General features: G+C 44.8%; 1 protein-coding gene across 1 annotated transcript; it reads right to left on the reverse strand.

Moving 5' to 3' along the window:
* Positions 1-20,359: 20,359 nt before the first annotated feature.
* PKDCC (protein kinase domain containing, cytoplasmic) lies at positions 20,360-57,739 on the reverse strand. The gene is made up of 7 exons (XM_037405761.1): positions 56,833-57,739; positions 42,495-42,617; positions 39,205-39,476; positions 35,434-35,513; positions 34,458-34,565; positions 24,320-24,493; positions 20,360-21,619 (listed from the first exon to the last, which is right to left on the reverse strand). Exons 1-7 carry the CDS (start codon positions 57,496-57,498, stop codon positions 21,534-21,536), a joined length of 1,509 nt encoding a protein of 502 aa, XP_037261658.1. The 5' UTR covers positions 57,499-57,739; the 3' UTR covers positions 20,360-21,533.
* Positions 57,740-60,948: the final 3,209 nt, after the last annotated feature.

Here is a 60,948-nt window from a genome sequence, read left to right on the forward strand (position 1 = left end):
GGGTACTTGGTTTTTAGCTCCTTCTAGCTTTTCACTCTCTTTGTCTCTCCTTCACCGACACACAAAGTTTTGTAAAACCATCATCAGGAAGCCCATACACCAACACTTGTCTTGAATGAGTGGAGACACATGTGCTTGTACTTGCTAAGCTTGCTGCTATAGTTTCAGCAATCTAATTACAGAAAGGAGATTGATAGTTCTAACAACTGTCATAGACGAAGGGCTGTATTTCTGCTCAATCCATAATAGTGCTTTTTGTTGTTGTTTCAGCCCTACATATTGTGTATACTGATCCATCTCTTCATGCAGAAAACCAAATGTCTATATTTCATCTTTTCTGAAGTCACCCTATAGCATTTTAAAGTTGAGGAAGAAATTCTGACACTGGTATTCATTCATCACTGACACTGGAAAATTATGTGATATTATGAGAATTTATCAAGAAAGAAAAATGTTTATATTTGACTTCTCATTTCTTGACCCTCTGAGGTTATTTGCTTCATATTTTCCACTTTTATCCACATTCTGGAAAGCTAGCAAGTAATTCTATTTAACGGAAGCTTAGATTCTCATGAATTTCCTTTATTCCAGCAGCTAGGGCATGGAAAAAACCAAGTATCACAAGACTTTGTGACAAAATTGAAAAACTTGGCAGCACTTTTGCCTCCTGACTAGCTCTTTGCTCCATGAGTAATCTGGTATAAACCAATGGAGTAAGACACCAACAGATAGTATTCACTGTGAGTGAAGCTGGCAGAAATATGTTCTGTTTGAAACAGAACATGCTGAAGAAAGTGTCCAATCTGATAGTCTTGGTTACAGGTTACACACTGTATAAAATGTATGTACATATATACACACAAATATGTATCTATTTACACACACACACCTACACTGTTAAAAACACTGCACCAGGTTCTGAAACAAATAGAACTACTTGGGTTATGGTTCTTGTATGACCACATGTTGTTAAACAAAACAGCTAGTGATTATTTCTCTGTTGAATCAAGTAAACTTCATCTGTATGAAAAGAAAGGAATTTGTTCATGGCTTGCCTCTTAAATGCCAAGCTGCCTCAGAGAGAGCACAATTGTGTGATCACAAGATGATACACAACATGAACTGACACACATACACCAGGTTGGCTAGAGGAAGCATTGCTCACATCTCACAATTACAAGACCCAGGGTTTTGGAGCGTTTAGATTTCTTGGTTGTATAGATTCCTTGAGGTATAATAAATAAATGTGGCAGTTCCTCCTTTAGACAGGACACTTGAAAAACCTCTTTCTTTCTCTTCTACTTGATCACTGGTTCTGACACTACTTATAAGAACTTAATTGCCTTTTAAACTTCAGCTGCCTCTGTCATTTGCTTGAAATCAGCTAGTGTTGTAAAAAAGATTATTGCAGGAACACACAGTGTGACTGCAAAATAAGGAAAAAAAGGCATGTATTCAGCTAAAAGGAGTAATTCTGGCTTATTTCTGCATTCTGTCACAAAACCCCATGGGAAGTACTAGCTGGCATTTGTAAATGGCAGCTGCTGCCTACGGGCTAACACAATCAATCTTCATGCTACTGCAGCTATCCACATAAGAATAATCAGTGACTGTGAGTCAACAGGCTGAAGCATGTACCATTTATTCCTGCCCACTTGGAATTATCAAAGTAACAGCTCACCAAGGCAGAAAAGAAGGCAGTAGCTTCTTATTTTCATGTCAGATCTACTATGAATATAGTAGTTTAATACAGGGCATTTACAAAGTCTTACCTTACACATTCATCTCACTGTATGGGTTTGATATATTCAGAGACAAATAAAACCAATCCAATAGACAGTATTGCATGAATGTCTTAGTCATTCTGGATTTTGATGTTGACTGCACTGTGGAAAAATGGTGATTTATAAACTGATATTTTGTTCCAAACATGTGACCTTATTAAACCAGTAATAACTGGAGTATGAATTCTCCAAAGCATTTATACTACTGACTATAGGAAAAAGTTCTGCTAAATGATATTATGGAATTGTCATCACTGATGACATATTTAGGGACGGGATTTTTACCTTTATATAGAGTTAGAGAAGATACCTTTTTATTGGGGATAAAAAAATAAAATAAAATAAAATAAGATAAAATAAAAACCACTGGATGGTAGTTCCTTACAGATCACAAGACTATCTCATTTTGTCAGGAAAAATTGAGGAATTGTCCTAAAATTGAAAAGTTCCTATGTAGATTTGAAAACTGAATCAACCCAAACCTTTTTATACTCAGGTACCACAGAGAACCTATATTCAATTTTGAATGTTACGTCCACATTCTAGCAGTTGCATGTGCTAATGAACAACAAACCGACTACTACTAACACTAGATAAAGTAGCAAAGTTACTTTAATTTAAATGTCCTGGATGTATTGCACCTGAGTTCAATCAAATGCCTCATGTTTATATAGTGGGGCAAAGAAGAAAGAAAGGGGTGGCTACTTTTCTCATTGATATTTGTTATGCTATGTTTGAAATCACATTTGAGTTTTACTTAAGCCAGTTGTTTTCAGCTTGTGGACTGTGGATAAAAGAATTAATGGACTAATTTATAAAAAGTCTGCAAAAGATAACCTGTAGATAGAGGAATTTATGGATGAATTTGTAAAAAGTTTGTAAAAGCTAACTGCAAAAAACAGTACTAGTGGCTGTCATGAAAATGGGTTCCCGTTTCTTATGCTGAAAAGAACTGACTATGCATCTGGTAAGTATATTCTTATTGTTAAGCATGTAATAAACCCACAGATTAGAACGTGGCCATACCAAAGCTTGAATTTAAGAAAATATATTTTGCCTGATACTTTGTTAACCTTGTCTTTTGGATGTCAAATGCCCATAGTTAAAGTAATCATTCGTAGGGTTCTTCACATAACTCTGACTGGTTTTGTCGTTCTTGTCCAGACACTTCGTATGCACAGCATGTCACTTTATGTTGAGGCATCCAAAACTGAACTGTGGTGCAACCAAAATGTATCATACATAGTTTTCTATTAAATCATTACTACAGAGACAGATTACTTCTGTAAAGTTTTTCTCTAATCTTTCTCTTCCTTAGTTTATTTTGGAAAGGCATATTTATTAAGCTGTAATACTCATAATGATTCATATCTGTTTCCTCAGGGAACCATGTCAGATCAAAGTCTATTACAATAATGAGAAGTTTATTATATTTTCTAACACATACTACTTTTCATTAGAGCTGCCAGAATGGTGAAAGATGGATGGAAGAACGAATGCTTTGTGTGAATACAAGTATTTCTAGGAGTGTCTAATGGTCTTTTTTAGTTATTACCAATACGGATTTATTTGTTAACAAATAACATTAAATCTCTTTTTCCAAACTAATTCAAATAATAAACAGCAGACCAACATGTTTTCTAATTCCTCTTTTAATTTAAAATTGGTTATTTACTATGAATTCCAAGCATCCTATAGATTAGCAACATGACTTGCTATTTATTTTATTTCAAAAATTCTATGATGGCTCCTGTCAGAAGCCTTCTGAAATACCACATAAATTAGGTTAGAAAGATACATTTCATCTCTTACTTTATGCACTTTTTCAAGGAATACTTGAAAGATAGAGCAGCACAATTTGCCCTTACAGAAGCTGTGTCAGTTGGTCCTTATCATATTATGCTTATCTTAATGTGTAATCTAGTCTTGAAGTAGATTCCATTTGAGGTCTTATCTTGCCCAACTAGAGCAGATTAAAGAGGAAAGTCTTTGTTCATTGAAGTGCTGTGACTTACTTGCTCTCAAATCCCTGGAATTCAGAGACAGAGCCCTGCAAGATTGCTGTCTAGCAAAAGGTTTTATGCACTTGCTTAACCCTAAGCACAATCTCACTGCAGCCAGCGGCCCTGTCTCTTGCTTAAAATTATGTGTCATCAATACCCTCCAAATTGTATTGAGCAAGTAAAAAACCTGAACCTCGGGTGAAGAAAAACAGAAGAACACAATTATCTTGGACAATTGCACTTTTTTGTCCCTTTCAATATAGTTTTCATAAATTGTATACAATGCTTGGATCATTCAGAAGCTTTTGCTTCTAAATACCTTATTTCATTAGTGCTAACTTCCTCAAACAGTTTCTGCCATACCTAAGGAACTGCCAAATGTTTCCAGAAGTAGCACACGATGAGAACATTTCTTGGTGAGAAAAATGAAAAGAAAACATGTGCCTGACTTTTCCAAAGCCTGTTAGGTATTCTGTCTAAATTTCTCTTTTCCTCACATGTAAAGCTTTGAAAAGAACTCTATGCCTAACACCAAACTGACAGAACTAGCCTTTTCAACATTTTTCCAGTGACTAGTGGAAAATATGCCTCCTCTACTCCACCTTCTGCTATATCTCTTACTGTGAGGTTGTTTAGTTTTGCTGTGTTAGCATCCAATGCAAGTCATTTTTGCTGCGTGTAACTGGGTCTTTTAACTGTTGTAAACCCTTTGAAGTTTCCTCTTTCTGCAGAGGTCAACACGGTCTTTCTTTTGCCCTTTCAAAAAGACCTTTCATTCATTCCTGTGTTTGGTCAAGTTGTTGTGGGTTCTGCTCTGGCCTGGCACCACGAGTCCCCCCCTACACAAGCAATTGCTGCTTTCGTTGCTACTGCTGTTTGTACTCCTTATTGCTTCTTTCATTTATCTTTGCTGACACACCAAAGGAAAGAGGGGGCTGAAAGGGGAGAATTTGGCTGTAAGCTAAATTGATTGCATGTTATATTTCATGGAAGTCTGGCAGGAAGAGTTGAGTGATCTCAAGAGTTTCAGGAATATTTTTGTTCCTATTGTGCAAATCAATCAAAGCGCAGCTCAGCCTGGGCTCCCCACCCCACCCCCCACCCCCAAGCAGCCCAGAGCAGAGCTTGCTGCATTGTCAACAAAGGTCTGAATAGAACAAAAGTCTCCCAAGTGAACGCTGCATTCATTTGATAGGGTCACATATTACCCAACATTTAATAAAACTCATGTGAATTTGAAAAGGATTCCAAGATAGATCAATGACTAGAAAAATAGTAAATTTAGCTGGGAGAAGGGATGTGCTAAAATGAAGGTAATGCTGTTACATGTGGCAGTTACTTTCTGTTTAGTCACTAAATATCATGGCTGTCTTGGGACTATTGGAATGAATTCTTGCCAAATAAACATATCTACCACTTTCCTGTGATGCTTCTACCCACCCTGGATCTGTCATGAAGGAATTTGTTTAATGGGTTGCTTTTTCCCAACCCTTCATCCACACCAGCTGACCAGGCTGATTTGGATGCTCCTCAGCTTTACAGCCTTCTCTGCGGCTCAAGCATAAACCCAGCAGAGCTACCAGCTTCAGAAATGGTGAGGCTCAAGCAACACCTAAGCAGTTACCCACCAAAGTGCCTGGGCAGAGATGTCTCCAGCAGATCACGCTCCCTCCCTTTGCACCAGAACACTGCCTTAACCTTTTCTGAAAAACAGAACCACCACTGCCCTGCCCCTCTCATCCTGCCTCTTCCTTTTAAACCCAGGGATTCCCAGGCTCTCCTGAAAGTTACAGCTGCTCTGCTAGGCTAGTCTTCAACCAGGCCCTAATAGAAAGGTGATTTTAGTAATCCAGATTGCCGTAACGTAATGAACTGTTAAGATCTGGCACAACGTGTGAGATTTAAATTTCATGCCTGAAATCAGAGAGTGAGAAATAATGACTCTGCATTCTTTCTTAGCAAATGCATGACCTTAGGCTATCTAAAGAACATAAGGCCATATATGTGTCACTGTTCAAAAATTCAAAAGGAATCCCAAGGAGTACTTTGTGCTTGTTCCTCCCACCTTATCTGGTTCACCACTAGCTTTGGCAATCCCTGTCACAAGTGAGAGCTGAGGGAATGCTGAGTCTGGAGTCATCACTCAGCTAACAAGTTAGTGCTTCTGCAAGATACACAGCAACTTGCTGACTGCCAGCACCTTATTTTGGACACAAGTCAGACTAGAAAAAGAGAACAGATGCAAGAGCTCTCAAAAACCCGTGATTCTGGGCCTGTGGCACTGTTCTGCAAAAAACTTCATGTGTAATTGTAATCCCATTTGCCAGAACCTCTTGCATTAGGGGGTCATATTAATCACCCTTCTCTGCAGCACACCACAAAATATACCATTTATTTCGAGTGTTTGCTTTTTAGTGATTCATTTTCTGAGTACAAATCCATGTCCAGTTAACAAATTTATGAAAGGAGGAATATACAGGCACAATTTTATAAATATGGAATATGGGGAACATAAAGATCAGAAGGTGGTCCCTGAAAAGGGACATAGAGGGATGTACCAAAGTACATTCAAAAATATAAGAATTCTTTTCATACTGTTTTCTTCTTTGTCTTTAAAGAGATATAATTTCTTTCTAGTAAAATAATCAGGATTAAGTTTTCCAGCTGGCTCCCAAGTTCTTTCCACCAATGTCACGTTTCCGCAACCAGAAGAGTGATATAGCACAAAATATGCATAGGTTTGCCCTTTACCCATTGTTATATACAGCTACTCTGTAGAGTAATTTCATCTGGATGGTTCAGAAATGCAAATTTTGACTTTATTGGAAAGGCTGAGATTTTCAGATGCATTCAGGGATTGACTTCTGCTAAATAAAGGTGACAGATACTGTCTGGCTGCAGTAATTACCTACAAAATCTCAGCTCAACAAGCCCATGTGATAGCTATCAGCTCAAAGATCTAGCAGAATAACTGTATTTTTGCTGGTACTTTGCAAAGGCAGTCAGAAAACCACCATTAAGAAACTTTTAAAAACAGAACCAAACTTTACCGTTTTGGAAAGTGAGTACCCTGAAGCCCAGACAATGTATTTCATAAACACAGAACAAAACCAAGATCTTTAGGCAGCATGCACTTTTCCAGTTTAATGCCCACCCACCACCATAGGGCAGCCCCCTCGTTGAAGCCACCTGGTCCATCCCAGCTGCAAGCATTAACACCATAAAAGAAAACACTATTACCTGGCACACTTCAATATACCAGGAAGGATGCTAGCTGTTGAATCTGTAGATGCTAAGCTAAATGTTATTACTAACAAAAGTAAATAATCTGCCCAAAGTGCATAGCTGTTTTCGAGCTTTTGGATCTCTAGCTCGAAGAATAGGTGCATGGGATATACTTTTATTATTAACCCCAGAGTTAATTGTTTGGTTCTCCATCTGCACCATCAGTTATCAAACCAACTTTGTTAACTAGTACTGAATGAGCTGTTATGGACCAGATGTCCAGGACCAGACGTATGCTGATAAGAAAAAATGTGTGCCTAAAACTCATCCACTGCTGAAAAACTTCAGAGCATAAGGTAAATACTTCTTTTCCTGTGTCTTAAAAGCAATTAATGAAATAAATAACAAATTAGAATGAAGAAAAAAAACTATATTGCCATCAATTCATTTTAAATATTTAAACCTGCTTTTGATTGTCTTACTGGCTTTCAGTTTGGTATTTACTGCTCCTGATTATCTTAAATGCTTTCCATTTAGCGTGTAACAAACTGTCTTGAGTCTGATTAAAGGAAACTAAAATTAAATGCTTCCTATTCCCACCAAATACTATTCTGATTTGCATTGGGTTGTTCCTTTGTTTGTTTGGTAAAGAAAGCTGGTGGATAGTTTAAAATCTGTTCTCCCCATGTGCTGGCACACCCCACCAGAGGCAGCAGCAGGGCAAGGGAGTGCAGGAGGAGGCAAGCATGGGATGCACACTGTGTCCTGAAGTACAAAATCCAGTAGGAAAAATTGCCCTCGGCCCCACTCAGGGCTGCGGCAAGCCCATAAGACTTTGCTGAAATTTGTCTCTGCTGCCAATACATGCAAGTCAATCACAACTCAGTCCACCTAATTAGATAAGCTTTCAATTTTTCACTGGAGTTCACTGGTAAGCAAGTTTGGGTTGTGGTGCTTAGAGGAGATTGGCCAAAAGGTCTCAGATAGATTTGGGTCTGTTTCTGCACTGTGTGAATGAATACATCCGTAAGGAATCATTTCATGTTTACATTGTAATGTATTTCCTCAAGTTTTCCAGTAATCCGGTCTCTGCAAATATTTGAGCTGCTAAAGTCTGATCACACAAACATTATGGAAAGCAAACAACAAACAGCTGTGAGCCAAATAAATTAACTTAAAAGCAAGGGTGGACATTAGCAGAACATAATCGGTGCCACTATTTGTAGCTCCTGAGAAAGAGAGGTCTCAGTTCCTTTTGCTGAATGTGTGCTATTTGGTGTAATTAATTAAGAAGTTGATGGATCGAGGATTTGAGCCCCAAGTCTGGGATATACTGTGAGGGGTGAGTAGTGAGGAATATTTCTGACTGCTTAAGCTTGGGCTTAGCCTGCAGGGCAACTGTAGTCTCACAGAGCTTTTGCATGTATGTGCTGTGCTGAATCTAGAACTGTGCAATTCTAAAATTTCATTATATGATCACTTAAATGTGGGTAATTTAAACTAGGCCTCCTGTGTTTGGTGGTTCCTATGCTTTTCCCTTTCTTTTTTTTTAACTTTATCGATTTATTTATTTTCTATTTGAATTCTGGAATTTAATCAGCTGGAAAACCAGGCACGCAGAAAACAGTGTTGTGGGGCTTCCAGCCAGGTCCAGCACTGCCCCAGTGGGGCACCTTGACTTTGCCTGGTATCAGGAGGCACTCGGCACCTAGCACAACTGGCCAATGTAAATAAATGCTGGCAAGGGACTGATACACTGGGATTAAAGGTGATAGATAATTAGACCATATGACTTTTGTTGATAATAATTGCAGGTAACTGGCTGCATTCTGCTAATCCAAATGACTGTCACTGTGCGCTGAGGGCATATATTGTCTGCAAAGGTTTCATGTTTCATTTCAAACAAGGAGTTATCCATTAATGAAACAGAAAGCCATTACATTAACATGCTCTGTGCCAAGACTGCCTAGCAAAACACGTGCAGAGCTTTTTTGCCAGCGCTTCCCCACTGAGCAGCACTACCCCTGTGCCTCCCCTCTGCAGCACAGCCAGGCACGGGAGGGCTCCCAGGGAATGATAGAAACGCCTGAGTAATTCACTGCAGGGAAATGCGACAAATAAATACTTGAACTGTGTTGTCCAGTGAAAAGGAAACAAGACCATCTTGCGGTGGGAGAAGGGGGCATGAAAAGATGTTAATCGCATGAGCAGTAATCTCTTTGGCTGTTCAGTGTGCCACACTTGGGCTTTGTTTGCCTTGACTTATCTGGCTTACTTATCCCAATCTGTGTGATCATGGAGGTGGTGGAGGGCCTCTTTAACTGTGCACGAGACCAGCTACTGGAGAAGGGCAATGAAACATTTAAGGAGGAAAGGTGGTATAAAAAAAAAGCAAACTTCAAGGCCACCTATCTAGACAAAAGGCCTCAGACAGGCAATGAAAGTGGAAAATCATTGAGACAGCAATGAATTATGAAGGCTATTAAAACCCACAACTGAATTTACAGAATCAACTTCCCCTGATGTATTATAAAAGTGCTTTTCCCCAGGAACTGGAGATACCCCAGTTTGTATTGCAGATTAATTACAGCTTTATTTAGCAGAACTGGGGTGGGGAGTACAGCTCAGGCAAAATAGCATGGATATTAATAGTGTTAAGTTTCTGAATCTCAAATACTGCCAGGAAATAACTAACATTACATTTAACAATTTCAGGTACTTCTGGTTTTGAACTCCAATTTTATTATTTATGGAATCTTGATTGCAGAAAAAACATGCCCAACACTTGTATTTAGATTCTGTTTACAAAGGAGCTCTGTGTTCTCCCTGGAACTTGCATAAGAACAGAAAAGTAGATTATGTGGTTTCTTAATAGTTCTTCACAAAGGGTCTTCTGTTTCTGACAAATGGTTTATGCAAATGTATTCTCTGTACTGCTTCAAGCAGTACTCATGGAAAAATGACATTTTGCAATAGGGAACAATGAATATTCAATGCGTCATTTCTTAGGTGAGCTAATGGACAGCTCATATTCCACAGCCACTGCCATTCTCCAATTTTGACAGAGGGCAGGGAAGTATCAACTGGCAGTGGGAACTGAAAAGCACTGGCTTTCAGTCCTTCCAACAGTATTCCATGAAAGGCACTTTGGGACCTTAAATTGCAGACTAGAAGAAAATTTTCAGTTTCTGCAATCTCAACTGAAGGGCAGATTTTTACAAAGGGCAGAACTGATTAAAAAAAAATAATCTAGCTGCATCCTTGAAGTCATAGCTACTGCTGGACTGTGGAAGGGCAAGAGGGTGAAGGCTTCACAAAAGCCTCCCACAGATATTAATCCCTGGTGTGAATGGCACAAAAAAGAGGCAATTTGGAATGTACAGGCTGTATCTTACAGGCCTTATTCATACAAGCAGGCACACTGAAGTCAATGGCTTTGTTTGTATTGGGCTAGGACTCGCCTGAGAGCAAAGGCTGCATGAGGAGCCCTCATTTTGCACTCCAGTTCAGAAAGGATGGGTTGGCAGTGGGAGTTTGACCTTTCCATGACAAACCCGACTTAAGCTATCCGTTCACATACAACTGCTATATATAAATGATAGTGTTAATTTGATAGAGAGCAAGAAACCAAAAGGAGTAAGAAAGGCAAGTTAAAGTAGCTATAATATAAATATTTTAAGCCTTCTTTGCCTCTCATGCACCTCACATGACAGCAGTAAGGTTTTTGTTGAGTCTCATGAGTGAACATAACAGTTTAGGGAAAACAGGCAGGCTTCACTCTCCCCTCCTCTCTCTTCTGCACTCCTGCAGTTTTTCGCAAACATTTTTCTGGTTTGGAGATAGGACAAGTTTTCTCAAGAGTTGTTCTTAAGAGTAAGGGAACCTCAGCTTGTCCAACTCCTTAGCCATTTGTATTTTGTTCTTAGTAGTCTTCTACAGTTACCAGAAAGCTGGGTATATCTTATATATCTTTGAAACTTAGATAGTTAGAGATAAAAAATCGTTCGTTCATAAAATCTTCATGCAGATTGAAAAGAGGATCGGATCTCTTATGTTCATTTACAGCAAAGGTATTCAGTGTATGAAGCAGAGTAATTAATACCTTTGATCACTGAGCTTTTCAAGCTTATCACATTAAATGCAATTGGAGATTGGAAAACAATATCATGCATATAAATGTCTTCTTGTAAGTACATTTGATTAACAGGTGACCTCAAAAGAGAGATTTTGAACATGCTTTAAAACTTGCATTCCAAACAGTGAATTTAACTGCAACATTGTGGAAAAATATACACAATAGAGTTTTGATTTCCACACAGTCATCTGAAGTTAGCAGCCCAACTTCAGTGTTCAGTTATCTCACCACAATTCCTGAATTAGTTCAACCTATAGTCTATTCATTCGACAAGGTAATTGTGGACTCAGCAACTCAAGCTCGACAACTGAGATTGGAGATAGCACTGAATCTGCCTCAGTTGTTTTTACCAACCATGTCCAGAAAAATCAGAAACTTATTGCTTACTCCAGATCTACATAATAGTAATAGATGTCAAAAAGATTGCAGTATTGCATCATTTTTTCTTAGTTCCATCAGCAGAATTGCTTCAAGAAGCTAACTGTTCAAGAGGTGAATAATAAAAAATATCAATCTACATGTAGCAATGTTGTCCTCTGCTAGAGTTTTAAATTAATCTTCAAGGACGGTGAAAAACACTACCTTCTTTGTGGAGGCTGAGGTTTTGCTAAATATATGTTTTTAATGGCCTTATGTGGACTGTATGCACTAATACCAAGATTTTAAGCTGAGCATTGTTTCCAGCTTCCCTTGGACTGCATTTCTGGCTAACGAACAAACAAATATTGAAAGTAACTCATAGAGGAAAAAAAATTACTGAAAACACCAAAGACGTGTTCCATTTGTAGATTTAATTAAGATATCATGTCAATAGAAAAGCACTCAGTCACAGAATAACGATTTCCTGCTGCTGTATATGCACTGAGCCAAAGCTGAGGAGTTTATTTTCAAAGTAGCAGATACTAGTCCTGCCACAGCTGCCAAGACAAGTGATATGACATGCTGGTAGATAATGACTGGAGTCAGTTTAATAATTTAACCTCATGGAAGTCCTGAACTGCTGCTTGACAGAGAGGAGGAGAGTGTCAGAAGAAAAGTCAGGTCTTTTTCCCTTGAGGTCAGTAGCTGGCCACCGTCGGCCATCACAGCCGGGGTCACTGGCTTTTTGTTCAGACCCATCAGGGTCTTTCTGGAGCAGGTGAAGGTTGCCTGGGTGACAGTCTCTCAGTGTCACCACAGCTTTGGGTACCTAACTTCACGTGATCCTTTGAAAGCCAACAGGCCCTTTTGAAATCTAATTGCTGCTCAGTGTAGTGGAAGGTATTGGAGTTTGTGTCGTCTGCCCAGTTTGCTTACCTGGCACCATTCAGGGGAAGTCCAGCTTACCTCTAAACATAACTCATGTGGCAAAGCTGGGGTGTTCTCACAGTGTAAAACTGTGCCCGAGAAGTTGCACCGCTCGCTATGGGTCACAGCTGGGAAAGAGAAGGAAGTCAGAGAGGATGGAGCTGGTGGAGTACTCTGACAGCTCCCCAGGAGGACTGTGGTCTTCTGAGACCTGTAGAGAGCCTCGATATGTAAGGAAAACCTTTTGCAGCATGTATCTAGGGCCAGAGTGAGAGAGAGATTTGGGATGCTGAATCCAATCCCTATCACTCTTTTGCTCACTGGTGCACTCGGCTCAGGCTGTGCACAGTAGAGGCTTTAGACCAGCTATCGTATTGTACCAGCAAGTAAAAGGCCAGTGAGGTTATTTTTAGCAAAGAAAAATGAATCGTTATTTTGATTTGCAATTTCCAGGGACTATTCCCTTCTGACAAATAAATAAATAAGCATGTATGCATCTTAAACAGTAAATTAAAGTCCTCAGTTTGCCCAAATTATTGCATGTCAAGTTGCAGCTGAAGAGACAGTATTCTCATCTCTCCATCAGGCTACTTCATTTGTTATAAATAAAACCTTGATGCAGACAAAGCCAGAAAACAGCTATTTCCCAATAACTTTCCCCAGGCAGGCACAGATAGGTGCTGTTATGTTACAAATCACACTTCTGAGCCTAACATGAAGAGAAAAGGACTTAAAATGTGACCGAGCTCGATATTGAGACACTAACAGAAATTGGAGTGTAAACTCAGGCTCCTATTATTGTAACCTCAAAGTTTCTCTCAAATTCCTTCTTGGAAGTCATGCTTGCCCTGCTTAGAAAGATACTAAAATACTTCTTACATAACTGCTCAGGAAAAGCTGTACATGGGGAATAAACTACTGAGCTGGCATTAATTTCATTTTACTCTAGTGTTCTGCAATATGACATATTTTACATCAGCTCCACTGTGTAAGCTTCTCCTATCTATCAACTTAAAGAGAAAAGTTTGACATTAAATTTATTTCTTGGATAATACACTGGATGCTTCTGAAATCTGCGCTGAGGCATGAAGTGATAGTGTCTGTTGAAGCCATCCATTCTTATTGACAAGTCTGGTTAAATTATCAGGTTGTATGTAATTTTATTTGAGTGTAGGAAAATGAAGGTTATAGCCAAGAGCTTGGTGGGGTTTTCTTTCCTGAGATGATGATTTATTCATTTTGGCTTCAATAGCTACGGTGTCAGGCGTATTTTATATTTTTCCAACTTTGACACTTCAAACATTTGATTTCCCTTTGCAACTTCCAACCTAAAACATGTTTCCCATTATAGATATTCAAGTGACTGCCTTGCACACACTGACTCATGAGGCTGGTTTTTATTTTCACAAAATATATAACCCTATTTGAATAAAATACAGATGGTGTCCAATACATTAAACACAGCAAATTTGCCATTCCCTCCTTCATCCCCTCTGTGTTCCGTTCCCCAAATCTTCTGTGGCTGTATGAAATCTTATCAGCCTCAACAGCTCCAGGAGGACATGGCAACAGAAATTTGATGCCATTCGTACATGGTTTGCTACAATAAATAATGTGCAGGTTCTTTAATTATTAGATTTTTTTTCCCTGTAGGATTCTGCCTTTGGAGCTCTGCTTTAAAGTGAGCTGCATGCCCCTCGGAGGGTACCAAACAGCCAGCTTCACGTGGTCCTGTGGTAGAGTTTGAATTAAGGGCAATCAGCATGGAATATGGCACCAAATAACTTCCCTTTCCAGGTGACAGCTGGAGCAGATTCAGCAGCCTCTTACATGGCCAAACAATTCAGAAGGGGAAAAAGAGCAATATACTAATAGTACAGTAAATTAACTGAGTACATTAGTAAAAACTGCTGAAATTCATTGAAGAAACATTGTTATGGGTTTGCTATGAAAGCGTAAGTATACATCATAGTATACGCACACATAAAATTTACTTGGAATGCACAAGATGTAGGTTTGTGAATTGGACTCTATCAGCATCACTAGATGGCATTGGAGGGTGCTTTATCTCATCATAGGAAAAAGGTAGCTTTTGTCAGCAGTCCATAGGTACACTAGTAGTTAAGGACTTTATTCCAAGAAAGCTGAAAGCAGGTTCTATGCAACTTTGAAGAGGGAACTGCAACACGAAGCAAGAACCGAGACTGGCTGAACAGTCGCTGCATTGCCGCAATTTCCTTCTGTTGCACACAAGGCATCCACCACCTCTGAGCTAGAACTGGGAGACTGAAATTTGAACAGAAATAAATTGCAAAGGGTACTAAAGAAACCGAGAACTGATATTGCATGGGCTGGTGACTTCAGAGAGGTAAGAGTTAATCCGTTCCTCAGATATACGATGGAATTTTTTGTACTGCATATTTGTTTTTCTCCCACAGCAAATTATACAAATATTATTATATAAATGATATCTCTGTTTTGCTTACACCTTTTTTGCTGTATAGTTCTCAAGTCTTTTTCCTATTAATTTTAGAATGAGATGTTTGCAATCATGTGATATTCTTGTTTAGCATCAACATCCACTTTGGAATTACTGCTAATTTTAATCACCTACTCTTGTCCATTGATTGTTACCGCAAAGAAGCCGTGCAGAATCAGTTGCACCACAGCAACAGTGGTTTCTGAATTGCAAGATTATTATTACACTTATAGAGTTCTCTTTTATTCATACTTTTTAGTAGTTGGTAAAAAGAAGCTTAGAGGAGTTTGTCCCCACATGAACATATGATTCTAGGAGCTTGATCTTTAAGAAATGGACTATATAGCAGAATAATTATGGGTCATGGAACATATGTTGCAATGTAAGGCAGCAATATGGTGAGTCTTCACATCTGCCACCTTGACCCACAATCTAAGTCATTAAACTTTTCAATTCTCCAGGTGAATTGTGCAGTCTGTTTGCAAATTCATTGCCTATATGACAAAATGAGCATTATTCGTTGCCTCTGTAATATTCTGTCTGCTTAGAAGTCTTTCATCAAAATTCTATAATGAATCGGAAATCAGAGCCGTATACAGATGAAAACCTGACATTTAATTAAAGCGTTTCCATTCTTCAAACAGGCTTTGGGTCTGTTACTCTTGGGGACTAAAGAACAGGATGGTAAAACATGTAGAAATAGTAGCATTCATGCTGATCACCAGCTTGTGTCCAAGAATGAGGTAATACCTGCTAGTAAGTCATACAAGGTTTTTAATAGGACATGAACTTGCACAAATCCAAGTCTTGTATAAACCATTAAGTACACCCACTCCTAAAAGTGCCACTGTGCCCCTGGTCATCTATTTGTCTGACTGGCTGCTCTGCATTCCTTCTAGTGTATATATAGAAAGCTGCAATTTGTAAATACCAATTTGTACCATTATCTTCATACATGTCAGGTACCTGTAATACTGAAAGCTGGAAATTGTTCTTAGGGTATACCTGAAGTAGGCAGAAAGATGATAAATAAGAATGGCATTATACCTTTTAAACACTGAGCGTAAACATGTAGAACTCTTATTCCTTTCCTGAGATTACTTATTAAATAATGTCTGTAATTTGCTGTGTCTTGCTAAAAGCTTCCATCTTAAAATAAGGTAATGTTGTCATTGTTTAACTCTTACAGGACCCTACAAACGTGCTCACACAAGTGTGTGTACGTAAGGGAAAATTGGTGTATTTTTCCTCACTTATATGGTCCAAATATTTAGGTCCAAGAGGCAGGTTTTATTAAGTTCCTACTCTGTAGATACTTCAGAATCAAACAGTCGGATTCTGTTTTGTGTGAACATAAATCAAGGATTAACTGAATTACAGTGGTAAAACCAAGCTCAGTAAGATCATATTCTGGCTCTATCATTTCAAATAGCCACCAGATAGTTTACTCTTCTTTCTCAGCCTCACAGTCATTTGCTGAAAAACTGTGGTTAAGCATGGATTTTTTCTTTAAAAGCCACAATTTCTAATAAATGTGTTGTTTGCCCCCGGGCTTGACATCAAAGCCAGTTTTATAATGAGAGTGGCTCCTACTGAATCATATTTCCCCTCAGTTTGCATGGGGAAGTGGGGCACCTATTAGGCAAAGGCAATTGTTCACTGTTTGCAGCTACAAAGGGAAGAGATACAACATTTTGTTTGCTTCACACTTAAAATGCAGTTCTTAAAACCATCCATGTCAACTCAAAAAAAAAATAAAAAAAAATCCCTTATACTTACTTGCAAGCAACTCGCTCATTAAAGAGTTAAAATGGCAAGATCCATGTCTGTGTTGAAGGAAGGATATGGACCCTACGTGTCCTGGGAGCTCTCAGGGGCAGTCAGCCCTGGTCAGCCCAGTATGTTTTGCTCCTGCTTAAAACTCAAGAGATGAAATAAATACTTTCTAAAAAAAAAAAAAAAATTGATCAAATGATCACATATCAAAAAACATTAAGCAGAGTATGATTGTAAAGTCTTTATATGCTGCCTGCTTTCCACAAATCTTTCTCTTCTGTGAGCCCCAGTTTCTGCTTTGAGCCTCATCTTCCTCTTTCTGCAGTTGATTGATGAAAACTTCATTTGAGTCTTTTCAACCCAAATCTTTTCGGCTTCTTTCAACACTGTTTCACACTTTGACCGAAAGGTTAGGGATATGTTTTCCTGGAAAAACTTGCGAACAGACTTGCCGCTCCATTTTTGTTGTTGTGGGTTTTTTTTTTTCCCCCTGGTAGTAGGTTTTAGTTAGTCTTCACAAAATTTAGTGCTAAAGAATACAAGATAAGGGTCTTCCTACTAAAGATTGAACATCCGTGTATTCATATATTTCTTCCTGACAGGCCCCATAATGTGATCTCTGGATGTTCACTATCACCTTTCGTATGCTTTGAATTACAATTCCTCTAAAGCATTTGCTTAATCTAAATTATTATCAACAAGAGTGTCTTTTTTGCCTAAATAGCAACAGCGCATGAAGGTGCAGGGCCTTGTAAACATCAATAGGGTCAGCACCAGTAGAAGTGGAATTATAGGATATATTCTGCCTCTCTCCAACTCTCCTTGTCATGCACGCCTCTGCACGTCCCCAGGTGTCTGTTAGAGTGGGCTGTGGGAAAGCAGCCATGCAGAGCAGTCCTGGGGAGCTGCTGGGGCTCTGCCCTCCGTAGCTGTAGCAGACAGCCCATGTGGGTAGCTGTTTCTCAGGATGCTTGTCTGTGATTGATTAGTCACTACGTCTATTCCTTCACTCACCTGGTACGAACACAAAGCTGCATTGACCTGTCATGAGCTGTGGTACAAGCTGGTAAGGTGAATTTCAGAGGCAGGGACAAGGTCTTCACTGTGCACCTACCACAGCTGGGTCCTGCTCCAGGACGGTGGTCCCCAGAGGTTACCGCACCACACACAGTAACTGGCAATAGGAAGACCTGCCCTCACTCTGAGCTGCTGTCCTCTCTGCACCCCACTACCATCCTTCTCACAGATCTTATGGGAAATTTGGTGGTCATAGCTGGCAGAAGTACTAAGCAAAATGCCTCCGTGAAGCAGGGAGAGGCAGTGCAAAGCACATTAGGAATAGTTGTACTTACACTGAACTCCTTTATCCTCTGTTGGAAGAACATCTCTGAGATTCTTCACCACTGCCTCCCTGCCCATCCAACCCCCTTCACTCTCTATATAAACTTACCTGAGCTCCTCAGCTGGCAGCAGGGCCCACTTGTTTTCAGGCTTTCTCTCAGGGTGATGAATGCTCATGGCGATATCACTAATTTCACCACAGATTTATCTTTGATATGATGCGAGTTGTAACATCCTGTTTCTGGAGCTGAATAGATGAGACCTCACTTTCCCACTTAAAAGACACATTGAAGTTGAGGAGAAAGCTTTGAAAAATGACCAGATAGAAAACAGTAGGCTCAGGCAAGATACAGAAAGAAGAACACATTTTATTTTGGTCTAAGCAACGACCAAAGCTCTCAGCATGTCTCTGCTACAACCCTCAGGATGCCAGGCCTGAGGTGATGCTGAGCACTGCCCACTTTGGGGCCTGGAGTCTGTTCCCAGTGGTGGGGCTAGTGCCACCCCTTCCCCAAACCATCATGGAGCCGGTGGGCAGCTCTCAGAGGTACTCTGAGACACAGGCTGGCCGGGGCAATGCGGTTCTGGACTGGCCCGAACACCAGCACAGCCCAGTGCAGAGCTGCAGCACCCACTCCTTCACACAGCTCTCACCTCTCCAGATGAACTCAACATCCTGTTTAGCACTTCATTTTTTGCACAGCCAATTGGTTTTTCACTGAGGAAATAAGCTCTCCCTGTTCAGCATGACACGCACATAAATATGTATACACATACACACACGTGCATGAGCGCACGCAGACATCAGTCGTTTAAAGCCCTGTGGGTGTCTTCTTTCACGTTTCTACCTTGTGGCTTGAGGAAGCCAGGAAATGTAAAAAGCAGTCAAAATGTTAGGGGGAAAACCAGATAGAAATACCTTTTCCACAGAAAAGGTGGAGCAGCTCCCTGGCTGACTGGTCCAGACCTGCCAGCTCGCTTTATGCCTTGCTTCCTCCTCCTCCTCCTCTGTAGCTTCTCAGGGGTTTTGATACCACAAGCACCAGCCAGGCACTTAGCTGAATCAGACCCACAGTGCCAAAGACACTTTCTCCCCATAAATTCAGACTTTTACCAGTGCTTATTACAGCTATTAAATTCACTTATTGTAGTATCACGCCTCTCTCATTAAGATTTTAATCAGCATTTCCACTGGAAAGCCTTAGTCTTGAAGAGTTATAAAACTGCCTGTATAAAGTTGATTACTGCTGAAATTTAGAATCCAGCTTCTTGGCTCATGGCTGCGTTTCTTTCTTGCTTACTTGATCTCTGTTTGCAAAAGCTGATGTAAATTGGTTTGGCAAGTTTGTTTAGTTTCACGGATAAACAATTCCTGACTTAGGCATTTTTTTCTAGTAATTGGGAAGTGATGGAATGAAATTAACCCAAGTTACCTGATTACAACATTAAAGAATTACCCCAGATACCTGTTTTTTTCTTTTAGATGTTGATATTTTTTACCTAGGAATGCAACTAAAGAATTTAACTGTTCACAGTGGTTTTAAATGCTGAATATTTTTGGAACGGTGTATGGCACTTAATGGGAAGGCAATCACAGGAGGTTGAAGACTTTCAAAATACATACCAGCACCTCAGTGCCAGCAACCCATATCACTTCAATGAACTGTGCAGTATGTGTTGGCATGATTTATGTAGCAATTTTAAAAGAATCTGTAGTGTTTGTTTATTACCACAGCATGATTGATGGGTTCCTAAGTGCACAGCGACACAATCAGCTGAGCTATTACGGCTGGGAGTTTGATAATTTGTGAGTTACAGCAGTTACAGCATGTCATTTCAGCCAATTGCCAGAAGTCATTAGGGTATCAGTGACCTCCGAGAAACCGCAGTGAGACAAGACCTGCTGCTGATGTTGTCACAGTTGGACCATCTCTCCTGCATGGTGACACTGCTCCTGGCTTCCCTGGTGCCTCTACGCTCCTTCCCTGACCCTCCTGGGTAAAGAAAGTACACCATTTAGCCCAACGAACAATTCCTTCAGGTTATACTCTCATCCTTGCCCCTTCCAAATGTTAGAAGGCTGGTACCAGTGACTCAAATCACAGAGTACGAATGGCTACTCAAGCGTTGTCTTCTAATGGTTGCTTCATGACGGGCAACCACACAGACAAAGCCACCATGGACCACGGGAACATGCCCGTCACTGGGAGACACTGCAACAACCTCAGTTCCTTCCTGCAAAAAATATCCCAGGCTTAAGTTTACATACAATACATTATGTCTAAATCTTTGCTGTATCTAGGCATTTATTTGCAACACAAAAAAATCCAGTATGAAAGATACGGAATTTATCTTTTATTTTTTTTTTTTACAAAAATAAACAATTTGAGAAACAAAAGCACATTTTTTTCCTGACTGTACAAACTACAAATAGTATGACATTGCTCACTTTAGCATTTACTTTATGGCTTTCACTGAAAGCAAATTCTCTAGACACACCATGCCTGTAAAATGCATTTTATATAGAATTAAGGCTAGCATTCACTTGACATTATTAAGGTCATTTACTTCATTCACTCTAAGAATTAGCAAGCGGTGCCTCAGAAAACCAAGGATTTGATGACAAAAAATACGGATAACTGCAAGATAGTCATTAAACTAGTACTGTTGCACCAGCTGGATTGCTTTGCCAGTGTCAAAGATGTGGCTTCCTGAACAATTCAAACTCATTCAACGAAAAGTCTTAAGCACAGGCTTAATTGTAAGCATATGCTTAGGCCTATGCCTATTCAGCAAAGCACTTGGCACTTGGGTAAGTCCCTGCCCTTTCAGGGGGACTATTCATATGCTTATGTGATTTGCTATGAAATGGCTCTTCTAAATTAAAAATGAAACTTTATGATAACATTGGAAGCAAAAATGAAAATCAGCTAGAGTCTTGCACTTCTAAACATAACCAATTGCTTCCTTTTGACAAACACTCCGGCATCGCATACTCGATAGCTTTAACACAAATGCTGATTGTCTCAGTAACGTTTGCTTTTCAGCTTACAAACCGATATGCTTCAGTTAGTTCCTCTGTTGTGATTGTACGTGCCCAAATAAATATCAGCATGGAGGATACAGACTTCTCATAGAAATTATCAATTTGCATCACTGTATACAGATGTACAGGTCAGAAAAGTTATGCTAACCTTGGTTAGAAAAGCCAGAGCTGCCAGCTGATTTATAACCAAAATTATACCCTAACAGTGTATCATATCTGGTATTTTGCTTTGTTTAAAAAAAAAAAAAAAAATCACATTTTCAAAATGTTGTGTTATTGCACATTCATCCTGGTCATGCAGGTTATTTCTTTAAAGTTTTGTTTAGCACTCTATAGATTAGAATGAGTAATAGTGCAATTATTTCGCTGGTCACAGCCACCTTCTACCTAACAGCTGCCTATATTTATACACAAACAGCTCTTATCACTCACGCGTCAGACTGGGCCACTTTAGGTGTCAGTCTGTCACCTTCACATATGTTATCTTGTCAGGATCAGGCATGATATGATTTGAGGCCATCTTGAAGAAGACAAGCTGCCGACCTGCACCAAACAGGAAAGAGGGAGGTGGGATGGAAGGAAAAAAAAAACCACAACACCTTAGAAGTGATGAGCAAAAGGTTGCCTACCTCAAATTATTGACATTTCATATCCTTCTTCAATCTATGCATTCTTCAGGCAACCCAAGACTGAACTCTCTGAACTTCAACTGGTATAAACCTGAAATGTTTTCATCTAAAATGACACCGAATCTCTCCTGGGTACGGTATGTTTACTCTCATCTAAATATGGTCAAGATCTGGCTGTGCACAGCTAACATTGTAAACGAAGGAAAGGTCTGAAAATTTTAATACAAATTTCACATGATCTTCAGAAAAGTCTCCCACTGATACAAACAGGCTTGAGTTCAGGGCTTAAATGAAGGACATTCATTTGATTACAGGAGCAGAATCACCTTTGCATGCTTGAATCTTAGCAAAACTGATCAGTGCAACGGGACTTTCTCTGAAATAGCCCTTGCTGATCACTTTGTAGCTCTGGGTTTTAAACAAGCTGGAACAAGGTTTCTATTCCTCATACAAAAAGCACCAGCAAGCGATCACAGCCTGGGTAGTGTAAGGCACCTGCCATATATACATCCGAGGCCCGTGGGGGCTGAGAGTTTGATGACGGTTCACTCACCAGTGGCTGTGGGAGTTGCAGTGCAGTTCATGGATCTCCCCGTGCTTACTGACCTGGCATCGTACCCACAGCCCTGCCGCCCCACGGACCCACACTGCCATGGCCTGCCCTGGCAGCAGAGGCCACAGAGATACTTTCCACATCTGTTCAACCTCTGCTTTCCCTCTCTCTAAACTTCAGAAAATCAAATGCTATTTACTCCCAGCCTGCCTCTCTAGGGGGCTCCCATAACACTATTTTCTTAAAAAGTATCACATGGCAAATGGGATGCTTCAGCTACTGAACACATTTCCATGCTGCTAGTTTCAGGGATTCAAGTGCTCTTGCATCAGGAATGACAAGGTAAAGGAAATGGTAAATAAGACTAGAAATATTGCTACGATGTCTCATTTGCTTTTAATATTGCAACTTGAGACATGAGCTGCTCTAAACTTCCTATGAATTTCCCTGTGAAAAGTAATAATTACTTTTTCAGTACATTAATTAACTTCAATAGTCTGACATGATGACCTAGTAGTCACCAGTTAGCCACAGGCAAGGTTAATATAAATTACTTTTTTCTAGGTTCCATGGAAGTCTTTCTTAACACCACCCAGAAGCATAAAAAATGCAGAAAGCTGTAGCACTACTACCTAAAATACTGTGAAACATACAAAACATACATACAAAAAGATTCTACTCATTTGTGATGCTTTCAGAGCTGAGGACCTGCTAGGCGTGTATATAAGCCTGGCTGCGGTGTGTGTTTACATCGGTCAAGTAAGCACAACTAAAGCAAGGGTAGATTTTTACTTTAAGGTTAAGATATGTTGTGATTGCAGATGTACAGACAGAAAATGAGCCTCTGAGCCTAAATAACTTGCCACACTGAAGTCTGTGGCAGAGCAAGGACTTCAATCAGCTTTCCCAAAGTGTGGCTAGCATCAGCTACCCTGCCTCTTAAAGACAGGAGCAGGGTTGCTGACCTGGCCTTAGCAGAAAATGGCCATCACAGGCAGGGAACCAGCCCAGCGCATGGGGAGATGACACACAGCAGTCGCAAGGTGGGAAAGGCCACATGTCCACAACCAGCCATCTCAGAACAAAAACTCACCCTGACTCCTGACTTCAGTGGCAGCTTTACCTCAGGACGTTATGAAAGACGTGGATTTGGTCCACTGCACCTTACAGGCACCAACATGTCTTTTTCTTTACCCTTCAAGGGATGCAGCGTGCTCAGGGGAACACTGCCAGCTGAGCTGGGAGCCAGTTGCGGCATTCAGCTCTTTGAACCCCACAGCCACTCTGGAGCTGCAGCTACCGGAGATTTTTAGCAGAGACTGGTAACGTTTTTGTTTCCCATATTGCTCTGGAATCGCTTGCAATAGGCACAAGCCTGGTGCAGCAGCAGCGAGCCAGTGCCAATTCTTTGCTTGATGTCAATCGGCACCGACTGCCTGCCTTCAGGGGAACCGCACCAGGACTGCCAGGCCCACAGGCCTTTTGCAAAATGTATTTCTCTTTTCAACAAGTGTATTCTGTTAGACAAGAAAATGAGTTGTGGTAGCAAATGGGATTTTCCCCTGGAGGTTCTACTTCTATACTTCTACCTGATTTTAAACCCTCCCTTCTCAATGTCCTTTAGCCAAAGCCCTGCTGCTAGAAGCACAGTGTTCCTGCCAGCAGCAGGGCATCTCTGACACCAGCCGGGAAGTCCCAGCTAGATGCATGGGAGAACCTGTTTGGTTTTGTGTCAAACTGCAACAACCATATGGATTGAAAAGATTTATTTAAATCCAGATGTAATAAACTTTCAGACCCACGGTCTGGAGACCTATGGTCCATGTGCTGTAGCCCTCTGAGTCTGTCCACAGGCTCCTGCTCCCCTGACAGCTGGCAAAGAGAAGCCCCACCGTAAACAAAAACTGCCTCAGCTGGAGCTTCAGAAACTATCCCACTTCTAGCTGCTGCTGTTGGCGACCGCAGCCCAGCACAGCATGCACCTCAAACTGTATTATAACTTAAAACAACCAGAATATGTGACTCAGCTGCTGCTTCTGCTCTGCAGCATCCACAACCTACCTGTCCAAGTTGTCTGGTTAGTTAGGACGAACGCTTTGCACTGAGAGTAGCTGTCACAGATCTCAATGGCTTCATTGACGTCAAACACAGAGAGGAGGCAGCCCTTATGATGGTAAGATGGCCAGCATCTGTAGTTCTCATCAGGAATAAAAGCTTCAGGCACCCGTCTGTACTCTGCAAATAACCAGAGCAAAGCAGTCATTTTGAAAGCTCCAGCAAACGGCTTGTTTTTAACAGGTAAGGTTTATTATAACAGCTTAGGAGCAGGATATATGACGGAAAAGGTAACAGGCTAGACTGTACCAGCCCCAGTTTACTCCCAAATGTGTTTATAGCTCTGCACCTTACTTTCCTTTTCCTTTCCTCCTTTCTTCTTCTCACCTTTTTCTCCAGAAAACGTCTGTAAATAAACAGTCTGTGCACAAAACCCCTTCCCCTTCCCTACTGCGTAGGCGAGGCTTTGGTTTTATTAGAGTTTTACAGGAAGAATGTCCCATTGAATAAACAGCATCCACTTGAATGAACTGACTCACTGTCCTATTTCTTAACAGTGAGTGGGATTGTCGGGGTGAGACCCGACCAGGCGTTCCCAGCCCTCCCTCTCCCTCAGAAGCGCACACTATTTTCCCCCAGCTCCTTTAGAGAAGGAAGAAAAGACAGGCTTTTAATTAAGCAAACTTTTTTTGCTTGCTCAGATTAGCACAAAAGGGGAGTCGCCTGATGGGCCTCTGAAGAGAAGCAAAAAAAAAAAAAAAAAAAAGTAGCGGGAGCATGTCAGCGTGGTCCTCGCCCAGCGCCTCCGCGCTGCCCCGCCGATTACTCCTCTCCCTTGGCTGCCGTTCAGTCTCACTTGCCTTTATGAGCTGCCTCTTGTTCCCTGTTCACAGCTCCTCTCACTTTCCCAGCCGCTGACGGGAGTTTCTCTAATGAATGCATCAGCAAATTCAACTAATCATTTATAAACATTTCTATTTAGCGTCCAGACACACAAATTGACGGTTCCCTCCTGTCTCTCCCCCCTACATCCTATTCAAAAAAATGAATACATTCTACATTTCTTCTAATTGTATCTATTATGGAAACCAGAGCTGCCTGCCCTGACTCACAGCCTATTCTTAAATCACTTTGGTTCACGCATTTTCTGCCTGACACTGCAGATTCAACCTGTTAATATTTCATACAGCACATTGTATGAACACAACCGAGTCAAAGGCGAGTGTGTGTGTCTAGTACTCTAAACTGCCAGTATTTCAGCTGGGAAAAGAAGTACACATCCACCAGTGCTTGTTCACACCACATGGTATGAAACAGTGGGAATCAAATGCAGTAAATGCATTCTATTTTAAGCCTGGCTCATTAAAGGTATCATAAGAAATGCTCCCAAATAACAAGCAAAATCAGAGCTGACCATGTCCCACTTGAATCAAAGGCAAAAAAGTTCTCATTAATTCAGAAAATGCAGATTCATGCAGGTGAAGTAAAAAAAAAGAAAAAAACAACTCAAAATGTAGTCCCACATTACAAATGGTCATTTCTCCATCAAAAACGTATATTCATTTCTTCTGAAGAAAGGTCAGAGCATAAATCAAACTGCTACTGGCTGGATAGGTAAAGTTCCTTTTTTCCAATTTCTGTATCAACTTTACAATGTGACAATAATTGAATGCAACTAAATAATATTTTCTTATCACTGAATGGTAACCGCTGACTATTGATATGTACCTCACAGCCAAGGCCAGTACAATGATATGCACAAATTAAATGCAAATAAACCAACTCACTGTTGCTGGCACCATACGCAACTACTTGTATCAGTGAATATGCCATGATGACCAGATAAAAAATGTGACTATCGACAACTTTTCTTTGCACGTCTACAGAAGTGCCACCTAACACTTCACTGTGCCAAACCCCAGGCCACAGAGGATGTTCACAGAAAGATGGCCCTTGCTGCAGCAGCAGCAGATGAAGCATCTGCCCAGTTCTCCATGTCAGCAAGGAAAGTGTCCTGGCCCTGCCCAAAGGTGCTCTTGGGGCCTGCCAGGCGCCGGGAGGGAGCTGCCATCAGGGCACTGAAGCAGAACAACCCCATGTCACGTCATATATTTTTCTTCATGCAAGGCAGGAGCCTGTCTGCAAGGCCGTTATTTTGAATTATCATTCAATTTTTAAACTCTTCTGCACACAGATATGCCTCTTAATACGCCTATGGCACTTTCTTTCTTCTCAACACCATGCCCAGTACAGATGTCAGGGGTTAGGCTCTCAGCTGATGTAAACAGATTTCAAAAGAGCAGCAGTGATTTATGTGACCTGAGGCTCTGTCAGAGGTAGGAGACAAAGTTCTCCCTTTCCACCGACTTTTCAAGGTGACCAAGCCTGGTAAATTATTTGGGTAGCTTGGACACATTAACCAATAGAGTTGGGCCAACAATAACTGCAATGGTGATGGTGAGGTCCTGGCTTGCAGGTGCAAGGGAGGATGGAAACCTCCAGACTGGTACTTAGTGTGGTCTCACCATGCAGCAGAGCCCTGTGGCTGTCCCTGCTCTCTCCTTGCTGCTCCCTGCCAGTTTCTACACGAGGGAAGCCACCACCATCTGCAACAACTCACGGGAACAGCGTAGTGTAACAGGTACACAGCAGCACCACCCACATGCAAAGAGCATTTTCCTTTGCTAGGAGACCATCAAGCACCAGACAGGTGAAAATACAGACACTGGGGTCCAAGTCAAAGCACAGTCACACGGGCTCCACAAAGGCAGCTTCTGGCAGCTCCCCCAAACTGGCACAGACCACTGAATGCCTGCAGTTCAGGGATCTGAGCCTCCTGCCTACACTGCCTGTGGGGAGTGGAGTGGGATGCAGTGAGGGGGAAAGGCAAAAAGGCAGCCCCTCTCCCTGCTTGCATGGCAGGCATGGGAGCGCCATCCCCCAGGAGCATCCCCATGGGAAGGCAGCCATGAGGAGCAGAGAGCAGAATGCGCAATGGCCCTGCCCCCTGGCTCATCATCCCAAACCAGCCAGGCATTCCCACCACCCTGGGAAGCCAACACAGGACCTCACCTTAAACTATTACAGTCAGAACTGAGCAGAAACTCATTGCAACACCAACCAAGCCCTGGTCTAAGGAAACCACATTCCTCCAAAACTCACTTTATCTTGAGCAGAACAAGGTAGCTGCCTTCCCTATTTGCATGGCGAAAGCAAATATGCCTGGAATCTCTTGTTTACACAGCGACAAATTAGGGAGCTGACCCCTTAGCCCTTATTTGTAGCAGCTGTCAAAAAATGTGCTCCTCTTACATGAACTAGGACGCTCCTGAAGGATGCCCCTCCATCAAGATGTGCCCTGGCAATGACATTAGCCCCAGCCTGCAGGAGAGCAGGGCTTCCCCTGCACCTTTAACTGATCATCTTGGTCACTACAGTGCAGTTACTTGCTCAATTAAGCAATACTCCACTGGTTTAAAGATAGCTCCAACTCAGGTTTTTGTCCTGCCAAGACCTGAAACTTGCTTAAATGGAGTCCATGGAATTTGAAGGCTCATGGCAGTAAATCACATCATAAAAAGGTCAAAGTTCTGGTCGATTTCCAGACTAATGGTGTTTAAAACCAATAAATACTTGCTTAATACTATAAATGCAGCCGTAAATTTACACTTTTGCATACATACACATAGCCTGACACAAAGTACATAAATTCTATCAAGGAAATGGCAGGAATAGATCAGAGAAATGCAAGATGCTCCTACCGGTATCACAATGGAAAAAACCTCCTTTTCTCCATCTACTGGTTTTATGAGAATTGAAGCAAATAAATGCAATGTAGTAAGCCTGATCTTGATGTCACTTATGACAGACTTACTCCAGCTTAACATAGGGAACCTGATTCCCAGCTCACAGTTACACAAATAAATCCTACTACAAAACATTTTTCCTGCCCTGTAAACATATTGCAACTTCAAAATATCTTGCTATGCTGAATCTGGGCAATCCCCAAAAGTTTCTTTTGTGATACTTTTAATAGTTTTAAAATATTTTTTCAATATTACAAATATACAAAAATACTGGTCAATCAAAACACGCTGTTTCAATCAGGCCAAAACCTTCTCAGAAGTTTCTGACAGCACTAGCCAGCCCCCACGACGGCCACAGTGATATTCAAACCAAGCACATTCTCGTGACAGGTAAGAGAGGCAATCTTTAAAAGCAACCTGCAGCATCACTGACCAGTGCAACAGCTGTAAAAGACAGCCAATGCTCTAAAATCCTATTCTAATTTTTTTCCATCAAAAATCACCTGCGTTGTCCCAAAGCCCGACTACAATCTATAAACATAACTCATTTTCACTGTACTACACTGAATCATATAAATAACTCCACAAGTATATAATAAACTATGTGAAACCGCCTGTGGTTTCCCCCTTTTAGCTTGTTTGAATCACCCTAAATCTGACTTTAATCAGTCCTAATGACCGTTTATTTCAGCCACAGCAGCCAGATTGCATTTTTACTACCAACTACAGCTACTCATTGGAAATTTGCCCAGTTCTCTTTCCTAGTTATCACCTGCCAATACACCATGGGTCAGTGACACAGACACCATAACGTTCATCCTTGAGAGAGAAATCACGTTGTTCCTTTTCCTCCCTCCTCTTTTCCTCCACTCTCAAGAGGAACACTGGCAGTCGACTCTGGAATTGTTTCTAATTGCTCTGCTTACAAGTAAGCAGAAAGAGCCTGATCTTGCCAATCTTAGCAAAAAATGGTATGGAGCAGTGTTTTGCTCTACAAACAGTCCCCACCGATTCCCAGGGAGCTTATGGAGAACAGAATTGGATCCTAAACAGACAATAATACATTTATGCTTTTACCACGCTTCATTTTATGCTGAGATTTTCCTAACGCTTCAATCCCTCGCATTCAAACACGCTTCTGACAACGAGCCTTGCAAAGCTGTGAGCACAGTTGCGCTACGGAAAGCTGTTTTTTGGTATGTCTGAGAAAACGGCATGCTAGGCGTACCCCGCGTGTCTCTGCTTTCAATCATTTCTGACGAATCCCAACTGTCTGGAAGGACAGACAGGCCTGGCAGGACACGGGTTTGCCGTCAGACCGGGAGATAGCCCTGCTTCTCTGGTGAGTATTTCCGTCCTTTGGCTGTTTCCCGCGTGCAGGCTGGAAGCAGAGGAAGGCTCGCCTCGCTTTATATGCTTCTATTGTGCTCACAGTAGAGCCATATTTAAATCGGTATGCAGCCTGTCACCGAAACACAAATAAATAAGGAGAAGAACGACATGTTCCCTTACATTTTATTCCTGTTAACACATCACAGCTGGAGTGTTTCTCCTGCCTCGTGCCCCACGTCCCAGGGTTGCTCACTGGGCTGTGGAGCTGCTCTGCACGCCTGGCCACCTCTGCAGTGCACACCGATTTACTGAAGGTAACTGGCCCAAACTAGTGCCACAGATGCTCATCAGTTGCATCTGGCCCACTTGCTCATCAAAACAATGATGCTGATGATGGACAAGCCAAGAGGTGTCTAGGGTCATGTGTTTGGGGCATTTAAGCTTAACGACAGATGCCTACAGGATTTGTAAAAGATACTTGGCAACTTCTTTAATGTTCTTGAAAGAAGCAGAGGACCTAACCCATTAGCAGCAAGCATTTTGCTGTATGCTGCCAAACTGGACCTGGAGTTCAGCGACAGCAGAACATGTTGCTCAGTGAATTGGGCACACGGCTTGCATGACAGCAGATACGTGTGAGCAACAACCAACCGGTCGCTACACAGTTACACAGCCCCACTGTATTTCCAGTGCCGTGTGGGTGCAAAGGAACCTGCTCCTGCATTCCTTTGTGGGCTGGGACTTCCCGGCTGCTCCTGTGAAAGCCCTCTGTGCAAGGCCAGGCACAGAGGGGAACTTTCTGCCCGTGCTTGCAGCCCTGTGCACCTTTCCCCCTCAGCCGGACACAAAGCAGCCTTGACATCCCCGGGAAAGAAACACCAAACGCACAAGTCCCAGATAAAGCAGGAATCTGGGGTGCAAGGACTGGGCGGCAGGATGCTCCTGGCTGAGCCTTCCCGCACCTTCAGCAGCAGACTTTCAGCCTTCGCATTGCGGCCTGCCATAGGATACACAAACTGCCTCAAACAATATTCCAACAACCTTGCAAAATTTCTCTCTCGCACATACACATATGCACAAACACCCCCCGCCCCCCCCCCCCCGATCTCAATAATTCTTGGGTGGATTTACAGTTTCCTAAGCAGGTTGCTATAGTGACCCTGCAGAATATTTTTTCAAAACACTGCTGTACTGTAAATATTTACATACAGCATAATCCTGCCAAATTGTCTTAAGACAAAGGAAAACACAAAGCGCCTTTGCTTTATGTCCAGCCTTCCAGCTTTTTTAGCTCTGAGAATGCACTCTCAACTAACAACAGCAGCTAATTACGCTTTCCTGTGGGCTTGCACACCCTCAGGCCTAATAATGGGTCATCTATTAGCTTTAATGAATAACAAAGTTATCCGATTTACTAGCATTAGCTATTTTCATGCATTTCTGAGTCAATTTTGAGTTAACTGAAGGGCTGGGGCTTAGCCCAAGGGCCAGACACCCAGTTGGTACAAATCAGTGTCACTGGATTGAAGTAATAAAAATGTTGATACTGGGGCAGGACTTTATGATGAACATTAGTAGATATTTGTATAGTCTTCTTGTTCTGGGTAATTAATGGAACGATTTCATTATTTTTAGATAATGAGTGTCAGAAGAAATACACGGTTCCTGGCTTAATTCACATTCTTCTGGATTCCAGCAAGAGGGACAAACAGTCAATGAAATATAAAAGTATTTGTTCATGGTGTTGTTTTAAACACTGTAATGTTCCTACATCAACATTAACAGTAGTGTGATTTATGATACATACACAGCTATCAAATGTCTCCCATGCCTCTACTCTGTTTCTAAGATACTAAAGCAAAGTCCAGTGCATAATATAATTTACAGCACTATAAAATCTTTTACAACTGAAGCACAGTGAAAGCTTAATATCCAAGACCTTCCGTAATATGACTATTTTATCTTGTTAAACTTTATTTATGCGAATACTAGGGTTGACAAGAACTTTTTTCAAGTCACTTCCCTACTGATTATCAATATCACCTTTCTCACTTCACAGTGTTCATAGGAGGAGGTCTTCCTTCCGAAAACATAGGTTCAGATAGATAACAGACTGTTTCCTCAAAGTTTATGTTTTAGTTAGGGCCTTAGATCACTTGCTCAAAATCTCTTCTTTGCTAGTATGAATTTACAATGTTCTATCCAAGACAATGGATAATTCAAAGCATTTAGAACTAAACCAAATTCCTAATCACCATTTACCTGAACCTTCTGTGGTTTCTTTTCCTAAAAAAGTAAAATCTTGCAATTCTTGGATCTGAATTCTTCTCCAGTTCTGCTTTTAGGATTTCAAAACTGATCATACACCAGAACGGCCTTATTTTCTCACAACCCTTCAGACGCCAGAGGAGACTGGCATTGTTAATTCTGGTCATTTTTACCATTTGAGGAAGCAAAAATCCTGGGAGCCAGTCATCTTGTGAAATTTCCACCACTTGGAGCAAAATCAGTGTGAATTTGTGCCTGCCCAGTCTTGGCATACCAAATGCAAAGCTCTGATTAACTCCACTCTGGCCTGAGAACCAAACCATCACCTCTAGTTTTATCTTAACCTACCACTGGGTGGGAACACACTCCCCTTGAACTTTCATTATGCTGTAGAACAAGACAGAAAAGGTTTAAAAAAAAAATCCCACCATTTAAAAAATATTTTTTCTTTGCTTTCACAGTGTAACAGTGTCCTCCCAGACCGCAAATGGGGGCCAAAGCTGGACCTTAGCTGACAGCTTGGGAAAGTATCACAGTTGTCCCTTTTCACCTGTCTCCCCCTCTACTATCCACCAAGAGTTACACAAAACAATCTGCTCAGCTGTCCAGCCCAGGTTTCGGTGGCCAGGGTGCCAGCTCAGCTGGGAACATCCTGCCAGGGGAAGAGGTTCATCACAGGGACATCAGTCCCTTCCAGCACCACTGTCACCCTCCTCCTGCAACTTCACTGTACCACAGGTGAATCCCTCATTCCATAATCTTTGGGTAATTTCTAATTAATAATTTCTAATTCCATAATATCTGGACTGAGAACATTAAACATTAATTCTAACACAGTATTACCAGTCAACCACCAGCTGAGGAAGGAATACGTTTGGAATAAAAGTGATACGAATGCGTAGGTAGGCATATTTTCACCCTCACAATATGACTTTTTCATACTTTTTTGGCAAGGAAAGGGAGCCTTAAAATAGAAATAAATTACAACTCCTCTTCTGTTTTGTTAAAGTAGCCTTAGAACAAACAAGAAACAGGCCCACACATCTTAAAGGCATGGCAGCTAAGTCTGAAAACACATCTTATCTAAGTGTAAATTTCCACTAAGACATCTGATTCCTCAGGCTTCCCACTGAACATTTTCCTATGTTGAATGCAATATTACGCTCGTGGTCTTTAATGTAGACTGGCCAAACATGTTACATAAAGCATCAACGGATTATCAACATCTTTGCTTACGCTGTAGAGTGCCTAAGACCATGAGCAGTGTCCTACAAATAAAAAGGGCTCCTTGCACAGAAGGGCATTACTAACCATGAACACAGGTAGCGGATTCTGCATTATATTGTCCAGGACTCTACGGAATTAAACTAACACGAAATGTGTAATTATTACATTAGCCAAATAGACATGGAGCTCTGCTCCGTATTAGTAGAAACGTGCACTGCCACATTTACTACTGCTGTCCTAAGCTTCTCTCTCTGAGATTCTGTATAAACATGACAGCCCTGTAAAATTCAAGACTTCATCATGTCCTGATATGGCAGTTAAATCTGGAATCAACCAGGATCACAGAAAAACTTCAGCCCTCCTGGCACTTCTTCAACAAAGGACGTGTTTGTACTATTGATTGTACTGCTGAAAATAATTTTGCTGTGTTGACAGGCATCACTCAGCACAGACTGTGATGAAAAGCTGAAAATTAGAAAGTTAAATGAACACCTGCAACAATTTTCCTGCCAATTTTACAACAAAATAAATATTGAATTATTCTGATAAGTGGATCAAATTCATCCCTGGTGTCATGGCCCTTTGAGGTTAACAGCGCTACGACAGGAATGAATTTGGCTCCTGTGTCTCTTTCACAGAGCAAATGCTTCACTGAAATTTTCAAACCCCCTGTGCCAATATTCATCTTCATTTAGAACCCATCTTTCCCTCTTTACTGAGCTTTTGCAGCAAAGACATAATTTTCCTATCAACTTGCAGTCAATTATGCTGACAGTTTGACATGAATATTGTACGTACATAAAAATAATTTGCAAAACAGCTTTTTCAATTGTTAGACTTAGCAGTCATTTCCATCACACATAATCTTCTTTGACGTGTGTAATTCCACAAGCTATCCTTCCGGGAAGAATATGCATCCCTTCGTATCACAGCAGCTTGAATAAATAGCATTTTACATACCTGTGGTGCTGCAAAGATTTTGTGAGAAAGATATTATTGCACAGCTTCATTTTCATCCTGTTTTCTTTTCTATTGTATTGCTAGCAGAAGCTGAGGGACTCATTATCTTTCCCTTGCAAAGCAAGCAAAAATTTTATTCTTCCAAGCTACAAGTGCTTACATTGCAAGAAATTCCTGTAAGGTGCAGGAAACGCACAGAGAGTTACGGCTTCTTGATCAGACTCCCTCCAACTCGTGTTTGGGCAGATTCTGACACTCCAACAGCAGAGAAGCGTGTGGCTGTGACGAAACACATTTTCCACAAATCTGCTATGCAGACCAATGCTCCATTTGATTTCCTTATCCCCGTTACAGCCTGCTCACACCTATGGATGTCCAGCTATGCCATTTAGTGAGAAGGGCTTCAGAAGGCACCCAGGAAGCAAAAAGCAGACAACAGATTATTTATGTGCATGATTTCAAGGGTCATGGAGCCCCATTCTCTGCACATATACCCTTTCAAACCTCAAAATAAATCTATTTTAATTAAGTTTCAAGAAAAACCACTTTACCAGCTTTCGGCATCCGAGTCACATTCTGTAGGTACTCTCCACTCTTATACAGATTCAAGACTCTCTCTAGCTGAGCAGCCGTCTCATCTATTCCCCAATGAAGTTCTCCTTTAGAAGTGCAGAAAAAGAATGAGTTAGATGAGGAGTAACCTGCACAGGACAAAATGAGGTTGCATTCGAATAAAGCCCTAAGCATCAGAGCCCAGCGGTGCCCCACTCTACAGAGGCGCTGTGATGTAGACGTGAAATCCCTGCCTTACTGCAAACTGGGTTTCATACTGACATGAGCCAGGCACGTCAAGGCTGGCTCATCCGCCTGGGAACCCCAGGTCTGCGGGCAGCAAACACTGCGGTGAGCTCCCCACGAGGGACAAACACTAGCCAATATAGGGAACACCAAAGGCTTTGCCTGTTAATTAGCTATAGCCCAGCATCATTAACCTCCATGCTGAACGCACACAGTGCAAGGTATAAAACCCCTAGAATAACGCACCAAAACCTCTCAAATCAGGGTTACAGGCACGTGCAAATACTCTTGTCCCAAAGGCACTACCTACCTTGGTAATTGGTAAAGATCTATGGTAATGCCACTTGCCTGGCTTCTGAGGTATAAAAGCACTACTGGTACCATTGGCAATGGGGAAATATCCTGGTTTTATCATTAAAATTGCCCTTGCTAGAGACAGGGGTTCCTCCAGATCCCATAAGGGATTGCATTCTGATGCAGTTCACCCCAGTGCTGAGGGGACAGGAGGAAGCAAATACCCCTGTGAAGCCTAGATAAAAATCTCAAAATGGGATTTCTCTGGTATACAGGGACATTCTTGCCTTCTCTTTATGGGGGAAATTTTCTCCCAGATAGAAAAACAATCTGGTTCTATTGCAGTGAACACAAAAGCAGCATCCTCCCCACCCCAAACATTATAATTACACTAAAAAAGGAAATACTGGGCATTACCACATTTATTGCGATTACCTGTTGCATTGACTATCTTATCCAGTAATGGTCTCAGTGAGGATGGAGCACTGTGTGGAAGAAGATACGTAAAGAAAAACCTGCAACAGAAAAGTAACCCATATTGAAAAAAACTTAAAAAGAGTTTACAAATGTCTGTTAACTACTGAACAACATAAGGAATAAAATTCCTATTGCTTATAAGCCCCTGACCTATTCAGGAAATATAATCATATTCTGTAGTCAAATAAATATATAGCTAAGGCTATTCACACAGCTGTCTAGCATACCTAGACCACGCTGTTACATACAAGGCTGCCTTGTAACTACGTGTAAATGTTCCATTAATACAGAAATTTGCTGTGAAGCCCCATGGATTGTGACTATGTGCAAAACTGTCTGTACTTTAACAAACTAAAAGGATGCCATCAACCCCAGAAGTCTTGGGGGTTTTTTTCAGACCTTGAAAGTGCATAAATCAAATTTCTGCTCATTTCAAATAATTGACTATTGCTTTCTTTTCTGCTTTCTTAGACTGTCGAATGAATTGCCAGAAGCAATTCAGCTTCTGGCTGAATTTATATTTCAAAATTCAAAATACAGCAACCTTCCTCTATTGTTGTAATGCCACTGCAATTCAGAATGTCTCCTCTGTTCTCCTAGTTTATGTTAAACTCCAAATGCATTCACGTAGATACTCACTGATGGATTCTCCATTTTAACACTTTTAATTACAAAACAAAAAACCATATGACTTTACCATCACATGAACTAAACTTCATTTTCACAACGTTCCTTTAAATTTTTATTACTCTGCCAGTATTACTACCTATTGCAAATTCAGTGTCATAGCAACCTAAGATGGAGATGGACAGTGCAGGATCTGACAGTATAAACAGAACTATCAGACATAAATATTAGGTAATGGACAGAACAGGAACACCATTGGGGAATTGCCCTGCTTTACATCTAACCTGCAAAGCAAAGTAAATGCTTTTTCATATACAGAGACCACATTGTCCAACAGAAATGTCCAGGGACTCATGCTCAGGAGGGAAAGCAGCAGACATCTTACACAAGCACAAATTAAAAATGTAACTTACTGATAGCAAAAAAATTATCACAGACACACATATTGTTGAGCTGACATATCTTACTTACACAACGAATACTTCCTTGAGATTGTAACTCCCTTTTTCACACCTTACAAAAGTAGTACTCCTGATTTTCCCAAATGGGATTATCCCCAGGTCGGTTTTCTTAACGATGAGTGTGAAACAGCCAATACAAATACATCCAGAAATCTAAAGAGCAGCATACTATTTGTAAAGAATAATCTGTCTGGTAAATATTAGCTCAGGTTTATGCTTAGAGATCATCCATAAATCAGAGTCCAACTGATTGTGAATAGTTATTCTCAAAAATTCAGTAGCTTTGCTAAACGCTGGACGGATGCAAGTCCGGTGGTTATTGCTTTTCCCTGACTATAGAAATATATGACTTGTTCTAATGCAAACACCCACATGTGAAATTCTGACACGTATAGACACTGGCGCCTACACAGCTTAATTGCAGTAACATTTGTTATTCATCGATTCCAGGGCCAGTGGCATCCCTTGTGATCTGCATAACACAGATTGTCAGATCCTTTTACATTTGTTCCTACAGCCTCTTTTTCCTCTCTTTTTTCTTTTTGAGAACGATCTGATCTTAATTTAAGATTTGTCAGTGACAGAGAATTCATCTCAGCCATTGGTTAATAGTTCAAAATATTAATTACCCTTACTTCTAAAACTGTCCAGTGCTTTGAAAACTGTTCCTCCAAACATTTGGAGGAAAACCCTTAGACACGCATTTGTGACAGAAGGTAACCATCTGAAAGTCAAGATGGGCCAGTCCTTGCATAGTAGAGTTTTTTCCAAAATGTCTTCTCTCCTTTAATTATTTACCTCATAAAGAAACCAGTTAGATAGCCTGATTACGCTTTCAAGGCTAGGGCATGCTATATTTTAAAATTACAAGGGTTTTATGCATTGTTTCATATATTGCTGCTTTTGACTTCTACCTAACAGCACCTGCAGCCCTTTGCTGAGGGCAACCTCTAGCCCTACAGCAACAGGCGCATCCAAGAAAACGTGAAATTTAGTAGCCTACCCTAACGAAGAGAGGATTTATAGCCCTCCAAGACAAGTGCACAGGGCTTGGTGTTAATGCCCTAGCATGGGTGGCCACAGCCTACTATAACATGAATCCATGTTGAACAAAAACCCACTGTCTCTATCAAATTTAGGAAAAGCAGGGGCTGAAAACACTGCGGCACTGTGCGTGCATTACACACTGGCGTGCGGTTCAAAGGCAATATTAAGAACCGTAATAGAAAAAGATTGCTTCCTTCAGCGAGACCAGCAACCTGCCGCAAGCCCACCACACCGCAGACATATCCCCACTTATGAGCGAGATGGATGGGTGCCTATTAAAGGTTTCTTAGCCAGACCAGTAAAACGCTCTTAACCAAAAGCCAGCAAGCTAAGCAAGATCTTTAAGCCAAGCAAATGGAAACAGAAAATTTTGCAGGACACACTAAAAACTGCGCTGCACAACTGCAGATGGCTGTCATGTGGCGCAGCCCATTTCAGTGTGGTCAGCTAATGCAACACACATGCTGGTAAGCGCCCTGGGACCAAAGCAGAAGACTCTCTTTGGAGCAGCCTCTCCTCACTGTGGTCTGGCAGGCAGTGAATGGCACGATACTTGAAAAGGAAGTCTAAGAAATGAGCACACCATTACGGCATTGCTTTGAGAGCCTCCATCCTCCTATCTGGATCAGACAAGTCGGCCGCCTGCCCCAGCAGTGCCTGTCAGACGGAGTGGTGGCGGCAGGACAGGCACGGAACTGAGCATCCAGCATCCCCAGAAAGCAGCAACGTGGCTCCCCCAGCATCCCACACAGACCTCCGAGGCGAGCGATGGCCAACGGTGGAGAGCCGAGACCACAAACACAAAGCCATTGCCCAGAAGGACTCCGCTGTAAATCTTTAAAAACAAATTTGGAAGATGGACATGTCAGCTGAACACTTTCCTCAGCATGGCCGACTGGTCCAGTGCGAGCTGTCATCTACACATCCCCTGACACAGGCAGGGCATTGGGAACAAGTCCCTCAGCGCCTGCCCACACAGCGATCAGGGGCTGGGAGGGGAGGGGGTGAAAGGGAGCACCCCCTTCTTTAAAAGGTTTGGGATTACACCCCGGGTTGTCAGCCATGGAGGGTGGTCTCGGCAGCCTCCTGGCTGCACTGGGAACTGTTATCCCCCTACCGTGGCAGGCTCCAGCATGGCAGGAAGCACGGAGCCAGAGTGCAGGATGAGAGCTGAGCTCTAACTCTGCCCCTGAAGCCAGCCCTTTGCTCAGCTGGTGGCAGAAAGCACACGATGACCCTTCTGAACTCACAGCAAAGAAAAGCTGTCTGAATCATCTCGCTACAGAGCTTGCAGGCCCCCATCACCACAAGCACCTCTGTTTCACTCCTATTAAAATCTCTATTTGTGTGAAGAATTCAGTAGGTTTCAACAAATGCAACATTAGACTGAGTGGTGAATCACACTCAAAGTATGCAAAACATTTCCAAAGTTATAAATGCTACGTAGTTCCGCAAATAAGACATTTACTCGTGGCTTCATACTCTTGGATAACGGTTCTGAGACAGTATGTACTCATTGATGGGAATAACTATAAAGGATACTGGAGACATTTGGCTCACTCTTAATTCTCTTTTACATTATCCAATCACGTACCTGTAGGCATTGTAGAGATTCCTTTTTTCGTTCATACTTTGACACCGTCCCTCAACTGAACAGGGCAGGGTGAAGTTCCTCGCGGGGAATTCCATGAAGCAATCACTGTTACTGGTGCAAGAGCTCTCCTCGATGCTGGCATCATCCAGGTCTGTTACCTTCAGCTCCCCATCAACAATCACAAACTGACGAGGGCGAAAATCCAGTAATGTCACAGAGCCAAGAGGAGAGTGAGCCAAATAATGCAAGAGCCGAACTAAGCTGAGACATATCTGAAATGCAAGAACATGGGTACCTCGTGTTATTTTCTCAGTGCAAAGTATATAAATGAAGCCACTTTAGCTGAAGATGTATTCATAAATATATGACTTTATATAAGCATCATAACTTATCCTCAAAACTGAACATTGCGACAAAGGTATTTTTCACAAGATTAACATAGCGGATTGTAAAACCCTTAGAGACTTGAAACAAAAATAAGCTTCTTTACCAGTGCTTTCCCACACTATTCTTGAAGCAGGGCTTATTGTTGCTATTCTTACTTTTAATAGAAATAAAAGCATTAACTTTTAATAACACATTACGCACAGGCCTTGACCACGCAGCCTGATTCTGCTCTTTTACAAACGCCAGGTCTGGAAATTTTGGCTGGATTGCCCTGCACCCATGCCTGGGGCTCCAACTACAGACAGCGTCTGTATTGCCTCCATACTGATCCTGCCATTTGACTGCTTTTATATTTTTTTTCCACTGGTTCCTCTTATGTTTGCCTTTTTCCAGGAGAGAAGGAAGCACTTCCACAGCTCCACCGTAACTCTTCACTATGCCTCAGGGTAAGCGCATATGTCCCACTGCCTTGGTGGGCTCTCATGTGCCACTGTGAGGCTGCGCTGATGCTGCACTTTTCAACTGCACATTAGGAACCTGAGTAACTACTACTAGACAGCAAACTTGGTGAACATCGATCGCAGCCCCCTCGGCAAAGCACTGTTTTCAATTCATGCATTCCTTCAGAGTCCACTATGTAACACGTTAACGCAAAAACATAGAATTAATATGAACAGTTAAATACTGGAATTTTTATTCTATGTATTAAATTAATAACAGGTCTTATTAGTCTAGCAAGCTTTTTATTGTTTATATATAATCTTTGTTTTCTGTTAAAATAAACTGTTAGGGCCAGGTGCATTGAAGCAGTCAAATCCAAATTCAGTCTCAGGGCATAAACGATATACTCAGGAGAGCACCTTAAAGCGTCCTTCATAAGAAAGCCAAGCACATCTGAAGTCAGCCCTCACAGACCCTTCACCTGTGGGACATTGGGCCTATCTCACACTTCTATAATTGTTCTCCTGCCTGGCCAGACTAGAACATTCTTATCCTGCTTACAGGCTACCACAGCTGACATGGAGAAGGCTGTAGGTGTAGATGAACACAGGTCTGGTTACAGGACCAGGCTTGATCCCCATTTCCTCCCTCTGGAAAGACGCAGGATTCATGCACGTGCCAGCCTGCAGTACGCTGTATATAAAAGGCACATCCAGCCCAAACTAACACGTAATCAATACACCTATCAAATGCCAACAAATCCAGAATTTAGCTTGAATAAAACCACAGTTCGTCATCTGAAATTATTGTCTTTTCTCAAACACCAAAAAGCCCCTGCTCCCGCACAGGCAGCCTCCGTGACCGGGCTGCTGCCCTGTGTACCTGCAGGTGCCCCCGTGTGACAACACAGGTGAAGGCTTTGCTCTGCGGCCACACGCTGCTGCTGGGCACAGCACTGCTGATCTGGGCAGCAAGCTTACCGCCCAGTCCTTCAGCAAGAGGAAATCATTATTTGTAGGAATAACACCATATATTTATGCAGCCATTTTCAGGACTGGACCACAAATAAGTCTCATGCATCAAGAAGACGTGGCTCTTCTCTCATCCTTCTTCCCTGTGTTAGTTGCATCCTAGATAAGCTAACGAGCACGATGTTATCCAGGACTTCATTACAGAGGTCACAAGAATGTTTCATCTGTACTTCCACCTCCGTGGTTCAGCTCAGCACCTTCATCTAATTCTCCAATTGCTCCCTCAGAAATATCCATGCTGGAAGAAAACTTCCCTGTTCATTGCCCATAATCTAACACATCTCTTGGTCATTTACTTTGCACATAAATGCCGTCATAGTCTGTTATCTGCATTCCCCAAATGAGACGAGCCGAAGACAGGGCCTGTATTTCAGGAGCCATGACGAATGCCTCTACCGCTTATTAAGACCATACTTCTTTCAGGAAAAGGGAGCTGAAGCTTAGTGCAGGAACACACTTGCTCCATCTGTATAAGTAAAATAAACTCTGCCAGGGAACATTCCTGGGCACAGAAACTTAATCCCACATGCACGCTTGCTAGCACAGCCTCTGGCCCCGGTCTGACCAGGACCAAGGCTGGTCCCTGGCACGGTCCCCAGGCACGATCCGGAAGGCAGCGCGGCCCAGGGACCGTTTCCGACGGGCACCCTGCGTGCAGCCGGCCCTCGGAGCGTGCAGGAGCTCAGCGGCACAGACGTGGGCTGCACCTCCCCGGTTCCTCCCCAAGACCAGTCAGGCACACTTTTAGTTTTCCGGTACAGATGTAGCCATACAATCCAAAGTGTTTTAGATGAAGACTGCTTCTGCCTTGGAACATCTCAGGGAGTTAACCTCAGCTGACGACACATCCCAATAGACACTGAGCGAGGCAGCGCTGTCTTGATCAAAGCATTGCTGCAGTCTGGCTTCATTTTGGACAAATTAAGTGTGACCTTCGTGCTCCTGGTAAATTGCCAACGCAGTGGACAACCCGGGTCTGAGATTTGTGTACATTTATTGCACTCTTCCCCCAATAAAAGACAAGCAGAGCAGGAAGCAGTAGAAAACAATTATAAAACCAAGCTACGATAAGGATCAGGACAGAAATGTAACATCCTTCTATTGTTTAAACCCCAGTTGCAGAACACAATGCTCAACATCAAAAATCCTAGGCCTCAAGCTTTAAGAAGTAAGAAATGTTTGAAGATATCATGTAAAAAGCATATAACCAGCTACAAGCAGATAACATCAACAGACAAAATAGCAACATATCTTAAACACTGCAGAAAGGGAGCGCTAAATGTTGTTTCTAAACTAAAATGTAATCACATGCAAAGCAAACGTTTAACAAACGTGAATTGCTCTCCATAGTACATAACCCCTGCTTCATGTTTGATGTTATTTCACATTCATCGCTCTCTTAAAAGCCCTTTTAAAACAGTTGTTACTCACTCGAAACCTTTCTTCCCAGGAAGTCTGCAAAAGCTGAATCATCTCTAAAGGTGAGCCTAGTTCAGTGATGGTCGTCAGTGTGTCTGGGATGTCATTGCTATCTTGGTAGCAATAGCCGTAGAGCTGAAAAAAATCACAACCAGGCAATATCAGTGCAACGTATCTTTGCACACTTTTACATTTCTCTGTGGATGAGGTGCAAAGAAAGCATCTCTTACAAGGCGCTGAACACTATATATTATATCGCCTTGAAGCCACTGCCCGAAAGCTTTTGTGTCCTCTCATTTGAGGATCTTTCCCTTGAGACACCCAAATTAGCTAGAAAAGTCTCTTGTGGGCACCATGCAGCACAACACCAGTGAAGAGTCCCCTCCATACCCCTCCATACAGGATCTCATCTCTATTAATGCTGCATTGGGTTTGCATGGCAAGGTTTGGTAGTAGGGGAACTACAGAGCTGGCTTCTGTGAGAAGCTGCTAGAAGCCTCCCCTACGTCTGATGGAGCCAATGCCAGCCAGCTCCAAGACAGACCCACTGCTGGCCAAGGCTGAGCCCGTCAGTGACAGTGGTAGCACCTCTGGGATAATGTATTTAAGAAGGTGGAAAACTCCTTGAGCAACAGCAGCTTCAGCCAGAGAGAGGAGTGAGAATATGTGAGAGCAACAACTCTGCAGACACCAAGGTGGGTGCAGAAGGAGCTAATAAATGAAATTAATTTTTCCTCAACTCATCTCTTTTGCCTGTGATGCTAATTGCTGAGTGATCTTCCTGTCCTTATCTCCACCCACGAACCTCTCAATGTATCTTCTCTCCCCCGTCCAGCCAAGGAGAGAAGCGACAGAGCGGCTTTGGTGGGCACTTGGTGTCCAGCCAGAGTCAACCCACCACAAATGTTTAAGAAAAATAAAATTAAAATATCCATGTAGAAACTTAATTGTATCTGAGGAAAATGAGTTTAGCCTATGCAACACATGGCTACATAAGACTGATTTTCTGCTTAAAAGACATCACAAAATAGCTTTAATGACGTTTCCCATAGGACTACTGTTTGTGCATTGAATGGCAATGTGACACGGCAGCTTGAAAAGCAATGGAAATGCCAAAACTTATCTTTGCCCAGCCAGAAATTGCCTTTTGCTATACTTGATGGACTTCTGCGTGCAGTTATCGGTAAGAAGGACAAATACTCCAAAATATTAGCTGCCAGTAGCCTCTTCAACTTAAAAGCATTTAAATGGCAATTTCAGCTATGCTTTTGCACCTTCTTGTATTTGCTTTCCATTTGAGTGATTAATTTTCACTTGCACAAATAATTGCACAAGAAGAACATCTAAAGACTGTGGAGGAGAGATGTCTTGCTTTATATGGAGCAGGACAATGTCTGACAGGGTGGAGGGGACAGACTTTTACAAACTCCCTGCCAAGCCCTGGCAGAGAGGCAGTTAAATGAGCCTGATAAGGATCTGATTGCAACTTTCCAGCCAGAACAGCATGCACATGAAATAAAATGAAATGTAATCTCTGCCCTCAGTCAAATAAACCATACAGTAAAAGGGGTCTGTGTGAAAATGCAGCATTAAAAAAATGCCCTGCTGCTATTCCTCCGCTGCCTCCTCTACTGCCGCGAGCAGATTCGAGTATCAGGCACATTCTTACGGCTTGTGACCCTCCCAGACAGAAAAGCAAAGACCACACTAAAGTCAGCAAATACAGGATTTTGTTATGAACCACTCTGCTAGCTCTGACTCTAGCTGTCTACTTTTAAAGGAAAAAAGGGTGCCAAAAAATGTAAAACTAGTAAACAATTTTTCTTTTCAGTGTACAAATGGCGCTGTATTTCAAAACAGCTGCTTAAACACAGACATTGACCTAAGCAAAGAGCGAGAAGATTTTATTTTAAAACATGTCGAAAAGATTTTGGCATCGATGCACAACAGAGAATTTGTGATAGATGCCGACACAACATTTGAAATAGGAAAAGAGACCTTTCCCTTTACTGCCACAACCATAACAAAGACTGCAACAGCAATCGCTTCTTAATCTAGAGCCATTCAGACCAGACTTGGGTTTGTTCCTTATCTTTTGTGACACCATTTTTGTGCAGCTTATTGACAGGAGTTAAATCTTTGTATGCTACAAACTATCTTAAGAGGACTGCAGCAGCACAATTCTGTTTAAGCCTTCTGAACTAACAAAACCCAAAATTAAATAAAAATATTTAATACAGTGTATACCTTTTCTCAGAGACAAACTGGATTCTGCAGTTCTTATTACCAGGTATTTCACATATCTCGTGTGTGGGGGCAGACTAAGAAGGCAGGACAGAGCTTGGCACGTTTGAAAACCCTCAGTTCTGAGTGTTAAAATCTAACATCTGTTTGTGCATCATCTGCAGAGTTCAGCTCTTGTCATTAGCACAGTAACACTATCAATTGGGGAAAAAGCCGCAAGGGAAATTAGCCAGCAATCTAGACTGGGAAATGACAGTATCAAGGTAACTGTTGGTTCACAGTAACACTGAACAGACAAAAAGGTATCAGTCTTCATTAGACAGTCTCAACATTTGTGAAAACCATTCCAGGAATAGAAATATGGATGACAAAAAACGAGTACACAGTCATTTGATTATAAAAACATACTACATACATATCTGTACACACAAAATACTGGGAAATTAGGCTTATTATGTATTTATGTGCACATGAACACATAAGTAGAAATTAATTACAATATTGATTTGTGTCTATTTTATCTCAATCCATGAATGCCAATAGCAATAATAATGATTTAATTTCTTCTCAGAGAGCTGGAACTTTGCTCGTAAGTAATTCTTTCATCTTAGTATCCAATTTGTACCTTGGCAAAAGTCTTCACTGCCCTGAATATCTGAGTATTCGGTGTATATTTTACTATATTAATACCCACTTAATCACTTCAGTCATTGTGGAAGCTTAAATGACCTGATCCAGTTTTGGTTTCATACTTAAATTGCTCTTTATTCTCACAAGAAAATTTTCTTGCAAGAGTACTGCTGAACTTAATCAATCTTACAGGGCTGAAAAACACAGTACTGAGTAAGTTAGTGCAGCTCTAACACAAAAAATATATAATCTAACCTGAACTCTTTATTGCTTTTACTTAAGTGAAAGCTCTCCAGATGCAGTGTTATTACATAATTATATAGAGTTATAAAAGCACAGAAGTCTGAGATATAAAGGATTTATTGGGCCGCATTTATACTTTTCTAAATGAACTCCTGAAACTAAATGCAAAAATGCACATGTAATTACACAGCCATATTTGTACATGCAATTACCATGATTACAAACTGGGCAAGTCCCAACAGCCAGTTAAGCATCTAAAATGGTTATATTCATCCCCTCCTGATGAACCGCCACCCAGCATACAGATGTTACAAAATACAGAATATATATAGATGCAAAATATTACAAGACAGTAATTCTTAGGCCTTTCATTTAAGAGGCTTATTAAGACACAGAAACAAGTACAGAGGTACTGCCCAAAATACTTTCTTTTTTCCTTCCTTTTGTTTTTGTCCAATCCATTTTAAGGTCTGAAATGAGACAAAATGGTTTGTATTCCCAGACAGTGAAGTAAGAAACAGATAGCTGGATGCATACAATAACAAGAAAAATAACCACACGGGGAAACTGAATATAGCTGGAAGCAAAAGATGAGCCAAAATATCTCCTCTATCTGAAATTCTATTAGGTCGGACATCATTCTCAGTGTTGCAAAGCTACACTTTAGACATATTCAAGCGTGATGGTTTTCATACGCCTTTTCAGCATGGTTCCAATTAAATGAATGGAAAGAAATACAATCCCACATCTTTTTGCTATCTCGAGTCACTGCATTTAAATGCCACCCCAATATATTTTTGTGTAGAACCTAATAGCAAACAGTCACAATATCGGGCTGTCTTTCTGTCTGTTTAGAAGAACGTATGCCAGATATGAAATGTTGGTCTGTTCTCACATTGTGTGCCGTAATTCATTTCTAGTAGCCCTGTTTACCGAATCCTTGCCTCAGTGTTTGGATTTTCTCGGTCATAAAGGCTCAGTCCTGCAATAGTCTTTAAGCACCCAAAACTCCCACTGACTTCAGGAGTGTTTAGGCACGCTGGGCACACAGGGTCAGCCCCCACAAGCATTTATATCGCATTGTAGGCGCCCACGTCCCTACAGCCGGCCAGTTCACCTCCCTTTACAATTCCCTTTTACTACAAATTATGGGGACAGAGGTGCCCCTTTCAGAGAAGCTGGTGCAGCGGGGGGAGGGCGAAAGCAGAGGTCAGCCCCTACACAAAAGCAGACAAGCTTGCTGAATAAAAACACAAAATAAAGGAGCTTATTAAGCTGTCATCAGCAGGGTAAGTCTGTGCAAACAACGAGCTCTCCTGCATTAGCGCAGGCACCCTAGCTGGATTTTCAGAAAAATAAATGTCAAGCCAGAACCTCCACTGAAGTGTTACATTTCACCTATAGAGACTGCTCAGTCGGGACCAGCAGGACTGGCCACCATGGCCAGCCAGGGCCAGTAGGACTGGCCATGTCCCGCCAGGGCTCCAGCCCCCGGCTCGGCTCTGCCAGGCTGCGCCAGGATCGCTGCCCTGGCGACCGGGGGGCAAAACTCCCCTCTACAGATCGTCTGAGCTCCCTAAGAACTGCAACACATCGTGAATTTCTGCCTTGCTAGTTCTTAGCCCTTCATGTTCACGGTCTTTAGGTTTTCTCTACATCCACTAAAGCTAGAAATTTCCCCGTTTTCTTTAATGAACATGAGATTTCCATGAGTCCCAGAGTGGGAACTTGAAGAACACTATTACCAGCTGTAATATAAGTGACAGGCTCAACTGCATTACACCAAACATAATTTCTAGAAATCTAATTCTCTTTTATCTTAAGTTGGCCTTGCCCAAACTTACTACAGTAAGGCCTAAACAGTGCCCACAATAGAAAAGTGAAGCTAAAAAAAATATGACTAATCTCACTGTTATGATGAGCAACAGTAGTCACTACTTGCCATGGCCTTTCTTTTCAAAAATACATGGACCCGGGGTTACCTAATCAAAACTGGTTTGTGTCAAGATTTATTTTGTAGTGACTGGGTGCCGAGGGGAAATAAAAAGCTCCCACTGACACTGATAGCCATTTGATGAGCCATTTATTTGAGCTGCTATGTGTCAAAACGAGAACAGCACATTCTAGAAGCTCTTGCTCCTTTACTGCTATCAAAGTGAACGTAGTATTTTTTATTCAACCAGTTCTTGGATTCACCTTTCATTCCTGGAGCACTGGGATAATTCCCTGCAAGAGCAGAAACTCCCAGCAGTGCCTGATACAGCCAAGATTTACCAATATATGATTGGAGATGTTCACGTCGCTGTAAGATCTATTTATGCCTTGGGTTTTAAGTACTTCCCTTCCTTGCTGATGGTATATGCATATATAAAGACACACAAGCACATATATGTGTATAGATGACATATATATGTATATGTGTTTCTATATATAATGTATACACCATATTTTTACCTATATTTTTATGTTTTATACATATTTTAAAATATTTTTTTATATATTGCCACACCTACTCAGCCCAAGAGCATCTGCAAACCTGTAGCACGCATCTCCCTGGAGAAAGGATGAGTTCCCTGAAAGGCCTAAACTTAATGAATACTGATCCAATATCAGCCTTCCTGCTACAGGATACATAGAGATGTTGCATTAGAAGTGAATTGATTTTCCTCACTGAAATCCAGCAATCAAGCCCTGCCAAGGGCACAGCTTCACTGGAAACAGACTTTCATAGAGGCATCCCCAGCACCACACAGAACCTTTTTAAGAGTGGGACCAAAACTGTACGCTGACAGCTGTGAGGCAGGATTTCCTCTCCTGCTGGATATGGGAATCAAGAGCAAGCAGTGGGCAATTCAAACGTTAACCTCTAAATTCACAGCTCTGCCTAGGGTTTTATTTATAAACATAGTCTAATGATAAGCAGTAAACTCCAGAAGAGCTAAAAGGTACAAGAATCTCACACCTGGCACTGTTACTAAACATGGAAGTTCATTAACAGAAAAATTGGAATTTATTATTTAGAAACACACACACACATATATATAACCTTACCTGTTGGCATATCCACAGATATGTCCATACATTTTATATGAAGTGTGTGTATAACTATGCATATACATACCATACCTGCTGTTCTGACACATATTATGTCAGCTATAATCTTATGATTTAGTAACATTATCTCCCTCTTACTCTCCCTGCTTTCCTTATGCTCTGGAGTGGAAAATTCTTCTACTAAAAACATTTACAACACTGAGTTTGCATTGCACTGCACAAGCTCAAGGCCCAACCCTGCAAATATTTAGTCACACAAGTAGCCTACTCTTGTAAAGCCTTCCAGTGGAGACAAATAGATCATACAACCATGATTTCAATGGAAAAGGGCTGATACCACTGAAGGCACAGTTCATTATCTTGTAAATAGCCAGATCAGAATCTCCCCTGACCTCCATCCACAGCCACTGCATTCAGTTCCACCGCACTGCAAGTTTAACCCTTCGTTATGACATGATTTTGCATTACAAAACTATCAAATAACGTCTGTGCATTGCATGTTTGGAAAATCTCAACTTGGATTCATTCGACCTGTCTGTATAATTCTTCTTTCTTAGGTATGCAAGTCATATCACTTTGTACTTTATTGTGGCGAGCTCTAAAATAAGCTTGGAGTCTATCTGCAGCTACATTGTCCGAGAAAAAGGCAACTCCTTCCAAACTATGTTTTTCCGAATTTGGCCTAAAATATAAAATACCCATGTCTGGTGTCTACTACCTAAACTGAGACATTCAGCTGAGTGACAAAAGCAAATTCCTTTAAAATTAGTTTAGAGTCAATACTAGTATTAGCATAGTGCCTGTGAGAACTTCTTGTCAGGTTTTTCGTGGCCATCACAGAAATGAAAAATTGCAATGGGAGTTAGATGCCACGAGGCACCTACCTGAACCATCAGATGACTGTGTTGGCACAAAAATCCCTGAAAAAGACCTTTAAAAAACCCAGCTTGCATATCTGACACAGACACTTCATAAAGCTGGGGCACAACACCTCCAAGCATGGCCCCAGCTCACACCTCAGTGCACCAACTTTCTCTGCGTCCATGCAGCAAGCAGAGGGCTGGAGGAGCAGAGCTCTGACAGCCTTGGCATGCCCTTCCAGGGGGTCATCTCAGGGCCCCTTGGCCCACCACCACAGCCCCACCTGCCCTTGCCAGAATATGGCTGCAACCAGAAAACTGAGCACGTACAAAAGGGCACAGACAGAGCAGAACGGAGTATTTCAGTTGGAAGGGACCTACAACGCTCATCTAGTCCAGCTTCCTGATCACTTCAGGGCTCACGCCAAAAGTTAAAGCCTGTTATTAAGGGCACTCTCCAAACGCCATTTGAACACTGATGGGCTTGAGGCATTGACCACTTCTCTAGGAAGCCTGTCCCAGTGTTTGACCACCCTCTCAGTAAAGAAATGCTTCCTAATGTCTGAACCTCCCCTGGGACAGCTTTGAACCATTCCCATGCATCCTATCACTGGATACCAGCACGAGGAGGTATACCCCACACTCGGGGTTGAGGGAGTGGGGAGTGAAAGGACAGCCTCTAAAAACCACATGTTTTCCCTTGCAATTCTGCCCTGGCCACAACTAATTTCCAGGAGAGGATACTGATGTGGTAGAGTGGCCTTGTTCGTTCACTGTCACTCCTGTGGAAAAAGGCAAGCAGCAAAGGAGAACTTGACCCTGCCCACAGCATCCTGTGGTGACCAGTGATCTCCCCAAGCCACTGCCCAGAACGAGCAGTGCTGGGCTCCCCTGAAGGAAACCGGATGAGGTTGGAAGTCATCAGCTCTCATAAAGGAGGCAGAAATTCAAACCAGAGTTTTCTGGAATTATTTACATGGCACATAAAACTGAGAAGCAATCATAGAAATCATTCAACAAATGATTGGGATTAGTTTTATGAATGCCGCTTTCAAAAGAACGGACAATGTAGCCCTTTTAACTTACGTGATGGCACGTGCCTTATGGAAAGCTGTTCCTGCCAACAGCTTTGCAAGTTGAACACCCTCTACCATCCCATGCAATTCAATGGGAAAAAATGTTACTTGGCGAGTTCAGTGTCAAGATGTACAGCTTGCCTTCCAGTGACACGAACGGTTAGACTGGGTTTGCAATTGTATCAGCTCTGTGCTTGCAGCAGCTCTGAAGTTCTTGTTAACAGATCCTTTCTTCACTCTTAAAAGCGCAGGATAACATCTGGGCCTTTTGGGAAGCAGTCTTGCAATAAAGCAGCACTTTGCATAATTCTTCTTTCCTCGCCAAACCGCATCTGTCTGCTCTCTCTGCCCTTCTCCACTCCACCCGGAGCTCCTTGGGGCTGTGGGGACATCTGTTAGCAGCAGCGAACTGTCTCCACCGAGCCATCAGTAGGTGGCACTGCCTGCTTTATTCTCTCCACCCACACAAATGTCCAGTGTGACACCTTACATCGACCACCACTAACAATTCCGAAGGATACCCAAGCGACTTAGATGCCTTATCTCCTGCAAGGTGCACCTACGGCAATGTCAAGCAGCAGAGTGACCAGGACAAAGAAGCAGCTCCATCACCACTTGCCAAGCAGCAGTGGTGGCAGCTTTTCCACAGGAAGGAGGTGGCCAGCAAGCAGTGTGAACCTGTTCTGCCACTTCAACGGGATTTGGCAGGCTCATCTGCCTGGGACCTGAAGGTCCTCTGATCCTAACGCCAGTTAAACAGGTGGTGTCAGCCTGGTCTTGGCACCAGGTGTGGTGGCCTCCTTCATCTTTAGCCAACCTGTCCCAAGTGCAGCTCAACTGAGCTACTTTAGAAAAGCCTTAGAAGAAATTCCCAGTCTAAGATGACCCCTGTACTTGCCACGGTCCCCTACCACGCATGTGGAACGCATGGCCAGACCCCAGCCAGCCCCAGTCACAGCCCGGAAGGTTAATTCTCATTAGGCACTTGGTTTTGAAAGGTTTGCTCCCAAGAGCTGTGAATCTCTGTTGCCGCATCCAAAATTCAGAATGACAGATTCTCCATGTAGTTACCCACCAGCTGGTGTCAGCAATCCCAGCACTCCTCTCAGGCGAGCAGTTCCCAAAGCTGTCATGGTCAAACTCCAGCCAATTGCAGATCAAGGCTTGCTGTTGGGAATCCTGCACCATTGCCAGCACAAAGAGGATTCAACGCCCACCCGCTGGCAAGAGGGAAGAGGTCCCCGAGTAGCTGGTTTTACTGTAGCTTGGTCTCCCCTTCCCCCCTGCTTTCTGTGAAAACAACAGTGGATCATGCAAGAAGGATGGGGTAAAGGATCAGAACTTCACAAGTCATATGCTCCCTATGCAAATGTGTTTGCACTGGAAATTAACTGTATACTGGCTTTTTTCAGACTTGGAAAGATGGCCTACTTCCACCTGGAAGAAGCAAACTGTATACAAAGCTTTATAATTTTAATTCCCACATTAAAATTAAAACTGCCATATCCTGCTGGCTATGCATATGTACAGGGAAACAATCAGGGTAAAAGGTCTGTTAATTATCACAAGTAAAGAAAAATCTTCTTTTAAAACAGTTATTTAAAAATACCATGATCAGCTAGCACATCTTAAGTCTGCTGAACCTGTCAAACAGCAAGTGATGTATAATTTCCAACATTATTTTAATCAATTAATTTTCCAAGCAATAAATATTCTCACTGTAATCACAAACATTTAAAACAAATCAGTAACAAACACATTGGAGCTAACTGAATCAATTCATACAGAAACTGCTTTGAGATTGTAACTTGGGTAATGACTCCTTTAGTGTGGATGCTATCTCAGCATCTCATCTGCACATTTTAACTTTACACTAAAGCTACATAAGCCAAATGAAACTGCCTTGCCGGGGCAGTCAGCAAACCTCCAGTTCCGTTAGCAGCTAGTGTCTTCCACTGGCTTCAGACAAAGCCAGCCCTTTTCCTTGAACGAGCTTTTGTGTTTGTTTTTAAGAAGCAGCTTCTTCTCCAATGAATCACTGTGAACTCACACTAGAAGTGCTAATAAACAGCTGTCACAGAAATAAGCTTGCACTTTTCCAAACGCCTGCAATTTCAAATCTTCCCTCCCTTCTCTTCAGCTTCAGCAACCCAAAGGAAGAAAGAACGGCAACACCCTTAATTCTGATACTCCAAGGGCTATAATTACATTATTACAGTAAATCAAACATTGCCTTTGTGTCTTTACAATCGTGCTCATTGTTTGAAATTAACTGCAAATGGTTTGATTTTCTTTTCTTCCTCAAATACGGGCAGGGAGGAATTAAAGCACACTAAATCATTTTCCCCACTAAAATGCACGGAAAGCCAGGATTCAGACAGCAGCATTTGAACTCTGCAAGAAAAGAAACCGCAGCACGGAGGGAAAGGAAGAGATCAGGCACCGCATTTGACACAGAGCGACTGCAAAGCAATTAGCGGGCTGCTAAATCCTCTGTTACCATAAATCAGTGACCCAGTTCCCCCTCTTCCCCAGTGCCCTTCATTATAAAATCAACTTTAATGAACTACCCCTCTCTTCCCCGCTCCAAAGCAAATACATTCCCACTGCAGCCTGCACCTGCCCTTCCCAGCGGCTGCCATGCCAGGGAGCCCCGGGCAACCCTGGTGCGCTGCCCCAGGCTGCGGGGGCAAGGGGGCGATGGCTCGGCACTGGCACGGGCACACGAGTGATGGGCAGAGCATGGAAATAAAAACAGGAGGGCGAGCTGCCTTCGCCTCAGCGCTGGCCAACACGAAACTGCTCTCCCTTTTGCCAGTTTTTCAGCGTTTCTTTTGATAGACTTGGTTGGCCACATCTGCCCGAGCTGACACATCTGGCTCCTTCCCCGGGCGGAGGGCACGGTGGATATGTCAACATGCTGTCTGAAGGCAGTGGTACTTTCTGGAAAGAGCTCTTTTCCCTTCTATCATATATTGTATAATAATCAAGTCTTTTAAAAGGATGGCAAAAAAAAAAAAAAAAAAAAAAAGCTGATTTTGACAAGAGACAGGCCAGAATGGGAACTGCTGAGACAGTAAAGAACAAGCCTGTTATCTTACAAACTACACTTCAGGCTGTCAGCTGCCAGAGATTTACAGGAAAACCCCCTTTCCTAGGACTGAACCTACACGAAAACTTTATTTCCAGCAAGAGAAACTCACGAACGCGCTCACCCCGAATAGCCCCTGACCGGGGCCGGGGATGCTCCGGCGCGGCGGGGCGCGGGGGGCCGGCACAGCCCGGGGGGGGGAAGCGGCCGCCCCTCGGCCCACGGCGCCCCGCGTCCTGCGTGGCTGTGCCCCGGATGCGGGGCCGCCCCCCCCCGCGGCGTGGGTAGGCGGGGGAAGCCCCCCCGGCCTCACGGGGCACCGGCCCGGCTCAGCGGGGGGCTGCGGGGGTCCCGCCGGCCTCTGCCGCGGTGCGGGCGGCGGGCGCTCGCCGGTGGCAGCGCCGAGGGAGAAAGCACCGGCCGCCTCCGTGCCAAAGCCCCCCCCGGTCCCTCTTCGTGCCCCGGGCTGCCGGCTGTCCGCCGGCCCGCAGCGCGGCAGGGTGGCAGGAGGGTGGCATGTCCTTCCAGCTATTTATAGCGGCCGGCTCGTGTTCGGGTATGGCGGCAGGCGCCGGCGGGGGTAAGGAGCAAAGAAGAGGTAAGGGGCGCAGCAGAAAAGCCCCCGGCCTCTGCCGGCCCCGCAGATGCTGCGCCGTGCCTTTGGCATCTGTAGGCAGTGCGGGTCCTGCTGCTCCAGTGAAAGCCAAGCGGCTGTCAAAAGCCAGCGGAGGGGAGGAGATACTGGCGTTTGAACCGATCTCCTCTGCCTCGGCAGCAAACCCTGGACAGTGATTTCTAAGCCCCGGCCCGGCTTCCGCTGAAAACAAGCTAAAAATCAGTCTTGAGTCGGTAGAGCCTGTCCCCTTTGAGATGTCTCTTTTAGGAGAGACACAATCAATACATCTCGCTCTGCTCGCTGGTGCCCCTTTTCCGCACCGGTTTTAGGACTCCACAGCCCCATCCCCGGCCCATACAGCCGCCCCGAGGTACAGCCACCAGCTCGGTTTTTACAGCCCCCTTTCGAGGTAATGTCGTACCTCGTTTAGCCCTCTCTCGCCCCGCAGCGACCTGGCCCCGTGCGCCTCCAGAATGAAATATGTTAAACAAAAAGGTGGGTGATGTACGGGGGCTTGGGGCTTCTCTGATCTCAGCCAGGCAGCTCTGCCGGGGGCTGGCAGAGCCGGAGGGCAGACAAAAGAAAACGCGGTGACAAAAGTGGAACGAAACTGAAAACATGTTTCTGATTTAAGTGTAATCTATTTTGAAATTGGGTGGCATGTAAATATGAAACCCTAATTAACACGCGGGAATTTTGCCCATGAGAGCATTTTCCCAGCACGGAGGCCGGGTGTTTCTCCTCCCGGCGCTTGTGGAAGCGCCTGCTCATCCTCCAGCTGCTTCAGCCCCGGCCCTCCTCGCCGAGGGACACCCCCCACCCCCCCTTCGCCTCTCCCTCCAGAGTCCACCTGAGATGACGGAACGGGGCAGCGAACCACCGCGGCTCCCCAGGCTTTGAGGCTGCGGTAGCGGTGCTGCAGGCGGCTTGGGCGGCGCGGCCAGCCTGCTGCCGGGGGTCCCGCTGCCGGGGGTCCCCCTGCCCGCACACGCAGGCTGGCTCGGGACCCCTCGCAGACAACGCACCCTCCTTCCATTTCGTGAGGAGTATTGATCCAAATGCATATTTCCAGAGCAGAACACCACGATGGGGAAGAAACGCTAGTGCCTACCAAAACGACCCGCAACTTTAAAAACACGCACATTTCAAGCTCAGCCTGGCCAATTCGCTTCCACTGAGCAAGAAAAACAATCTTGGGGGGTGCGGGGGGGGATCCCCTCAGCTTTTACAACTGTAGGGTGTATTTCCTGCTGTCAGCTCAATCAGTAACGATGGCTGCACCCAAGCCTGGCTTTCCCAATGAGAATTCATCACAGTAACCAAGTTGCAGCTAACATCCTTGCTACCAGCACAGCTTTTTATAGTTTCCTAGGTATTGTTCTTCCTACTTATTATAGCTAGACCTGGCACCACAGAGGAAAGATTATGGAAATAGGAAGGAAGGAAGGAAGGAAGGAAGGAAGGAAGGATGGTTAATATCTATTTTCTTGTCATGGATAAATCATGACTACCCTTTCTTTGAACAGTATATGAAACTCGAGAGCTTTGATCGTTGGGATCTGAAGTTCTCGTGGGGGAGCTGGTACTCCTGCTGCAGCTGCTGAAGAAGAAACACAAAACTCCTTTACTCCATTCAGTTCAAAAAGCACCTACTGCGAAACCGTCTGGTCTAACGTTCATTTTTTATTCTACTGCAACTGCTCATGCTATGCGAAACGCAATAGGAATTTCCACACCAGCATTTACATCCAAATGGACCCGTTGAGATTCATGCTGATGTGTAACAGTCCTACAATGCAGCCCTTCTGGCAAGTGCCGCGGTGCCGGCGCGCTGACTAACGCGGCTCACACTCGCCCTGCCCCCGTAGGTCACCCAGCGGGCCGCTCCCGCTGCCGGGGTGCCCCTGCCCCCCGGGGCTGCGGGGAGCAGGCGGCGCTGCCATGCGGGACGGCCTGTAATTCCCACGTTTGCGAGTGCTTTTGAATCTCCGAGTCCTTCCTCACCTCAGTATTAATTTTGTTGACGAGGAGGAGCGATGGGACAGTTAACCGCCAGGCCGGCCGCAGCGGGGTGCCGGAGCGGCGGGGGAACGCGACGCACCCCGCACTCCCCCGGCCGTGCCCCGGGCCCGGCGCGCCGCCAGGGCCAGCACTCGGCGGCGGGGGCTGAGCACCGCTGACAGTGCGCGGCTGCGGCGGAAAGCGCCCATCGACGCGCCCCCTGCCTTCCCCGCGGACCCGCGGTAGGGAGGGCTGGCGAGGAGCCGCCGTGCCCGTAGGGACATCGGTGTCACCAGCCGCCGGGCCCCACCGCGCCTCCGCGGGGGGTGGGGGGTGGGGGTGGGGGGCGGGTGGTCAACTCGCCGGGGGTCCGCGGCACGGCCCCGGCCCGCTGCCCTCCCGCGGGGAACCCCACCAACCCGCTTCCCGGTCCGCACCGACAGGTTGCCCGCGGCGGGGCCGAGCCAACGGCGGAAAAGCCGCGCTACTCCCCCGGCTCGGCGGGGCCCCGGCCGCCCGCACAGGGCCCGCGTACCTGCAGGACGTTGGCGTGGCGCAGCCGCTGCAGCAGGATCATCTCCTTGACGATCTTGTAGGCGGCCAGGCGGTAGCAGTCCCCCAGGGCGGAGAACTGCCGCACGCAGTGGGCGATGTCGTGCCCGCCGAAATCCACCGCCTTCAGCGCCACGGCCAGCGTGCGGTTGAGGACCGCCTTGTAGACCGCCTTGGTGTACCCCGAGCCCAAGTACTGCACGCCGCTGACATTGCGGATGTCGCGGCAGCCCAGAAGCGGCGGCTCCAGCGAGAGCTCGGCCGAGGCGCCTGCCCGCAGCCCCGCCGCCGCCCGGCCCCGCGGCCCCGGCAGCCGCGGCTGCTCCGCCGAGGTGCGCGGTGGGGCCAGGTCCATCAGGCGCCGCTCCCGCGGCCGCAGCGGCCGCCGCCCCGCCGCCGCCGCCGCCCGGTGCTGCCGGTAGCGCAGCACCTCCTCGTAGCGCTCGCGGATCTGCCGCGCCAGGGCGGCCCGGCCGCCGCCGCCGCCCTCCTCCTCCGGCGGGTAGAGGGGGGCGCCGGGCGGGGAGGGGGGCGCCCCGTCGCGGGGCGGCGGGTGCTCGGAGCCGGGGATGAAGAGGACGTTGAGCAGGGTGCCCAGCAGGAACGCGAGGCAGCAGCCGGCCGCCACCGCCGTCTTCCTGCGCCTCATCGCCACTCCGCTGCCGGCTTGTCCAGCCCTTCGGGCTCCTCTCGCCCCTTCCCCGGGAACCAGCTCCGAGGCTTTTCTTTTTTTTTTTTTTTTTTCTACCCCCACCCACCCCCCCCTTTTTTTTTTTTTTTTTTTTTTCCTCCGGGCTGCGCCGGCGGCAGAGCGGACCCGGGCGCTCAGCCGGAGCTCGGCTCCTTGCGGCGCGCCCGCATGACACTTGCCTCCCTGCTTTTAAGCCCCTGAAGCACTTATTATTAGCGGGACCCGGAGGGGGCGGGGGGGCGGGGGGGATCCCCGGCTCTCTATCCCCGCCGACGCGCACTGATTGACAGCCCGGCCCTCCCTGCGGCCCGGCCGAGCAGCAGGGGGGCCTGGGAAACGTAGTCCCCCGCGGAAGCCCCGCCGGCCGCTGGCGAGCCCGGGAACCGGGACTACATCTCCCAGGCTCGGCCGAGCCCCCGCCGGGGAAGGCGCGGGGCGGGGCGGCGCGGAGCGGGCGGGCCCCTCCGACGGGAGCCGCGGCCCCGGCGCTGGGGCGGCCGCCGCCGGGGGCTGCCGGGCCGGGGGCAGCGGTGCTTCCCACGCGTGTTCGCGCGGCAGTGGCTTGTGCGGGATGCCCTTGTCCCCGGCAGCCCCGGGAGCGGGGGCGGCACCAGCGCACGCGTACCCTCAGGGCCACACAAAGGAGGGGCTCCCTGCCTTGCTCGCCTCCGAAGCAAAGCGAAGCGGGGCGGCTGCAGCCGGGAGCCGCGGGGTCGCGGTGCGGGGTGAAACCGCAGCGGTGGGGTCTCGGTCGCGCCCCCTCTGGCTACAGCACCACGCGGAGGTGGGGGCTCGGGGTGCGTGTCACCCACACGAGGCTACAGCCACAAATCACAGTCCCGGCATGGGGTAGCCCCTGCCCTATTGGAAATGTGAATTGCAGGGGTGAGTGCTAATGACACGGTTATCCATCAAGCCCGTTACGATGCTGTTAGCAACTAATTAACAAATACAATCAGCTCGCGAAACTGCCACAAAGGAAAGGCCATCAACAAGAGAAAAGCCGTAAAGAGTCTGGCGAGGCAAAGTTCAGCACAATGGAAGCGGGAAATCATTTGCAATCAGGGAAAGGGACGAGCCATTTAGGCAATACACATCGGTCATTCCGGGGGGGTGGGGTGGGAGGGGGGGCGGGTAGAAGAAAAAGAAAAAAAAAAAAAAAAAAAAAAAAAGGAAGCGGCGAAGGCTCCCAGGAGCCAGCGTGCCGCGGTCGCTAGCCTTTCCTCCAGCGCCGCCAGAAAGCGGAGCTGGGGAAGCTCAGCCCCCGGACCGGACCGGCGGGGAAGAGCTCGGGGGCCGGACGGCCCGTCTCTCCCGGGAGCCCTCGGCAGGCACTGGCGGCACGGCGGACCGGGCGCCCCTTCCCAGCAGGACCCCCGGAACCCGGCACTAACCACCACATAAAGATACCGGGGGAGCGCGTAATCACCAATTAAAATAAAAATAACACGGAGACGGAGAATGTGTATGTGCCTGTGCCGGCGGGGCCGCAGCCCCAGGGCGCGCCGTGCCGCCCCCCCCCCCCGGGCGCTGCCCCGCGGAGCTCGCTCCGCCCGCCGGGGCGGTGCCACCTGCGCTCCCGCGGCTGCGGGCGGGGAAGAGCCGGGCTTTATGTTTGCTGCAGTGCGGAGGGGTTTCTTTTTTTGGGCACCCTCCCAATCGTTTCTGGTTTTATCTGTCGGGTGCAGCGCTTACCTTTCAGCCGTGCCAGGGTAGCTTCGTTGCAGACTTCCTGAGCTAGCCCCTGTGCCCGCTGTGGGATTTCACGGGTGTAGAGGAGGACGGGTTGCAGGCCGGGATAATTTTTTGCAAAGTAAGCGAGTTTCCAAATACGTTGGGACACCTGTAGCTCTCCCTGTTTTGAGTGGGATCCCCGCACCCTCGCGGGCGGCGGAGGGGCTAGGATTGCCTTCCCGCGGTAGGCTTGGGAGAGCTGAATGCAGCGGCCCTCCCCGGCAAGGCAGAGGGCTCCCGAGGCGACACTGTGCGGTGTTATGCTGCCGGTCATCTTAAATGGCACGTCGCAGCTCAGCTCACCGCGGAGGGCTTCCCCAGTGCGCGCTCCCCGAGCCGCGCGCAGCGAGCACGCAGCAAGCGCGCAACCCGCCGTCCTGCGCACCCTCCGGGGAAATCACGGCGATTTGCCCGTGAGCACTTGAAACACGTACGCTCGGCTGGATTTATGGCCTGGCTGACGTTTGCCAACACTTTCTATTGTTGCACAGATAGAGTCGGAATAAAGTCGGAGCGGTTGTGCAAGCGGAGGAAGGAGGAGGCCCGGGAAGCGTTACCAGCAAGCGCCATGATTTCCGCGGGGTGTTTCTTATAGGCCAAACCGGCGGCAGCCCCTTGAAAGGGGGAGCCGGCTCCTCCGCGGGGCTGTGCTCGCCACGGAAGCGGAGGGTCCCCCGGGGGGTGCAGGCAGCCCCGGGGGAGCGGCTGAGGCTCGCGGAGAGGGGGAAAGGCTGCTTTGCCAGGTACCTGGCATGGCACCTGCACCCTTGGATGCTTGGGGGGGGCGTTGTACATCTCTCCGAAGTGGAGGCAGCGCCCGCTCTTCTTGCAGGACGGGAAGGAGAGGATCTGCAGCGGAATGGGGGGGTCGGGCTTCGCTTGCCACCGTGAGGAGGCAGCGGTTTGAGGGGCGCAGCCCGAGGGCCGGGGCAGACCCCTGCGCTGCTCCCCAGAAACGCGCCGCTTCGGGCCGCGCAGGCTGCGCGCCCGCCGCCGTCCCGCCGTGTTTGCGCAGTTTACGGGAACACGCCCGGACTGCTAAACAGATGCTCCGCAACCCGTTACAGCGGGCCACCTGTTTTTCACATCATGCCCCATCTCAAAGCCGGTTTTCTTCATTATATCCCTCCCGACAGATACCATGAAATACATCACTCATTTAGATATGGGAGCCGACCTCTGGAGGACGACTTGCGCGGAGCACTTTGATGTTGAGAGACAGATTTCAAAAGACAGAGAGCCCCTTCCATGTTTCTAATTACCCCGCGCCCGGGGCCTGCCGCTGATGAGGCGGGCGGGGCGGCGCGGCTGGGCGCGGAGGGGCTGCCCGCCGCCGCAAGCCGCGCTGCCGTGCGGACCGAGGCGGGTGAACCGCGCTACCGGTAAAGTCAACGGCAAACAGCCCCTGGCCGGAGTGAAAACGGGGCGACAGCCCCTCCCGCATGCCCGGCCGCCCCCCCCACCCCCGCTGACGGAGACCCTGGGGCAGCCGGTAGCGGATCCCGCAGCCACGGCCCCGTTGCGGGGCGGTGCGCTGAACGCGTCACAGCGCTGGCTAACGCGGCTGCTGCTCTGCCAGCCTTTTATCTCGGCAGCGCCCTTGGAAAAGCTGAATCACCCCGGAGAGAGTGAGGACTGAAGGGTATTTTTTCATCTGCAACAGGCTGCTCTTTA

This window comes from Falco rusticolus, chromosome 12 (assembly GCF_015220075.1).
Source record: "Falco rusticolus isolate bFalRus1 chromosome 12, bFalRus1.pri, whole genome shotgun sequence".
NCBI classification, from domain to species: domain Eukaryota; kingdom Metazoa; phylum Chordata; class Aves; order Falconiformes; family Falconidae; genus Falco; species Falco rusticolus.

What these genes read in the sequence shown, in the direction of transcription:
- PKDCC (XM_037405761.1), bottom strand. Translation starts at nt 57,498, where the DNA reads ATGAGGCGCAGGAAGACGGCGGTGGCGGCCGGCTGCTGCCTCGCGTTC. An exon ending in CCTGGGAAGAAAGGTTTCGA is followed by an intron (nt 39,477 to 42,494) that starts GTGAGTAACAAC and finishes CTTGCATTTCAG; the next exon opens with ATATGTCTCAGCTTAGTTCG. An exon ending in TAAGATAGTCAATGCAACAG is followed by an intron (nt 34,566 to 35,433) that starts GTAATCGCAATA and finishes GCACTTCTAAAG; the next exon opens with GAGAACTTCATTGGGGAATA.